Consider the following 71,853-nt stretch of genomic DNA (forward strand, 5'->3'; position numbering starts at 1 on the left):
GAAAGAGGAGATGGGGGAGGAAGAGCCTCCCTCTCATTGATCCTACTTATCTATTTATCCCATTTTTCCTTTGTTTCCAGTGTCCTGCAGGAACCTTTTTTAGGGAGGAAGGGTTGAGGACTGGCTCTACCAGAACACAGAGCCCACCTAAAAATAAACCTGGAGAGGAGAAGCTTCCAGAGAAACCTCAGAGCCCCTTCCAGGGCCTAAAGGGGCTCCAGGAGAGCTGGAGAGGGATTTGGGACCAGGGATGGAGGGACAGGACAAAGGGAATGGCTCCCGCTGACAGAGGGCAGGGATGGATGAGGAATTATGGAGAAATTATTCCCTGTGAAGTTGATGAGCTCCTGTCACAGGTTGCCCAGAGAAACTGGATATGGAAGTTTAAAACTTGTAGCTGAAGAGAAGAAAAGCCCAATGTGCTCTCACAAGGTGTGTGGCAGAGGAATGTTCTTTATTTTGATGTCTTTATTCATAAAAAAAAAAAAAAAAAACAAACAAAAAGGAAGAACTGCATGCATTGCTATTCATCATTATTATACATTGTGTTTGTATTGGGATAAATGAAATTAAAGTAACAAACAGGAAAAAAAAAAAAGCCAGGCTGGTTGGGAGCAGCATGGGCTGGGATCAGAGGCTGGAGATAAAAGTGGAAGAAGATATAAAATGTTTTTTTATGAATTAACATGCCTGGGAGAGAAGTTTCTTCCTGACCCAGGCACACCTTACCAGCCACACTCCCGTGTTTGTATTTATCATTTGCATCTCTCTGTGCCAGAACACACAGGACAAATCCCTAAATCAGGCTCCTGGTGCTTCCACTTCCAGCAAAGCCATTCCAAAGGAAGATTTTTATTTTCCAGAGGACCACAGGGAAGAGAACTTGGGGAGGGAAAGGCAGCTGAGCTCCTGAGCTTCACAGGGGGAGCTGCACCTGGAATTGGCACCTTGGGAAGGAATTGGGGCATTTGGGTCACAATTGGCACCTTGGGAAGGACTTGGGGGCATTTTGGTCACAATTGGCACCTTGGGAAGGAATTGGGGGCACTTTGGTCACAATTGGTACCTTGGGAAGGAATTGGGGGCATTTTGGTCACAGTTGGCACCTTGGGAAGGACTTGGGGGCATTTTGGTCACAGTTGGCACCTTGGGAAGGAATTGGGGCGTTTTGGTCACAGTTGGCACATTGGGAAGGAATTGGGGTGTTTTGGTCACAATTGGCACCTTGGGAAGGAATGGGGGTGTTTTGGTCACAATTGGCACCTTGGGAAGGAATGGGGGCATTTGGGTCACAATTGGCACCTTGGGAAGGAATGGGGGTGTTTTGGTCACAATTGGCACCTTGGGAAGGAATTGGGGCGTTTTGGTCACAATTGGCACCTTGGGAAGGAGCAATTGCTCCCCATCTTTCCCAAAAATGGGAAAGCATTAAATAAAAGCATCCCAGTCAGGATCTGAGGGCAGTGGAAGGGTTAATTCCCATGTCTGGAAGGTGATATTCTATTTTACTCAATCCCAATGGTGTTTTTTTCCAACACCACAGAAAAGTACAGAGACCCTTCCACATTTTCCTACATTTTCCTACATTCCTTTCCATTTTTTCCTAGACTATTTCCCCCATGTCTGCCAGTGTTTAAATCCAGGATACAAGAAGTTGGTTTTTACTGCACTTATAAGTGGTTGCTGCTGATGAATCAGCACATAAAAGAGGCTAATTAATGACTGTTGGAATAACTAACACCCCCCAGGCTTCAGTTTTACCTAAAGGGATCATATTTATCCAGAGACAAGTGCTAGCAAAAGAGAAATACATTAAAATAATCCAGCAATCCTACTACTACACGGAGTAAATTGCAGGGGGAAAAAAAAACCCAACAAAACACTTAGCAAGCTATTTTTTCTTCATTAAACGTGATGAGCTCATAAAAACCCAATTAATTAGTCAGAGTGATGTGAGTGACTCGTCAGAGCTAATTTTAGCAGCCTAAAGTTAGCCAGCATTTCCACAGCGGCCATTTCATCTCCTTCAGCAATAAATGGAGAGGGATGAACACTTCCAGGAAAAACTCATCCTGCTGCCCTCAACTCCCCAAAAACCTGGGGAAGGAGGAGTGAAGTCCCCTGTGTAGACAGAAGAGCTCCAGGAGCCACAGAGAGCAGCCAAACACTGAATTTCTTGGCTGCTAAGAGCAGGTGAGACCAACCCCCCAAGCTCCAATATGATTATTTTACGTTTGCAGGATAATTAAACACAATGCAAATGAACTGCAATCATCAGGGGGCAAAAAGCATGATGAGGCATTGCTCACTGGATAATTACAGAGATGTGCAGAGCAGGAACTTCCACGTCACAGACACCTTCAGAGCGTTTTCCTTTTTTTCCCAGTTTGAGCCCACAGAGGAGTTGCTGGATTTCTCCGTGAAGGATCATTTTCACACAGCCAGCTGAGACAAGCCTTTTTCATTTTGACAAAATTACCCTGTTTGCTCTCCAGATTGATCCTTGTCTTTGCAAGGAAGTGCAATACGCTAAAAAGAAAAGCGAAATGAAATGAAAGAAGATTTGATACAAAATATTGCACAGCTCACTCCAGGCATGATCTTCTCCTCAAGGCTCAACCTGATTTGGCTGATTTAAAACTGGAGGTCTTGTTTTGATTTAATTTTTTTTTTCTGACCTCCTGCATCCCTCCAGCTGCTGAGGGAGCAGCACCTCAGGGAATGGCTCATGATTAGGGAATGAAAGCTCTCCAGGGTTTTATTGTGGATCCCACAGGACTGGGCAGGGTGTGAACACAGGGTGTCCAAAGCCTCCCAGGAGCACTGGGGTCACTTATTCCCTTGTCCTACAAAGAACACCCCCATAGATTCCACAGAGGAGCTCTGGGATTCCTACACCTGAGGAATCATTTGTTGGGATAATGGAGCTTCAGAGCTTCCTGGAGAAACTGGGAATGGGCGTTCCAAACCTGTGAGGCAGCTTTGAAACCCCTACCCAGAGGGCCCAGGGCATGGTTTGTGTGCCCTGCTGAGGTCATTCTGGGCATGGCCAACCCTGGTCCCTGCAGGGGAAGAAAGTTCACAGAGGGTTTGCTCGAGGGGCTCTCTTGGCATCCCAAGTGGCAGCTGCTCCCTTGTGCCCACAGCTGTCCCTGGGGCGTCACTTATTCCCTTGTCTTACAAAAAACAGCCCCATAGATTCCTCAGAGAAGCTCTGGGATGAGGCTCCACCTGAGGAATCGTTTGTTGGGATAATGGAGCTTCAGAACTTCCTGGAGGGACTGGGAATGGACTTTCCAAACCAATGAAGACCCAGGGCATGGTTTGTGTGCCCTGCCAAGGTCATTCTGTGTCCCTGGACGTGGCCAGTCCTGTGAAGAAAGTTCACAGAGGGTTTGCTCGAGGGGCTCTCTGGGCATCCCAAGTGGCAGCTGCTCCCTTGTGCCCACAGCTGTCCCTGGCAGCCCAGCCCATTGTGACAGGGTGTGACAATGTGTGACAGTGTGGGCACGCTGTCAGCAAGGTCTGGGATACAAATACTGCTGCACACGAGTTCATTGTTTGCATCCAAGGAGCTACGAGGGGACAGTTTGTTGGGAGGGGTTCCAAGGGCAGGAAAAGTCAGATTTGGGACTCTATGGAGAGCCTGCTCAAGGTCACAGCTGCTTTCCTGTAGGAAACATCTCCAGGAGGCTCGCTGGGAGCTGTCACCGGCTCTTCAGGCTCCTCACAGCTGGTGACGAGAGCAACAGCGCTGTGGGACTTTTGGCTGTACTTGATCTCCAGGGCTGACTTCTCCGCTTGCTTCTCCTGCGTCTTCTCGGCGCGGTTCCACTCCTGCTCCTTCTGCTCCAGCTGCATGGCGCTGCAGTGAGGGGCGTACACCTCTGTGGTCTCCTCGAACTGCAAGCAGTCCACCTTGTAGTACTTCTTCTTGACGTGCAGCACGTCGTTGAACCTGTGGCCCCACAGGATCTCCCTGGGCACGTAGGAGCTGCGCGACTGGTGGGAGGTGCCCGTGGAGTCGCCCGTGTAGACAAACGTCACCAAGATCTCAAAGTTGTCCTTGGCCAGAGCTTTGCGGTCCAGGCCGTACAAGGGGCTGTCGCTGTCGATCTCGTGGACGACGGTGACGGGCGTGACCAGGATGATCTGGTCGTTGAGCAGCTTCAGGTCGCGGTACTCCATGGTCATCCTGCCCTCCTTGTCCTCCCTGTAGCGCAGCAGCTGCGCGCGCACCGAGCCCTCCACCATGTGGTTGGGCCGGAAGTCCCCGATGCGCCACATCAGGCAGAATTTGTCATCCCTCAGCCCGACCACGGCGTAGTAGCTGAAACGGATGGTCTGGGCCCTCTTGCGGGCCGTGGCCATCTTGGCCAAGGCCGCCCCGATGATGAAGGTGTCGATGATGCAGCTCAGCACCGACTGCAGGATCACCATGAGGATGGCAAGCGAGCACTCCTCGGTCACGCAGCGGTAGCCGTACCTGTGGGGGCACATTCAAGTTAAATGGTGGTCTTTGTAACCTTTGGAAACCAATGGAAACCTTTGTAACCTTTGGAAACCAATGGAAACCTCTGTAAAGGTTTCTTTTTAAGTGAACCGAGGGGGGGAATTGTGGGAATCCATAAAATTAGTGGAGTTTGGGAAAGCTGCAAAAGGCACGCCTCAGAGACAGCAGAACTGTGATTGGAGCTAAGCAGTAGCTATGAGATTGGTCAGCAGAAAAATTATGTAAGAAGTAGAAAAGGACAAATCAAATGGTAGAAAAAATATGTAAGAAGTAGAGAAGTAAGGACAAATATTCTGTATATTAATGCTTGTCTAGAATAACTAGACAAGTGAACCAAGAGGGGGAATTGTGGGAATCCATAAAATCAGAGGGGTTTGTGTCACAGACATGTTTTATGGAAAATCCTTTCCTTAGGTTTTTTTTCTCCTGAGAAGCTGAGAGGCCTCAGGAACAAAATGTAAATAATAATTATCTGCTGCTGTGGAATGCAACAGGTGCATCCTTGATTGGTCCATGTTGGTTGTTTCTAATTAATGGCCAATCAGTTATCTGGCTCGGACTCTCTGAGATGGCATCTTCCCATTGTCATAACCATGTAATGAGACTAATGCTGGACAATAAAACATCTCAAGGTTGTTCCTAGCAGTCCCATCCCATTTGTGATTTGTACAGAGCCCCCAGCCAGCAATGGAAAATGTACAATTTATTCCAAGCCTGCAATCCTCCCCTGAAGTATCATCCATCTGTAATCCCATTGGCCCAAGTCTTATTCCGTGCCCACTTTGAATCTCCCTGTCAAGCTGTGGGAGGCAGACCAGGGTCTCTTGGCCCTTTTCTCCCTCTCTCCCCCTCCCTCCCCTTCCCCTCTCCACCCTCAGAAACCCCAATATTGGGGATGGGACCCCCAATAAACCCCCATTTAATGAGCCCCCTCAGAAGCCGTGTGGAGCCTCCTTGCCAGCCTGCTGCTACCAGAGAACAAACAGCTTATGGGGACTCCTCGGGGACACTCCAACGAACAACAGCTCATACCCAATGGTGGTCTGGGTCTCCAGGGAGAACAGGAAGGCTCCTGTGAAGCTGTGCACATTTGCCACACAGGGGGTGACCTCCTCCTCATCGCTGAACAGGTCCCCGTGCTGGACGGCGATCAGCCAGAACACCAGGCCGAAGAACAGCCACGAGAGCACGTAGGACAGGGAGAAAATCACAAACATGTGGCGCCACTTGATGTCCACCAGCGTGGTGAAAATGTCCACCACGTAGCTCTCCCACTCCCCGAAGATGTGCTTGAAGTAGACGTTGCAGCTGCCATCCTTGTGCAGGAATCTCCTCTGCTGCCTTTTCACCTCCTTTTCCGCGCTGTCCCCGCAGCTGCCGCGGTAACTGACCTTGTTCCCCTGGATATTTACGGGCCTGTAGCAGCCACTTTGGTCATTCATCTTCCTCATCTCTGCCTCAGCTTACAGAAGGTCCCAGGGGTTGTTTGCTTTGTTCATTGGAAATCTGTGAAATAAAGGAGAAAGTCTGTTTTTAGTTGGATTTCCAGATCTGATTCCATTTACGCCTGGAGGTGGATGGAGCAAAAAAGAACCACTGCAGACGCAAGGACTGCTCCCAGGACTTAAGTTAACCTCTCTTAGTTTTGTTAAAACTTGTATTTCTCAGAGCCATTTGGCATTGCTCAGTGGACACTGCCCCAGGTGAGCTTAAAATCACCATCACAGGTAAGTTTTGGAAGGGTACAGGCTGTGACATCCATCACACAATTTTGCTCAAAACCAGGCCTGGAAATGTGGCACAGCTACAAATTCAACCAGTTAGAAATGTCCTTATCAACCCTAAAATTTGGTCTGTAGATGAAAAGAGAAATCCAATCCTTTGTGGTGACCCTGTTGTGAGTAACTCCTTTAATGATCCCATGAAGCAACATTAAAAGCATGACAAGCTCCCCTGAGAAGTCACAAATGGCACAAAACCACTTAAATTTGGCCAAATATTGGAGATAATTAATTGCTTTTTGCAATTTTCCTTGTTTTCCTCCACTGAGAAAAAAAATATAGGGAAATCCTCTTATTTAGAGGTAAAACTTCAATCACATAGGCAGGGAAATTCAGTGCTGGTGTGTTTTAACCAAAAAATGTATCAAACACACGATCATCCATCATTATTTATGTTCCAGAAAAACCTGCTCTTGTGAAGTGAACTTGACTGAGCTGGTGCTACAGAGACATGTTTGTTCAATTTGGAGAAAATTATTTACATTTCAAATGAAAAAAAGAAACCCCTCTGAGGTCCTGGAAAGCCTCTGAAATCCTTCATCAAGGCAAACAAAAAATATCCGGCTGCCAAAAATATTTAAATCTTGATTAATGAGTTTGGAACAAACAGGGAGGGTGTTCATGGAAGTTGTGGGTGACACAAATTTAGGAAGTGATGTGGATTAGGAGATTCCTCTGTCAGAGCAGAGAGGAACTGAGCAATGCCAGTCCTGGGCCATATTCAGTGACCAAGAACAAGAATTATGTTAGAAATTGAGATCTCATCACCTGAAATCCAATAAAAACTATGACATTTAAAAAGGCAAATCCTTTTTCTTCAAGTCTCCAGCTCATTTCATGACATCCCAGCCATTAACACACAAACCAGCCAGAAGTGATGGGGACACAGCAGAAAAATTCCAATTTTTTGCTAGTTTCATGCCTCTAACTCATATTCTTAAAGGAAAACAAAATAAATAAAAAAAAAAAAAAAGAAAAACCAAATCTAATATTTTTGTGGGAAACCTGTCATTATTCTTCCAGAAACTGCAAGGTTTTGATGGAAAAATGACAAGCCCTTTTCCCATCTTTAAGATGGTTTCAGAGTTCGGATGTAGGTTTTCAGTGGAGCCAAGAAACCCATGGAAAATGAATTTAAGAAGAGCAAATTTCAGAAAAACCAACTTTCCTAGGGGAATTCTTTTCCTCAGGTCCTCACTCCCTTCAGCTGAGCAGAAATGACTGCACACACTTTCAGGCAGAGGAGAGTCAGGCCCAGGAGTGTAAAATATATTGGATGGACTGGATTAACAACCCAAAAACTCTCCCCTCTTCCAAGGAACAATGACAAGCATGCAGAGACATTCATCCAAAAACACTTAAAAGCCAAACATAGTTTCCATTTCTTTTTTTTTTTCTCTTTTTTTTTTCCAGTCTAGAAATGAATGTGACATATGGTGTCGTAGCCTCAGAATGTGGCCTTCATTAAAAAACACAACATTAATGTTTCCAAAAATACTTCTTGGAATAGGGTCTTTGGAAACATTCATATGACTTGCTTTGCTCGGAGTTTTAAACAAACACTGCAGCCTGCTCTGTTGAAGACCCAACATTTTCAAACTTGTCTTTAACAACAAACAAAAACTGGAAACTGTTGAGGGTTTGGTTCTTTGGTTGTTTTTTTTTTTTTTTTTAAGGGACCTCATAATGTGAGGTGTGAAAATGAAGGGAACTGCAATCAGGAGCCAATGCGACCTTAAATAAAAATATTTGTGGGGCTTTGTGTTGAGGGGCAGCTCCAACCTCTCTTGTCTGACAGGGGCAGGACCCAGGGAATGCTGGAGTTGGGTCAGGGAAGGTTTTGTTGGATTTTGGGAACAGGTTCTTCTCTCAGAGAGTCCCCAAGGAATGGGCACAACCCCGAGGATGCCAGAGCTCCAGGAGGGTTTGGACACCTCTGCCAATGATGCCCAGGGAATGGGCACATCCACAAGGGTGCCAGAGCTCCAGGAATGTTTGGACACCACTCCTAAGGGTGCCCAGGGTGGGATTTTGGGGTATCAGGGCCCCAAAATCGTCACTAGATGATCTTTCATCCTCCCAACTCAATATCCCATGATTGTTGTGCTTTTCTTATTGATTGCTTCAAACTAGAGTTCATTGAAAATACTCCTAAACGCCCCAGGACTCTAAAAGGGACTCAAATTTAGGAGTCAAATACTCCTAAATGGATCCCACTCTCTGTTGTCACCATCAGAAAATCTTCACATTTGCAAAATTGTGTTTCACTTTGGATTTTGGTGGGGAGAACCTTGGGTGGTGGCACACACAGCAATGGGGTAAAGGCCACTCTGATTTTCTGGTCATCTGCCACAACCAGGAGACAATTTTGATGTGGAGATGACTTTTGGGAATTCTGACTTTACACAGGGTTTGTCCTAAGCACAAGTTGTAGCTATTGAAATACTCCAGTGGATGTCTGAGATGAGTTTTTGGCTGGTACAGGAAGCCAGGGAACAGGTTGGGACTTCCCAAAACAATCCAAAGTAAATCTGCAATAAAAAAGGGAATGTGATGTAGAGCTCCCTAAAGCAAAATCAAAAATCGAGCCCTGGAGATGGATGGAGCAAAAAAGAACCAGTGCAGAGCAGGGCTACCAGACAAGGATTGCTCCCAGGACCTGGGTTAAGCTTTCTTGGTTTTGTTAAAACTTGGATTTCTCAGAGGCATTTGGCATTGCATAGTGGGGACTGCCCCACTAAAACCTTAAATTACACAGTGGGGACTGCTCCAGGTGACCCAAAATCCCAAATTACACAGTGGACACTGCCCCAGGGGATCTAAAACCCCAAATTACACATTGAACACAGCCCCAGGTGACCCAAAATTCTAAATTACACAATGGACACTGCCCCAGGTGGCCTAAAATCTCTGGAAAGAGCCTCCTCAGCCACTCCTGCCCAGTATTTTGGGTGTGTTTAAACATAATCCAAACCTGCACTTTTCCAGGCCACCTCTCCAAGTCCCTCAAGTGGAATAATAATAACAATAATAATTAATAATCATGTATCATAATTAATAACTCTCTGACACTGATGTAGCTCAGAACATTCATGTCCAGGCCCACCTTTGGGTGCTCCTGGATTATGTGAATCAAATTATTTTCCTGGATTATGTAAATCAGTTTTAGGGTCTGTCCCTCGTTCCTGGGGACACCATGGAGCAGAAATGTGATTTCCCTGTCCCAGAGCAGCCCAGGGAGTTTGGGAACCCAGCTGTTTGTCCCTCTGTTGCAGAACATTCACAAAAATCTGATTATCACCAAATTATTACCAAGGGCCACAGAGTCCCAGCCAGACTGATGACCTCCAACCTCAGAGTCGTTTCAAAAGCCTGATTTTCCAAACTGGGAAATATTTGACACATCCCTAAGAAAGCCCCACGATTCCATGAGAGGTCCTGTTACCTGGTAAAGATTAACAACGGGGGTGGGGAAGGGTTTAAAAGCATTCTCTACTCACTAAAGCCCAGGGATCTGCTGTTGCAAATGACTCAGATGTTGCCAGGAAGCGTTTTCACCTTCCTCTAACACTGACACTTAAACCCTCCCCCTTTTCTGCCTTGCTTTTACTTTCTGTGGGTTTTTTCCTGGATTTCTGGGCATGTTTGTGCACATCTTGAGCCTCCCCTTGCACTGCAGCACAGCTGAAATGGTTTTTTTTTTTTTTGCTCTCTGTTCTTATAAATGTATTTCGCCCCTTCAAATGAAAGTTTTTCAGAGATAAAAATAAAGCAGCCAAGCCAGGCAGGGTGGTAGGAAGGCAGAAACAGAGAAAACTCAGAAGATTTATTTAAATGGCAGAAACAGAGAAATCTCAGATTTATTTAAATGGCAGAGAGTTGTTCTAAAGAATAAATGTATCAGAGTTCTGAAACCAGAATAATTGTTAATTATTTAAACCAAGGCCAGGGTTTTACTGTGCTGGATCCTGAAATGCTCAGGGAGATACAGAAGTGCTCCAGAGATCTGTGTTCAGGGGCCTCCACACTGAACGCCCAAACTGATAACACTTTAAAAACTTCACCCCAACCAGACACGGGAGGAAATTCCTGTATTTCAAAGGTCATAAAGGAGTGCAGTGGCACAACCAGGAACAAACCCAGCACCGACTTTTACCCATTGAAGAGCTGCCACAAAGCAAACACCAGCAGGAGCAGATTTTCTTATCACATTTCTATTTTCATGTGGTTCCTCTTGAGCTGTGCCAGAACAACTCCAACTCCTGATTGTCAGAACAGTCAATCCAAAGCCTCGAGCATCAAGCTGAGCCTTTCAAAGACTTCCACTGGATATAATTGTCAATTTAATCCCGATATGTGGAGTTCAGGGCTCAGTGTTTTGTGAGGATAATCCCTCTTGCACCGTAACCTAATACCTAACAAATTGCTGCTACACCCCTTTTATGACTCCCTTTTCCCATTGTGTAAACAATAGGGGTGAATTTTTGTTCGGTGACAACTTCACTCAACAGCCTGTTTGTAAAACATTAAGCAAAACAATGTGAAGATCTGGCTTCCAGGATAATTCTGTTCTGAGATCAAATCAAAAAGAAAACAACCCCAAACCTCCAAATTAAACTGGGTCTCTCTTAAATTGGTAATAATCCCTCTCACCCCACACTCAAAGTAGTGTTCCTCTCTCTCTTTGCAGTGTTGCTTTAGCAATCACCTCAGATTTCTGCTTCATTTTGGAAATGATCTGAAAGGTTTCCAGTTTTAGTCATTGTTGTGTAACCCTGGAAGGGTTTCAGCTCCGAGACCACAAATGTGACAAGTCAGAACCTTCAGGGCTGCTTTGGGATTGGCTCCAAGGCTTGTTCCTTAAAAAAAAATCCACCACCCACAAAACCTAAATAAACCCATTGTAGGACACCTTAAGGCCCTTCCTTTCCTTCCCTTCCTTCCTTCCTTCCTTCCTTCCTTCCTTCCTTCCTTCCTTCCTTCCTTCCTTCCTTCCTTCCTTCCTTCCTTCCTTCCTTCCTTCCTTCCGACACTTCCTTCCGACACTTCCTTCCGACACTTCCTTCCGACACTTCCTTCCGACACTTCCTTCCGACACTTCCTTCCGACACTTCCTTCCGACACTTCCTTCCTTCCGACACTTCCTTCCGACACTTCCTTCCTTCCTTCCGACACTTCCTTCCTTCCGACACTTCCTTCCTTCCGACACTTCCTTCCGACACTTCCTTCCTTCCGACACTTCCTTCCTTCCTTCCGACACTTCCTTCCGACACTTCCTTCCTTCCTTCCTTCCTTCCTTCCTTCCTTCCTTCCTTCCTTCCTTCCTTCCTTCCTTCCTTCCTTCCGACACTTCCTTCCTTCCTTCCGACACTTCCTTCCTTCCTTCCTTCCTTCCTTCCTTCCGACACTTCCTTCCTTCCTTCCTTCCTTCCTTCCTTCCTTCCTTCCTTCCTTCCTTCCTTCCTTCCTTCCTTCCTTCCTTCCTTCCTTCCTTCCTTCCTTCCTTCCTTCCTTCCTTCCGACACTTCCTTCCTTCCTTCCTTCCTTCCTTCCTTCCTTCCGACACTTCCTTCCTTCCTTCCTTCCTTCCTTCCTTCCTTCCTTCCTTCCTTCCTTCCTTCCTTCCTTCCTTCCTTCCTTCCTTCCTTCCTTCCTTCCTTCCTTCCTTCCTTCCTTCCTTCCTTCCTTCCTTCCTTCCTTCCTTCCTTCCTTCCTTCCTTCCGACACTTCCTTCCTTCCGACACTTCCTTCCTTCCGACACTTCCTTCCTTCCTTCCGACACTTCCTTCCTTCCTTCCTTCCGACACTTCCTTCCGACACTTCCTTCCGACACTTCCTTCCGACACTTCCTTCCTCTCTCTCTCTCACTCTTTTTGCTGCAAAGGGACTTTTCCTGCTGCTCACAGCCAATCCTTCTGCTTCCCATCTGCCCTCCCACTGTCTCAGGGTGCTCCAAATCCAGCCTGGCCTTGGACATTCCAGGGATCCAGGGGCGGCCACGGCTGCTCTGGGCACCTGTGTCAGGGCATCCTCATCCCACAGCCAGGAATTCCTTCCCCAAATCCCATCCAACCCTGCTCTTGGTCAGTTTGAGCCAACTGATTATCCCGGAATATTCCAACATTCCTGTGCCCCTTATCCTGGGATATTCCAATATTCCTATGCCACTTATTCAGGGATATTCCAACATTCCCGTGATCTTTATCCATGAATATTGTAATATTCCCATGCACTTTATTCCAGGGATATTCCAATATTCCTGTGCCCAGTTATTCAGGGAAATTCCAGCATTTCTGTGCCCCTTATTCAGGGATCTTCCAATATTCCTGTGGCACTTATCCAGGAATTTATTATCAATTTATTATTATTATTATTATTATTATTATTACTATTATTATTATTATTATTATTATTATTATTATTATTATTATTTTATGGTTTTAAATTTATATTTTTATATGTATTTAATTTATATTTTTAAATGTATGTTTTAATTTATGTTTCAATGGATTTTGAATTATTAGATAGATGTACATAATATATTTTATTTTAAATGTTATATTTATGTTTATGTATCAGTAAAATAAAATTTGTTGTTTTTTTAGAGTTATTGTTTATATGTATTTTTATATATGTTATATTATATTTATATGTGTTATATATTATTTATACATGTTTTATATATGTTGTATTTATATATATTATATATTACTTATATATAATCAGTAACCAACCTGTTCCTTAACTCTGCAGGCCCCTGGGCTTTAATGCAAATGAGCTGTGAGGCAATCAAACCCCAGTGCCAGCCTAATTAGCAATTCCTGCTCCCCTGGCTCAGGGTGTCTGTCCTGATGCCCATGGAAGCTCCATTCCCATCCTTCTGCAGGTTCCACCCCACACTGCACCTCAGGGATTTCTCTCATCCCCAGAAAATCCATCGAGGAACTTTCCCCCCCCTTTGTCCCAGGAGCGGGAGAACAGTTTGTGGCAGCTGTGAATAGCCATGATGTAATTAATGAATTAATGTAATCAGCAGTGGGTGAGTGGCAGGCCAGGAACAATGGCAGGGTGAGATCAGAGAGTGCTGAGCACTCATTTCACAGAGCCCCAGCTCTGGTGCTGCTGCCGTGTCCCTTCCCAGCACACAGCATTATTTATGGTTATTTGTGAATTATCTGGGATTGTGAGGGAGGGCAGGAGCTGATATTCCAGGAGGGATCTTCCAGGGACAGCTTCCCTAACGTCACCGAGCAGCTCTGCTTCCTGAGCTCTCACAGCAGCCCCTCTCCTTCCTGTTTGCTGCTCACTGGGCACACACGGCCTGGGGCCATGGCACTGCCAGCTGGGCCCTGAACAGGGGAATGCCAGCATCCCTGGGCACCATATCCAGCAATGTTCCAATGTTCCTGTGTCCCTGATCCAGCAATATTCCAGCATCCCTGGGACCCTTATCCAGGGGTATTGCAGCATTCCTGGGCCTGTTTTCCAGGAATAATCCAATATTCTTGTGCTCCTTACCCAGGGATATTCCAACATTCCCATGCCTGTTATCCAGGAATATTCAATATTCCTGTGCTCTTTATCCAGAAATACTCCAACATTCCTGCACCCTTTATTCAGGGATATTCCAATATTGCTGTGCCCCATAATCAGGAATATTCTAATATTCTCGTACCCCTTATCCAGGGATATTCCAAAATTTCTGTGCCCCTAATTCATGAATATTTCAATATTCCTGTGACACTTATCCATTAATATTCCAACATTTCCTGTGCCCTTTATCCAGAAATATTCCTGTGCCCTTTATCCAGGGATATGCCAACATTCCTGTGCCCCTTATCCATGAATATTTCAATATTCCCATGCCACTTATTCAGGGATATTCCAATATTCCTGTGTCCCTTATCCATGAATTTTCCAACATTCCTGTGCCCCTTATTGAGGTGTGTAGATGTGACCAATGTATATAGCTAGAAGAATCTAAAATAAATTAAGCATAGGGGTTGTTTTAAAGAGGATTTTCCCTCCCTGTGACTCGCACAGAGGCCGATTTGTGCCCCTCAAGGCCTGGGACAGAGCTCTGAGTGTGAAATTCCTGACTGGAGTTCTTGGTGTGGAATTTTCCCCCAGCCCTGCTTGTGCAGGAGCTCCTGGATGGGAATCCCGAGCTGTTTGCCACCAGGCTGCTCAGCCAGCCGTGTTTTTCCTGTTCTGCCTCTCCAGGCAAACAGGGTGAGAGAGGGAGCAGATCTTATCAGGGCCCATGTTAACAAAAATACATCAAATACAAACCTGCTACACTGCAAGTGTCAACACTCCACACACACACACAAAAATGATATCTAAACTGCACTCGGGTTGATTTTATTGCCAAGGCAATTCCCAAAGATTGTTTTGAGAGACAACTTTTCTGTTTGGCCTCACAGGTGCTGTGGGCCTGTGAAATAAATCTCTTTCTTATTTATTCCACAATATCATTACAGGGGTGCTGTCACCAGAGAGAAGAGCGTGGCTAAAGAGAATTTCACCCTCTGGTTTGAAATTTACTGCCCTGATTCAGGGCAGTTGGATAAATGATCGGCCATCAAAATTAAATTAAATTCAAGAGTGATGTACACAGCCTCAGTGGGAGATTTATCTTATCCTGTTTTGTATCCTGTATTTTTCATGGGTTGTTTTTACTCCTCGCTGAATAAAATGGAATTACAGCATGACTTGCTCAGAGCCAGATTCAAACACAAATCCAGAGGTGATTAACGAAACCCCAAATCACTCCCAAGGCCTGCCCAGCCCCAAATCATGAGCTCAGGCTGGTGGCATTCCTCTTCTGGAACATTCCACGTGGTGCCAAGCTCCATCAGCTCAGGATGAGAGGAACCTTGGGAAGTGAAGTCTTTGAAAAACACAAAGTGGTGTTTCCCACAGGAAAAAAAAAAAAAAAAAAGAAAAAACCCCAAAACATCATTAGGGTGTCTTAATCTTAATTTGGGAGCAACCTCAAGGCTGATCAAGGGAGGGAAAGATTGAATTAAGGAGAATAAAAAGAGACCTCAGAGGTGCTGGAACAATGCCAGGAGTTCTGGAACAAAGGGAAAATGGTCTGAACAAAATAATGGCCCCAAAAAGCCCTGAGGATGGGCTGATGTCTGTTTGGGACTACCTAGAGCAGAGGTCAGACAAAATTAAAATAATAAAAAGTGGTTATAATTATTGAAGAGCCTTCAGGTACATTTAGGGCAGACAAAGCCCATGCGAAATGGACAACAGGTCATGGGTTTTGACACTTTTATAAGTTTGGTCCATTTTGGGGGTTAATCTTCTAATTACAGCTCCAGGTAATGAAGTCATTTTCCCCAAATTTGCTGCCCCCAAATTCACTTTTGTTTCCATCTCAGGGCCTGAGGCAGTGAGGTGTCCTTGATTGCCAGGCCTGGAGAGGAATTGTTGTGTCTGCCCCAAATGGGAAAGCAGCAGCTCCCACTGTACATGGAGTTTAGAGTTACATGCTGAAGAGCTGCAGGGTTACAAATATATAAAATATATTTTATATATAAAATATTTCTATGTATATAAATATATGTAGACATATATAAATATATATAAAATACATAAAATTTTATATATAATATATAAAAGTATAAAATATATAAATAGATGAAATATTTAATATTTATACATAAAATATATGTTTACATATATAAATATTATATATATATTATATTTTATATATAAAATACAAAAATACAAAAATATATAAAATATATGAAATATATACAAATATTTTAAATATATATATATAAAATATATAAAAATATTTTAAAATATATATATAAAATATATAAAATATATAAAATATATAAAATATATAAAATATATAAATATATATAAAATATATAAAATATATAAAATATATAAAATATATAAAATGTATAAAATATATAAAATATATAAAAGCCAAAATCCTGAGGAATCAGGGCCTCCAGCCCATCCCAGAGCCGCAGGGATGCAGGGATGTCCCTGCTGCTCTCTGCACTCACCAGGACTCTGCTCCCGGTGTCTGCAGGAGCTGCCAGGGGCTCCTCCACGCCCTGACGTGTGTTGATCATTCTGATCTTGTGCCCTGGCTTTGCTCTGGGGGTGTTTTTCCAATCAGGCTGGGAGATCTCTTTGTTGTGCCGTGTAAAACGCGGCTCTGAGGTCACTGCTCACCCTCCACACCCTTGGCTGTTTATGGACAGAGCTCCGAGCCCATTTCCCTCTGGGGAGGACGCAGAGCTGGCTGTGTCATTGTCAGCCTCGATTGTTCTCCAGGATAATTCCAAGGAATGGAGCAGCTCACCAGCCTGGGGATTTATTGTGGTAAAAGCATCTTATCAACAATGAAAGGATGTGCAGGGTACTAGAAGTGTGGCTGAGGACAAAAATCTGCTTTTCCTATTAAAGCATGAATGGGAACCAGCTCCATTGATTCAAAAGGAAAAACTGGTTAAATGTTCAGGGCCACCTAATTAAAATGTGTATTCCAACATTCCTGTGCCTCATATCCAGGAATATTCCATAATTCCTGTGCTCCTTATCCAGGAATAATCCAATATTCCTGTGTCCCTTATCCATGAATATTTCAATATTCCTGTGCCCTTTTTTCAGGGATATTCCAAAATTCCTGTGCCCTTTATCCAGGCATATTCCAAAATTCCTGTGTCTCTTATCCATGAATATTCCATAATTCCTGTGCTCCTTATCCAGAAATATTCCAACATTCCTGTGCCACTTATCCAGAAATATTCCAAAATTCCCATACCCCTTTATCCATGGATATTCTAATATTCCTGTGTGCCTTATCCACGAATATTCCAGCATTCCTGTGTCCATTATCCAGGAATATTCCAATATTCCTCTGTCCCATATCCAGGAATATTCTAATCTTCCTGTGCCCCTTAACCATGAACATTACAATATTCCTGTGTCCCTTATTCAGGGATATCCCAACATTCCTGTGCCCCTTACCCATGAATATTTCAATATTCCTGTGTCTCTCATCCAGGAATATTCCAACATTCCTGTGTCCCTTATCCATCAATATTCGAATATTCCTGTGCCCTTTACCCATGGATATTCCAAAATTCCTGTGCCCTTTATCCATGGATATTCCAATATTCCTGTGCCTCTTACCCATGAATATTCCAGCATTCCTGTGCCTCTCATCCATGAATATTCCAATTCTAAAGGCCGTTTCTGATGCCACCAAACCAGGTGGCTCTGGATTTCTGTGTGTGACAGAGGTCAGTAGGGGCATCCCAAGGGATGCCAACCCTTCTGTGTGTTTATATTAGGAGGCTGAATTATTTAAAATTGAAATTTTAAAATAATCGCCATTTAATAATTGAAAATTGAATTATTTAAAACCTGTGCTTTTGGTTCAGGGCAGATTTTGGCACTCTAATCTGCATTTCCTCAAGCTGCAGGCTGCACATTCTTCCTTCCCAGTCCTGGGCATTGTTATCTGTTTAGACAGAGCTCTGGGATCCTCCAGAATAAAAGAATCCTTATTGCAGGAATTGGAAAAAATATCCAGGAGGAGGGATGAAATATTGCCCCTCCACACAGAACAGGGAACCTTTTCTTCCTGTGCTGCTTCAGGACCTGCTCCTGCAAGGTCTCATCTGTCAGCGGCTGCAATCAGCTCTAAGAGCCCGAATTACCATCCTGGAAATCGCTGGGATTGTTTTGGTGACACAAAACCCAGCCAGGGCGGAAGCTCTCGGGTAGGTTTGGGGCAGCACCCTGCAGAAAGGAGGGAGAGGAACGGCAGAGTTGTCTTTAAAACCCGCTGGGAGATAAAACCAGGACTTGGGGGATAAAAGAAACAATGGGAGGGATTCCACTGATTGATGAATGGTAAAAGATATTTGCTTTTACAAATAAATATTAGGTTGGCTGATAAATGAAATTGGATATTGAAAGATGAAAGAAACAATGGGGAAAACTCATAAATTCCATAAGAAAAATTAAAGGGGGAGTTGTGCATTAGAGGGGAGTCTCTGGTAGCAGGTGTTTTGGGAAGTCTGAACCTCTCAAGTACCTCAGGAATGGGGAAAGAGAGAGGAATACTGGGATGAAAAGGAGATCATCACCATCATCATCATCACCACCATCCTCATCATCAGACCCTCTTGCTTTGAGAGGAATGGCAGATTTGTCTTTCCAAACCAGCTCTGGGTCTGCTGGGAGATAAAACCAGCACTGGGAGACAAACAACGGGAAGGATTCCACTGATTGATAAATGGAAAAATATATTTGCTTTTACAAATAAACTTTAGGGTTGCTGATAAATGAAAAAAACATTGAAAGATGAAAGGAAGGGAAACCTGTAAGTTCTGTAAGAATTAAAACAATGAGGAAAGAAAAACCCACAAGTTCCATAAGAATTAAAAAGGAAAAGGGAGGGTTGTGCATTAGAGGGGAATCTCTGCGATCAGGTGTTTTGGGAAGTCTGAACTTCTCAAGTACCTCAGAAATGGGGAAAGAGAGAGGGAAATACAGCCAGGAAATTGGGATAAAAAGGAGGCTGCATCCTCCAAAAATTGGAGACACCCCAGGGATGCCCCATGGCCTCTGCCTTTATTAGAATAAAGTAAAAAAGACTCTTCTGTCTTCTTTTTGGACAGAAACCTTTGCTGTTTGTGGATGAATTTTCCTGACAGGATCCTTTCTCAGACCCATTCCTGGTGCCCAACCTCTCCTTAGGGCTCTGTGCAGGGAGCTTGGATTTCACTCTATTCCCCCCAACCCCTGGGACACACAGCCTCGGCCCGATTTGGAAAACAAAAACATTTAACGGCGTTTTTTTAAGTTTTTCCACTGATTTCAGCGAGGTCTGTCCCAAGCTGAAGAATTTGCAGGAACGGTGTTAATCTGATGTCACAGGGGCAATAAATCCAATTGTGCTGGAGCGCACTTTGCCCATTAAAACGCTGTGACCCATTGTCATCCAAGTGGAACCACATTCCACCGGCTGCTCCAAAGGTTCTGATTTCACTCCCGATTGTTGCCAGGGCAACTGCACCTCCATCCAAAACTGCCTCACCAACCTCTGAGCTCCACTGAACGGGCTGGGGATAAAGCAAAGCACCAATTACTTATTCCCATTGAAAAAAATCCAAATCGAGCCTTTCTGTAATTACTTACTCCCACTGAAAAAGTTCAAATCAAACCTTTTTTTTGAGGCCTGAATACCAGAAACTCAAAGAACTCTTGGAGGGTCACTTGGGGGTTTTTTTGTTGGTTTTTTTTTTTTTTTTTTTTGCCTCATTTCTTTGTGGAATAACTGGTTGTGGTGACAAAATACCATGAGAAGATTAATATTCTAAGGCTATCCAGAGCAAGACTGCACTGGAAATCTCACCACAGGCCGCTCCTGGAAAGAGTCCTCACTCAGTTGTGGAAAACTGAAAGGATTTTCATGAATAGCCAAACAGCTGGTGAAGGCTTGTGAGTGGAAATAGAAATATTTGAATTTCTCCGTTGAGATTTCTGGTGGAAAGTGGCCTCTGCTTTATAGCCTCTGCTTTCATGAAGTGAATATCATCTCTGTGGCTCAGATTTGTCCTAATCTGTATTTGAGAGCGACAAAGCCAGGTAGGAAATTGCTCTTTCTCCCAGGGCTGCCGGGGATCAGCATTTCCTGGAGAGCAAAAGGGGCCATCCAAAATCGGGTCTGGGGGCTCAGGAGTGAGCAGGGCCAGGTGCTGCAGGTTCTGCCACCCCAGAACAGTGCCCTGGTGCACAGAATTTAGTGCCAATTTCAAACCAGTTTGGGAGAGAATATTTTAAATGGAACTGGATGTTTTGTGAAGTTGTCTCAGGAATGGAGATGCCTTCATTAAACATGGAAATCTTCCAGTAAAATTTTACTCTTTTATCCGGGTGAGTCCTTTCACACAGCTCTGTGAGCCAGTCTTGGTTTTCCCCTGAAGAAAACTTGTCTGAAAAAAGGCCAAAATTACCTTTTTTTCCCAGTTTGTTTGCCAGACAAACTGAAATATCTGTGGGAAAAAAAAAATAATTCTGTGGGAAGTGCTGACCCATTCTCCCAGCAAGGAGAACTCCAAAATTCAATGGTTCTACTGCTGAACCTTTCCACAGCTTCCAATTCTCCCAATTCTCCCAGTTCTCCAGCCCACCATGTCACCACAAAGCTGGGAATTTGGAGAGTATCCTCCCCAGGATGCACCCTCAGAACATGAATTTATCTGCTTCAAAAAGAGGAACCAATGATGGAATCCTGACTAGAAAATGCAAGAAATGAACCAGTTCCTTGTGAAATTCATCACAGCCACTTCTTGAGTTCCAGCCTTGCCTCCTGCCAGGCAGGACAGACAAGTTCTCTTTTACAAGAGAAGATGAAAAATGAAGAATCAAATCAAGGCCTTGTCCCTTGGTTTGAAAGCAAACAGAAATGGGAGGTGGTGTTTGCACGCTGGGCTCGTTTGTATTTATCACACAGTGGTTTCATTGCACAATGAATTACTGGGAACGGGAGTTCTCTTACCAAAGTTTCCCACCAGAAGCTCAGGGTGAGAATATTGGGCAAGAAAGGTGACTAAGAGCAGAAAAAGGGGCAGAGAATCTCCAGAATTTCAGTCATGCCAGGGAACACTGGGGCGAGGGAGCAGCAGCCTGGTGAAAGGTTTGTGCTGTCTTAAAAAGCCAAACCACCTCTAAAACATATCCCATAAAGTATTTTCCCTTAGATGGATTTAAGATAAAAAGATGACACTCCATTCAAGCCTCTCATTAGGACATCTTTGTCAAATATGTTAATTTGCAAGGTCTACAAAATCATCTATGCAATCTACCTATGTGTGCATTTCAGTGTATTCCACCATAACAAATTGTTGCACCATAAAAATCCTTATCAAGAACTGAAATAAAAGCCCTTTACCCCTTAACTGTGTCTAGATCTTCATTTTGAAACTGCAACCAATTGTTGCACCATAAAATTCCTTATCAAACACTGAAATAAAACCCCTTTATCCCTTAACTGTGTCTAGATGTTAATTTTCAAACTGAGGTGAGGGAACAGCAGAAACTTCCTCAGTGTGGAGATTTCCCACCTGACTTTTCCAGGAGATGTTCAAAACCTCTGCTGGCAGAGGGGCTGCTCAGATTTCAACCTTTTTGTCTGGGAACCCATCTTTTGCTGAAGTTTTTGTTCTTTAGGAGAATCTCCCCAGGTAATGACCCATTCATCAGTCCCTAAGTGACAGGCACAGAAATCCTGGCGAGGATTTTGCTGGTAATTCCAACAATTCCAGCAGAGTTGTTGCTACACTCTTGGAGCCCATCTAACATATGGATTGCCTGGGTATCACCTGAATTTAGAGAATTTGCAGCTGGTTAACTCTGATTGATCAGCTGGCATTTGCTCAGCGCTGCCAAACCATCCATCAGCAAGAGCTGAAATAATTCTGGTTTTGTCAGAAATGAATCAACTGCCCCAGCTCTGCTGCACCCATCTCCTTATCTCACTGTATTCACACCTTATCAGAGCAGGAATTGGGAGAGAGCAGCAGAATGTGGGTCCAGAAAAACATCCTGGAGTTTGGCGAGAAGAGAAGAGAAGAGAAGAGAAGAGAAGAGAAGAGAAGAGAAGAGAAGAGAAGAGAAGAGAAGAGAAGAGAAGAGAAGAGAAGAGAAGAGAAGAGAAGAGAAGAGAAGAGAAGAGAAGAGAAGAGAAAGAAACAAAAAGATGCAAAACTGCTGTGAGGTTCATTAGTGTTTGCAGATCAGGAAAATTAATCTTCCTCCTTTCCTTCTTTCAGTGACTAATTTCTGTTACTGTAACAAGGAGCAAAAAAGTTGATCTCCACCAAAACTTAAATATTCACTTCCTCTTCTCCACCCACTCTGCTCACTTGATAAAGCACTTCCCTCTCCATTCCAGCTCCGGCAAGCAAGCTCACAACAATATTACAGCAAACACTCTAAAAAAAGGTTTTTCTGTCAATTAGATGTTTATAATCACACTCTGCATCACCATCCCCAGAGAATGAGTCAGGGCTCCCAGGGGAGCACGATCCCAAAAGGAAGGAAAATGATGTAACACCAGGACTTTGCAAAAGTTTTTATCCAGGCAGAGCGGCTCTGACAGTCTGGATCCCCTCTGGATTTCAGGCTCTCACAGCCTGGATCCCCTCTGGATTTCAGCCCTCCCAACCTGGATCCCCTCTTGGTTTCAGGTTCTCCCACTCTTGATCCCCTCTGGGTTCCAGCCCTCCCACCCTGGCTCCTCTCTGGGTTCCAGCCTTGTGGTGGCCACTGCTTTGATCCCAGCACAGGCACAAGGATTTGAGGAAGTTTGGCAGCAAGGAAGGTGCAGGAGCCAGGACTGTGTAAGCAAAGCCCTGGCAGAGGCACCCCAAGCCTTCCAGGGACAGTGAATTGTCTCTGCCACCTCTCAGCTTGCCCAGGTGAGCTGCTCTGGACAGGTACCTGCCCCTTGCTGCAGCAGTGAAACCCCAGAGACAGCAAGGAGAGGAGAGGAAATCCTGCCCCCATTCAGCCTCAGGTGTGACATTCCCAGATCCTCAGCCTGCTCAGAAAGGGATCTCAGAGTTTTCAGGACAGGTTAAAATGTTTGCTCAGGGTTTAGAAATAGAGGAATGGAGGGATTTCTAAGGGGGATGAGCAGGATTCTTGCTCTCTCACATTTTTTTGTGGATTTTCATGGTGTAGGAGAGGGAAAAATCTCTCAGCAGGCTCCTTGCACAGGTATAGATCACACAGGTGCTCAGGCACAGACCCTCAGATCCAACAAATTGTGACTATTCCTGTTTGTTCCTCAGCCCACACTCACGCAATCACCCCCACAAACCCTGAGCAGGGTTTTCAAAACTTTTATTCCGTTTTCAGTCTCATGTGAAGGGTGAGACAACACAGATGTTATAATTCACACTATCACAATCAGAAGCCAATTATTTCTTAATTACAATACACTACAAGTGTTTCTTGGCCTATTAACTTTAGCCACCCCATGCTGCAAATGCTTTAAATCCAATAATCTAAAATGATTGATGCAGATCCTACTACAATGCACCTTTCACAGTTCTATTTCTCTAAACTATTTAATCCTATTTGTAAGACCATCCTCTGAAACTTGTTTCTAGTTTCGCTTCTCTCTCACCAATGTCTGTCCTATCCCATGGCATTTCTAAGTCAGCATTTCTTATCTCAAAGTGTACATACAGATGCACACGATGTCAAGCTTTAAAAATTTCCTACAATTCCATTTCCCACATTCTCTGAGGAGTTCTCACCTTGACCCGCGGTGTTTAGAGCCTGGCTCAGCCCTGCAATTACCCAGCTCAGCACCCTCCCTAAGCATGGGCTCCAACAAGCTCTGCCTCTCTTTAATATTCAAATTAACGCGAATTCCAGCCACTCAAACCGTGTTTCCAAACAACAACCATCGAGCTGCCAGGTTGCACTCAAAACTGAACCGTGAGCAGGTTGTTCCCACCCGGGGTGTTTTGTTAGTTCAGAGCTCTCTAAGGCAACAGAATTTCTGTTTATGTGAACAAACACAGGGAAAAGGGTAATTTAGGAAGTGAGGAATGGGCTTTACCTGGGTGTCCTGCTGAGGTTCCAAAGGATCCCTGCTTCACTCCCTCCTTTCTCTGGCTCTGTCTCTCTCTCCTTGCATGGCTGGACTGACAGGTTGGCAGGGCTGAGAACGACAGGTTGGGTTTGTTTTTTTAGACACAACTCCTCCCCCTCTCAAAGAAAAGGAAAAAAAAAAAAAAAAAAAAAAAAAAAAAGAAGAAAAAAGAAGGCAAGACTGTTTGGGGAAAGTTCACAGAAAATCCTGTCCTTTCAGCACATTGGAGCTGGTGAGAAAAACGCTGCTTTGGGGAGCCCAGCAGTTTTCCAAGGGTTTTTCTCAAAAATGTTCAAGGTTTGCTTTGCAAGAAGTGTGAAGCAGCCAAAGGATAGGTTCAAGGTTTGCTTTGCAAGAAGTGTGAAGCAGCCAAAGGATTTACACCAGGAGCAGACCTGACCCCAAACCTTCCCCATTTCCCTGAGAGCTGATCCAGCGGTGATTGCAGCCCTGACAAGAGGACAGGCTGGAAAGGGGCCTTGGATTTTATCCTTGCATCCCAGCACCATTATTTCTGGGGAATAAATGTCACCCAGAGGTGTCTAAAAACCTGATTTTTTTTTTCCCTCAGAACCCAGTGCTGCTCATCTGCCCTCACTGCGGGTTATTTTAAATTCCTGATTTGCTCTGTTTTGGTTGCACAAAGACCAGTTCAGCTTCTGTCCCTGTCCCCTGGGAGGGTCCCAGAGAGCTGGGGGAGGATTTTACACAGTTTTTACACAGGTTTTTCACAGTGACCACAGAAAGGGGGTCAGTATGAAAAGCTTCCACTTCCAGAGGCTTTTCCAGGTGTTCTGGCTCAGGTGGGCAAAACTCATCCCTGGGAATGCTCTACTACAATTCTTTTAGAACCAAGATGCAGACACTGATTTTTCCCCCCGGTTTATCAATAAATTCTTAATTAGAGATGTGTCAAACTAATTCAGAGCTGCCTGTGCCCTGCTGGCCATGGAGTTTTGCTCCTGGCAACCCATGGCACGATTTTCTGCTAATAAATGCCAGAACAGAGCAGCCAAGGGGTTGGTGAAACAACTTCTACCCTCCCACTCCCCTGCGAACTCCAAAAGAACTGACAGTCAGCCTCCTTGGGTCTCTAAAGCTTTTTTAAGTTGGCACTTTGGGCACAAATCTGCAATTTCCAGGCCTGCTCTCTGTAGAGTTGCTGCCTCTTCTTTACCCAGCAAGCAGGAAAACAAATGGACAGTAGAGTAACGACTGTCATTTGCATAAATTTGCACCACTGACTCCTTGAATAGAAACCCATCTCCTCTGGCTCAGATTTTCACCTGAATTGGAACAATGAGGATTCAGAGGCTTCCATTACCTGCCTCATGGTGCTGGTGTCACAGCTCTGCAAAGCCACAAGGGTTCCAAAACTTCTGGAAAAAATGCCCAGCAAGTTTAATTTAACATTATAACGAGCTAGATTACAGGTGAAACTAGCACATCTCATGATGCTGAGCTGGAGCAGAGGCTGGGCAGAGTTCCAGAATAAAGCAGGGATTTATTCAAAGCATCTCCTCCATGGATCCACCTTGGGCAGCACAAGAGCCCAGCCAGGACTGCATCCAAGGTGAACCAAAATGGTCCCAAAATGAACCAAAATGGCCCCAAAATGCACGGCCGGGCACGGGGTCTCTCCCTGGGATCAGCTCTGCTCCATTTGCACCTTTCAGTTCATTGTCCCATCCCAGCTTTAGCCCATCCAGTCCCACCCTGCTTGTTTTTCTCTCTCCAGCCCACGGGGTTTGTGCTCCTGGGCTGAGATTTGGATCATTTGTCCTTGGTGCCCAGCTGGAGCAGGAATTGTTTTGTCTCCCTGCTCTGTGCACAGAGCTCAGCATGCCCTGATGTGAGCCCAGCCCCACACACTGAAGCAGCACAGGACCTGGAACATAGAAAAGCCAAACCTGAGGCATCACTCACACAGAGTCAGTGTGACATAGGAGCTTTTTGCAAGCTCAGCTCTATCTCCTGCACCAGGGGAGAGCCACATCCATGGACTCCATCAATTCCATCTCTTCCAGGACTCATTTCCATCCCTCCTGCATTCCCACCCTGCCTCTCTCCTCAGGAGCTGCTCTCAGCCGTGCTCAGCTCCCCTCTGAAGATGGACACAGAGACAACACAAACAGCTCAGCAATCCCTGCTGCCAGCGGAACCAGTTCCTCGAATCCAGACAAAACCAAACCGGGCAAAGTTCAGAGCTCAGGGGTGGTGCTGGAGGCACCACTGCCTGTGAGGGAGGTGAGGAGCTGCTCTTCAGGTCTCAGCACGGTCACACACGGCTGCTTTCTGCATTTCCAGCCTGAATTCCCAGTGCAGGAGGATGGGGATAAGAATTTGGTGGCATTCAGCACATGCCAGTGCTGTATCAAGGGGAGATTTCCCGGCAGAGATCCAACTGCAGCTCCCCTGGGCACTGATTTGGGTTTTTCTCAGTCCTCCCTCCTCAGCATTATGATGTTGGAGATCCAGACTCTTCAAAAGATTTGCAGCTTGAAGAATCTTTAAGATCTTTTAGCAAAGGGGTTTGTTCTCTTTATTGATTACCCTGGCACCAAGAAATCACTGAAAACCCGCCCAGCACGATGCTCTTGCTTTGCCTCTGGCATTTCCATCCCTCATGGGACTCCTGGAGGGGGAGAGAAGCTGAACAGCATCACCAGGAGAGGGAAATCTCCAGCTTCCATCCCAGTCCCAGCCCATGCCTGGAGTGTGACAGGTTTCTTTCTGCTAAGGGTGAATTAAAGCCAAGGGCCCTCATTTCTCAGCAAACACAGTTGCTAGAAGAGCTTCAAAGCAGTCAATAAATGCACTTCAATTAAGCACCGCAGTGAGGTCGGATTTCTTGTTTTTCCTGTTTCTCCAGCAAGTTTCAAGACAGCCTCATAATGAACCCCGGGAGCACAGCTTGTTACAGCATCAGAGAAATTGCAAAATTGCAGCAAACTTTGGGTTGTTATGTTCTCTGGTGTTGTTGGGTTCCCAGGATGAGGTCAGAGATGAGAATCTAAGATTTCAGAAGGCTGATTTATTATTATATTATATTATATTATATTATATTATATTATATTATATTATATTATATTATATTATGTTGTATTATATTATATATTATATATTATATATTATATATTATATATTATATATTATATATTATATATTATATATTATATATTATATATTATATATTATATATTATATATTATATATTATATATTATATATTATATATTATATATTATATATTATATATTATATATTATATTATATTACATTATATTGCCTTATATTGTATTATATTGCATTATATTATATTGTGTTATATTATATACTAAAATTATACTAAAACTATACTAAACTATAGAGAAAGGATACAGACAGAAGGCTAAAAAAGAAGAAAATAAAAACCCGTGACAGACTCAGAGAGTCCGGCACAGCTGGGCTGGGATTGGTCATTAATTAAAAACAATTCACATGGAGCCAATCAAAGATGCACCAGTTGGGGAGCAACCTCCAGCCCACATTCCAAGCTATCAGATAATTATTGTTTGCATTTCTTTTCTGAGGCTTCTCAGGAGAAAAATCCCGGCAAAAGTATTTTTCAGAAAATATCATAGTAGCAATGTTCTGGTAGCTGCACTCCCTAAAGGAAAAAAAATCAAAGAGGAAGGAACGTGTCTCAAAATGCAGGAATTTCATCCCAAATGCCTTGGTGCAGTGCCAGGACTCCCATGGTTTCAGAGGGCCGGGGATCAATGCTAATGTGTGGAAAATTAAATGACTCAAACTGCTGTCTGCAAATAGATGACAGAGGAAAAGAGGTGAAACAAATCTTCCCTTGTGAGGAAGGCACCTAGCAGAGTCGAGACCTCCCTGAAGAAACACAGATAAACAAACTATAAAAATCCTCAGAGAGAAAACAAAAACAAAGAAATAAAAGGAAAAAAGCCCTCCAAAATCCCTAGAGACTAGTAAAACTAAAACCAAAACTGATAACTGCAAGTCAGTCACAGAACAGAGGAGCTGAAGAAGAGAAACCAACAACAAAAGTCAAATATACCTCAGAGTTAATCAAATATAGTTATAAGAAAAGTAATATCCAGACCACAAAGAGAAACCTTAGATCTCACTGATCAAGAATATCCCATGACTGCCCCAAAAGACCAACTAAAAAATCTTTTACACTAAGAACACAAACAATTTCCAAATACAGAGCCAAGGACTCTTTTCAATCCCTTTCTCTGAGACTCTGTGAATCGAAGATCATTTTAGATAGATATAGATATAGATATAGATATAGATATAGATATAGATATAGATATAGATATAGATATGTAGTTATCTATACATATATACATATGTATATATATATATATATAGATATATACCTCTCTATATATATGATATATATGTGTGTGTGTATATCTATCTATCTATCTATCTATCTATCTATCTATCTATCTACATTTATATATGTGTGTATATATAAGCAATTTCCAAATACAGAGCCAAGGACTCTTTTCAATCCCTTTCTCTGAGACTCTGTGAATCGAAGATCATTTTAGATAGATATAGATATAGATATAGATATAGATATAGATATAGATATAGATATAGATATGTAGTTATCTATACATACATATATATGTGTGTATATATATATATATAGATATATACCTCTCTATATATATGATATATATATGTCTGTGTGCATATCTATCTATCTATCTATCTATCTATCTATCTATCTATCTATCTATCTACATTTATATATATGTATATATATAAGCAATTTCCAAATACAGAGCCAAGGACTCTTTCCAATCTAAGTTCATTTTATATATAATTTTTTTACATATATATCTGTATCTATGTATGGACTGAACCCTCTGGTGTTTGTGGATTAATTTTCCTGACACTCAGATAAATCCCATGTTCCAAGGGGATCTGTGTTCCCTCATTCCCTCCCTCGGTGCCTGCACACATCCCTTTTCTCCACAGGTTCCTTGGGCTGCTCCAGGCACTGGAGCCATCTGTGTATTGCAAAGGGAGAAAGGGGAAAAACCACAATTAATTCCCCAAATTTTATCCTTTAGATTGTGGATCCCTCAGCCCATCCTGCAGTGGCCACTGATCCCAACCCATCACCTCAAACCCCAGCAAACACCTGCAGAACCCTTTTTGTGACCTGGCTGAGGCTGTTGCTCTGAATTTCCACCCATTCCAATCCCAAACTCTCTTTCAATCCCATAAAATCTGCAGGTGCTGAGTGTTGGAGTGGGCAGGGAGAGCTCCCTGCAGAGAACAGCAGCTCACAGAGTGGTGGTCCCACAAAAATCAGCACAAAATCCCATTGTTGGTGGGCCTGGGGGTGTCACAGAGCCTCTGGCACATCTGAGAGGTTGTTCAGGGTGTTGGGAATGGCAGGAGTGCTCCAGTCCTTTTCCATGTGCACAGGGACTGAATAATTCACCAAGAAATCAGCTGGCCAGCATGGAAATAATGTGAAATTACCTGAGCCCTTAGGTATTACATTAAGTGGATCTCTAGGGGAGGGTGTAGATTACTGCAGCTGAATAGAGCCCTTATTTATCAGCTGGAAAAGCTAAATGTCATTTCCTTTCCTTTCCTCCACGGTTTCCCTCCCCACATCCCCGTTTCTGGCGAGCAGGAGGTGCAGACAGTGTAGGAACATGTGCTTGATTGTTTAAATCACCAGAGCTGTTACTTGGGGCAAGGAGGGGGGAGAAGAAATTAAGATTTCTGCTGGTTTCCTGGGGAAGAATTACAGGGTTAGGAAACATAAAACACCGAGGAAAGGAAATGGGTTGTGGAGCACCTGGGCTCTGATTTGACATGCCAGAGTCCCAGCTCAGGGAGGGAATTTGTGCATTCTCATCTACTGTGGTGCTTAATAGGAACCAGGATCAAACTAATCTAATATTCTTATTCCATACTTTATAAAGCAAGACTGCATTAAGAAGGAGCTTTTTGTTTTTACTCCTTAATGAAGTTTGAATACTGTTAAATTAAGTTCTACTAATAAAGAGCCTTTGCTTTTTTACTAATTTGCCTCTGGAGTCTCAAGGGCTGTTAACCTAAAGATAAATATCAGAGCAGTTCAGCTATCTATTATGAGCTCTGCTAATGATGTCAACAAGTTAATTCTAATATCAACTGAGGAGAAAATTTTCATGCCAGGACTTAGCTTGGGCTAAGAGGGGGGAAAAAAGCTCTTTTTGTGGTAAAAAGCTCAAGACACTCAGGTGGTTTTCCCTGTCTCTGGCACAGGATAATTGTAGGGATATTCCTCCTCTGCAGTAACTGAGATGGATCTAAACCCTACTGAATTCAGACTTGAAGAGAAGGAGAAATGGTTCTGACCATTTGGGAACGTCAGAAAAAATGTTCCTCATCATTTGGGAATGTCAGGACAAATGTTCCTGACTGTTTGGGATGTCAGGATAGATGTTCCTCATCATTTGGGAATGTCAGGACAAATGTTCCTGACCCTTTGGGATGTCAGGATAAATGGTTGTATTTGGGAATATCAGGATTAATGGTTGTATTTGGGAATGTCAGGATTAATGGTTGTATTTGGGAATGTCAGGATTCCCAGTGTCTGTCCGTGAGGAAGGATGAGTGTGGCACTGGGCTTTGCTGCTGACCCCAGCTCTTCTCCCCCAGGTTCTGCAGGTGCTCTCTGGGCCTCTCCTGCACATTTCTGCTCACCTTGCCAGAGGTCAGGGATGCTCTGAGCTCCTCACCACCCTCTTTTTCCCAACCCTTTTAATTCCATTCCCTAATTCCAGCTAGGCCCCATCAAAAGGCACCTGAATGCAGCTGCTGGTCTCTGTGACCACACAAGATGTGAAATTCCCTCCCAGTTTCCAGCTCCAGGCTGGACAAACCCCAGGCAGGCTCCTTCCCCCTCTGCACATCCCACTGCCCATGGGGACAAACCCAGACTGCAGGGACAGCGAGGACCAGGACTTTTGGGTGATTCTGAGGTCACCTCCCCAGCTTTCCATCCCTGACCTGAGTCTGTGCCTTTACCTTACCTTGCAGAGGTGCCTTGAGGACAAAAAATTCCATATCTCAGGGCATGGCAGCGGGGCTGGCTGATTCCAGCTCTGCAGGGAGCGGGGACAGAGCTGCCCATTGACTCATGTGGGATTTACAATGAGCCCTTATCCATTTTAGGGATTTACAATGAGCCCTTATTCATTTTACATTGGCCCTGAGCAGCCATCTGAGGATAGCAGGGCCTGACTATTAATTCCTCAGTGGGTAAACAATCAGCATCCCTGTTAGAGTGGAGTAAATTAATGGAGGTAACCAAGGCAACCCCAGTGTGGCTCCTGGGGTGCCTTCATGGGCTATTTGCAGGCTATGAAAAGAGCTGAGTGCATTTGCTCTCATTTTTCTTTTATTTTTTTTTTTTTTTTTTTTTTTGTGCTCCTCCATAAAGGAAAAGCTTTCCTGGACAACCAGGCAGCGAGGATAAAGTAAATAGCTTTTCCCAGAAAGCCAACCTTGACTTTGTTATAATTGCTGTGTAAATATAATCCCACTCATCAATTAAATGCTGCTCTCCAGGGCTGGAACATTATCCATGTTCATGGGGATGGAATCCCTGTCAACTCTGGCTCCCCATTCATGGGCATTAGCCTTGGCAAGGAGAATGTGATTGCTTGAATAAATTCAGCTGCCACCTCCAGCACCCCTGGATCAGCTGACAAGCCCCAGTCTGGTTGCAAGAGGGGCTCAGAAATATGTTAGCACGGAAATCCTAAATATTCAGCCCTCAGTGGGGAGTTCAGATGGGTTATTGATAAATAGAAATAGCCCAGCCCTTGCTGACCCCTTGGTCCTACAGGTGATACTGAAGAACAGAAAGTTGGGGTTTTTGAAAAGTGTTTGAGCAAGAAAAATTCTGAATTTTTACCAACAAATATTTTGCCATGGAAATCCCAGATATTCAACAGGGGATTGAAATGGGTTATTGATAAATAGAAATAGCTCAGACCTTGCCAGCCTCAGAGCTGACCCCTTGGTCATACAGGTATTAGAATCAGAAAGTTGCGTTTTTTCCAAAAGTGTTTGAGTAAGAAAAATTCTGAAATTTTACCAACAAATATATTGGCTTGGAAATCCTAAATATTCAACAGGGGATTGAAATGGGATATTGATAAATAGAAATAGCCCAGCCCTTGCCAGCCTCAGAGCTGACCCCTGGGTCCTACTGAACCCCTGGTCCCTATTCTCAGGTGTTACTGAGGAACAGAATGTTGGGTTTTTTCCAAAAGCATTTGAGTAAGAAAAATTCTGAATTTTCCCCAACACCCACAATTCCAGGTCCTGCATTCCTTGCAGATCTCTCCCACAACCTCCCACTGCCCGTGCCCAGCCTCTGCAGGTGGGGGTTACACGATTTTTGAGCTGTCTGGATGCAGGCGGTTGTACATGCCAGAGGGCAGTTGCTAATTAATAAAATGCTAATGAAGGTCTCAGCAGCAGCCCATGCCCTGGGGGTGCCCTGTGCCCCTGTCCCTGCCCAGCCAGCGCCTGACCCCTGCCTTTATGTCCTTGTTCTGTGTGACTGAACATGGTGAATAATTCAGAGCAGCTCCGTGGCTCTGCTGTTCCCCCAGCACGGTTGGAAACTTTACAACCCCAAACACAACGTGGGGGTGGATTTCCCTCTGGGGCAGCTGTTCAACAACAGCCAACACCCGCCTGCAGCAGGTCAGCACCAAGGCCAACGTGTGTCCCACCTCATTAGCTGAGGCAGTTCAGGTTGGACATGAATTCTTGGCAAAGGAGCTCAAGAGCGCAATTCTGGGGGCATGAAGAACTCCTGGTGTTTAAAAATGGGTTTAAAATCTCAGTGTTTTTCACAAGGGAGGAGAAACTGAGCTCCATGGAGCATAGTGGACATTGTCTGTGGACATTGTCTGTGCTGGGGGCATGAAGGACTCCTGGTGTTTAAAATCCGTGTTTTTCACAAGGGAGGAGAAGCTGAGCTCCATGGAGCACAGTGGATATTATCCATGGACATTGGGGTGCTGGAGTGACCCCAAAAAAGAACAATTGAGGTGGGGAAGGGTCTGGAGCACCAGGAGAGGCTGAGGGAGATGGCAAAGGAGCTGTTGGGTTAATGGTTGGACTCAGAGGTTTCAGAGGTCTTTTCCAACCTCCACACTCCTGTAAGTCTATCCTAAAAGCAGCTTTGGGGCAGGAATGTTGTTCTGAAGAACTTTTGTTCCAGAAAGCAGCGTTGGAGCACTTGGGCACTGCTTCCCTTGGTGGGAAATGACTGGGAAGTAGGGCAGGAGGTGGGGTCAGGTGTGGGGCAGGTGTGTTGGACACGGGATGGACATGGGATGGACATGGGATGGACATGGGTCAGACACAGGATGGACACAGGATGGACATGGGATGGACATAGATGGACACGGGATTGACATGGACGGACATGGATGGACAGGGATGGACGCGGATGGACACAGGATGGACACGAATGGACATAGATGGACACGGGCTGGAAATGGGATGGACATGGGATGGACACAGGATGGACACGGGTCACATATGGGATGGGACACAGATGGATACGGGATGGGCACAGATGGACCTGGGAAAGGTGTGGGATGGACACGGGATGGAGATGGATGGTCATAGGATGGACACAGGATGGACACGGGTCACATATGGGATGGGACACAGATGGATACAGGATGGGCACAGATGGATACGGGATGGGCACAGATGGACACGGATGGATATGGGATGGACACAGATGGACCCGGGAAAGGTGTGGGATGGACACGGGATGGAGATGGATGGACAGAGATGGACAGAGATGGACAGAGATGGACAGAGATGGACACGGATGGACCCAGGATGGACACGGGTGGACACAGACAGGCACAGAATAGACACGGATGGACATAGATGGACACAGATGGACACAGATGGACAAAGGATGGACACGGGACGGGTGCAGGATTGACACGGATCGACATGGATGGACATGAATGGAAACGGGATGGACATGAATGGAAACGGGATGGACACAGACAGACACAGATGGACACGAACGGACATGAATGGACACGGACAGACGCGGGACGGGCACGGGCGCTCCGGCGCTATCCCTTCAGCACCACGGCGGCTCCGCAGCCCCGAGCGGGAGCGGCTCCGGCAGCGCTGGAGCGAAACTCCGGCACCCCCCGGCACCCCCCGGCATCCCCCGGCATCCCCGGCATCCCCCGGCATCCCCCGGCATCCCCTGCATCCCCTGCATCCCCGGCATCCCCTGCATCCCCCGGCATCCCCTGCATCCCCCGGCACCCCCCGGCATCCCCTGCATCCCCCGGCATCCCCTGCATCCCCTGCATCCCCTGCATCCCCCGGCATCCCCTGCATCCCCGGCATCCCCTGCATCCCCCGGCATCCCCGGCATCCCCTGCATCCCCGGCATCCCCCGGCATCCCCGGCATCCCCTGCATCCCCCGGCATCCCCCGGCACCCCCCGGCATCCCCTGCATCCCCTGCACCCCCTGCATCCCCGGCATCCCCAGCATCCCCGGCATCCCCGGCATCCCCAGCATCCCCGGCATCCCCTGGCATCCCCTGCATCCCCTGCATCCCCTGCATCCCCCGGCATCCCCGGCATCCCCTGCATCCCCTGCATCCCCGGCATCCCCCGGCATCCCCGGCATTCCCCCGGCATCCCCCGGCATCCCCAGCATCCCCTGCATCCCCCGGCATCCCCGGCATCCCCTGCACCCCCTGCATCCCCCGGCATCCCCCGGCATCCCCTGCATCCCCTGCATCCCCTGCATCCCCTGCATCCCCCGGCATCCCCCGACACCCCCCTGCATCCCCCGGCACCCCCGGCACCCCCGGCATCCCCGGCATCCCCGGCATCCCCCGACACCCCCCGGCACCCCCGGCATCCCCGGCATCCCCTGCATCCCCTGCATCCCCTGCATCCCCCGGCATCCCCTGCATCCCCTGCATCCCCTGCATCCCCTGCATCCCCTGCATCCCCCGGCCCCAGGGAGCAGCTCAGCCCCCGCCCCGCAGAGCGACACAAAAAACAAAAAACCCTTCTCGCCGTTCAGGTTTCCTGTGGGCTGGGGCTGGAAAACAAATTAACCTAAGAGGATTTGGGGAATTCGAGCCGGCAATGAAAGACAAGGTGGAAGTGTCTGAGTTCTGAAAATGTGCCCAAGGCCCCGACTGGCAAATCCTCTCTCTGAATGCTCTTGCTAAGCCCTTTCATCAGCACTAAAGGAATACAGAGAAAAGGTAGAAAAGGTGCTCTTTTTTTCTGCAGAAAAGATTACCTGGAAATTATTTCCAGTAAAGTATTGGTTAAAAAATATTTTAAACATATTTCTGTTCATTGAGTTATTTCAGAAGAAAACTTAGAAGACATTTAATCTGTGGATCTAATCTGGTAATTTAATAAAATCATTATTTGGTTTAATGAAGGCTGGAATTAATTTGTCCAAGACATATCTCTTGAACATTAATAATTAATTTTGGGCTGAGACTGTTTCATAAAATCATGGAATGGTTTGGGTTGGAAGGGATCTTAAAGTTCATCCCAGGAGAGAGGGAACTTCTAAACATTGGTGGAAAAGATTGCTTAAAGGCCTGGATTTCTGTTCCTCTGGTAGTTTGTCATTTACTTTTGGCAACTTTCAAATCTTTGTGCCGAACAAAGCAAAGAATTGTGCAGAGTAGATTAAGAATTTAAAAGAAAACTCCAACAAGAAGGGCTGAGAAACAGGAGCAGGGAAATGTTCTTGCCACACAAAGCACCCTCACAGCATGAGCACAAAAACTCAACATTTCATGTGCTCCAATCCCATCTTGGTGCACTTTAAAACCCCTAATTTTTAAGATCTCTAAATGTTGTGTATTCAGTGTTGTGTATTCTGTGCATTGCAGTGGCTTCCAGAAGGGTGTGAGACAATCTTATCTACACCGATATTCTGCATTTTATTTATTCTGTGTTTCAAAACACAAGAATAATTTAATGCTTTGTCGGTTTGGTGATGGGATCTGATTTGGGCTATCAGATAAGGGCTGTAAAAGCCTCAGGTGCCTTCCCTGAGCACTCCAACAATCGCTGCCTGCTCACCCAGGAGTCCTGGGACCAAGGGCAGCCCGTCCTTGGTTGCACAGCCAGAAAACCAAACAGACACAGCTCAGGCTGCTCAATCCCTCACTAAAAGCTTTAATTCTCCTGCTTTCCACCACCCAGAGGTGCCAAGGGTGCTTCACCCTCGGACGGAGCGGGGAGCGCTCCTGGCTCTGAATTCCTGCAGGGATTTTTGGAGCTCCTGTGCACAGGGGAGAGCCAGAGACACAGAGCTGAGATTTCACCCAGCGCCCACCCAACTCAGTGGGAATATCCTCAAAAAAAAAAACAAGGAAAACCTTCCCAGTAGAGTGACATTTTCCAGCTCCACATCCCCACCTCTCCTTGCTCTTTGTTGTAAAGCGTTTATCACTTTTTCTGAACAATTAAAAAAAACCCCAACCCTGCAAAAGGCCACATCTGGCCTGAGGAATCACAATGAAGAGGGGAAAAAAACCCTCCTGGAGCAGAACAGAAAGGCCCTGAGCAGCTCTGAGCAGAGGCTGCCACATGCCAGCCCTCATGCCCATAATAAATCTGCATTTGATCGAGAGTTCTAAGTCCTTAAGCACATTGTAGAAATGGGACAAATCCTCTTTGGGAATTTACTGACTTTAAAAAAAAAAAGGAAAAGCAACGTAATTCCATTTATTTTAACATCATTAGATGCTGGAAAATAAACCCTGATCATATCATGGGATGTGTTTCTGTTATTATCTGTGTGTTTTAAGGCTGATTGCTGGGACACAAAGGAGGCTTGTGCCGTGGAATTATGTGGGAAATCAGCTGGAGTGAGGAATAAAAACCAGTTCCTACTTTGCACTTTTTTCTCTAAGAAAGTTAAAGCTATTTATTGTCAGGATAATGGCACTGAGCTTGGATGGGGCAGTGCTGCTGGAAAATGAGGTTTTTCTGCTCTCTGTTCCTATGTCCAGAAGGAAAATAAAGTAAAATCTGATATATCGTATCATTCAGTATCAGCAGCATGGTTTGGGGACTGGCTTGCCTAAAAAACAACTCAAAAAATCCCAAAAATCCAACCAAACAATGAACCAAAACCCCTCCACATCTCCAGTTCTTACTGGAGTGGGGAATTTTGCTGCTGGCTTTCAGACCCAGCCCAAAAACTCCCAAAAAACCCAACTAAACCCCAACCAACGAATGAACCAAACCCATCCACATCTCTAGGTCCTGCTGAATGGGGAATTTTTCTGCTGGATCTCACACCTGACCCAAAAAATCCCAGAAACCAACTAAACCCCAACCAACCAATAAACTAAACCCCCTCCACATCTACAGCTCCTATTGGACTGGGAATCTTGCTGCTGGCTCTCACACACAACCCAAAAAATCCCAAAAACAGTGGAAAAACCCCAACCAACCGACAAACCAAAACTCCTCCACATCTCCAGATCCCGTTGGACTGGGAATTTTGCTCCCACACCATCCGAGCCAGAAGTTAACTCAGGCACAAGGGGCACGAGGAGTTTGTCTGCTTTTAATATGAGGAAAATAGGAATTAAACCACTTCTCCCTTCCCTCGTTTTTTCTCCAGAAGATCCCTCTGGGAAGCTCCTTTTTTTTCACTTTTTTTTTACTAAACCCCTTCAGCCGTGGAGCTGAGACGAGGCACAGGGCTGGCCTGAGGGATGACCCAGGAGAAAAGGCTTGTCCCTGTCCCTTGCTGGGGCGTGTGTGCTCTGCCCAGCGGGCAGTGTCCTCTCCTGAGGGTGCCAGTTCTCCCTGGCTCCCTGACAAGGTCTGGATCATCAAAGCTCTCCTTGCCCTTTGGACGCCATCATCTGTATTTGCATTTCGTGGCACCCAGAACGAGCAAATTCCTTTAAAGTCCAATTTATGCTTTGTAGAATTGCCAGCTTGGGGAGAAAAAAACTCTCAGGAAATGGAGAAATCTCTGGGCTCTTAACAAACATTAAACTCCTGATAAAAAACCATGACAAATTCATTCTCCGCTGACCCAGGTCACCTTTGAACAGACACAAAGTTCTTTACCACTTTGCCAATTCCCCCATTCTTTCAGAGGCCATGTTTGTGTTTTATTCTGTTTTTTGGTTTTTTTTTTTTTGCTTGTTTATCTCCTAATCTTTGGGTAAATTGCAGCATCTGAATCTGGCCATTGTAGAAAGGGGTTCAAAGCTTCTCGCTTAATTCATAGCCAAGGTTTCCATTTCCTCAAATCAGGCAACTCTTCATTTATCTTTTCGGTGTTATGATTTAGATTTTCAGGGTCACTCGGACCTCTAGTGACAATATTCCAATAAATAATAATTTATACCACCAATGCTCCCATTCATTCCAGGATTTTGCAGTGGGGGACTGAACCTCTCTAGATGTGGTGGAAGGTTTGGAAATATCCATTGGCCACATTATCATCCCTTTGAAAATGGGGCCCTTAAATAAACAGCTGGGGCTGGACTCAAAAAAATCAGAATTTTCCTCACCAGACAGAGGATAGAGAGGAGAATGCACTCAGGACTCCCCAAAGGGTGAATTGGGCTGAGATTTCTCTGCCTTCCTGGGGATCACACACATCCTACAGGATTTACTCACACAGAAAAATGGAATTCAGAGCAGCTGGAGACAGGAAAGATTTGGTCCTTTTACTAATTTTTTAAACCTTGTTTCTGTTAAAATTATGTATATCATATAATATATATAGTATATACTAAAATATTTTTATATAATAATATACAATATATAAAACAATATGTAAAAATATAATATATAAAATATATAAAATATACAATATTTATATTTATAAATCTATATAAAATATTACATTATATAATATAGCATATTCTATATAAATTATATTCTATACAAAATGTTGTAGTTTTAGTTTATATACAATATTATCGTTTTCAAAAATGCATAATATTTGTCTGTTACACAACAAAATGATCACCAACATTCTGAATGAAATTTCTGCAAGTACCTGTTTAAACTTTCAATCATCATTCCAATTTCCTTTCTTGCTCTACTTCAGCTAAAGTTCCATTCTATTATTTTCCATGTCAATTTATGTCACAACAAATAAAAAATATACATTTTAGCATGTGAATCCTTCCCTCTGCAGACCAGTTTTGAGCACCCACATAGCACACACATGAAATATTATTTAAAAATAAATATTGGTGATTTAAAAACAAATACTCATTATTTAAAAACAAGTTTTAAAACAAGTATTCCCCCCACACTGACACAGCAATCAGAGCCAATGTGAAATGAGTGTCCCTGTCCTTTTCTGGGCTGTGCCGAGGGAATTTGCCTCAGCAAGGAGTTTCCTGCTAGAATTCACTTTACCCAAGAGCAGAGAGAAAAAACCAAATGTGCTGGAGGGATGTAAATGGTGCAGCTGGGTGGGTGAGCTCAGTGAAAGGACTGATGGAAATGGAGATTTTCCCTAGTGCAGTCCTGCATCTCCACGGGGAGAAGAAGACAAGAATTTGAGTATAAAACATGAAAAGATAAAAATTCTTAGGAGAGAAAGAACCAGTTACGGAGACAAGGCTGTTGGTGTGGAGAAAAAAGCAATGGATGTTGCAATAGGACATGAAATAAAATGATGTGGGCGCTGGAATTCTAAGGTAAGAAGAAGGGAAGTTTATTTTCTGACTTTAACATTTATAGATTTTCAAAAGTGACAATGGATTGGAGGATGAAAGTGCCACCTCTCCAATGACACTGGACAAACTAAAAGTCTATTAAATTTCTCCTTCTCTAGAGAGGAATGTGAAACCAATATTTTTTTACGTAAAAGAGCGTAAGAAACTTCATTACGAAAATATAAACATCAGAAATCTTAGAAGAAATTAAAACAACACGGCAACAAATGGAAAAGAGTGTAACAAGGAATAAATAAATTCACAGTGCAAACTCTTTAACGATGGATACTGACACTTCAATCTGGGCCAAATTAGGATGGAATCAGCTGGATTTATGCAGGGATTTAATTTAAAAGACCCAACAAAGCCAAGCTGGCTGCTGCCAGGCTGTTCTGCCCCAAGAGAAGAGCAGACCCAGGAATGTGCAGCCGCCTTGCCCCGTGCAGGAATGGAAAGGACACAAAAGGAGCTTTACCTTTGCCACCAGGGAGTTCTCTGGAGCCTCCTCTGTGTCTCCTGCCAGCAGCTGTGCAGGAAAACAGGGCCTGGGTTAATAATAAAGGAAGGCAGGAGCTGTGAGCTCCAGAGACTCGGGTTAAACATTGACTCAGGTCCTTGGGAGCGAGCGCCGAGGGGCATCTTGAGGAGGGAGCGGTGCCTTGGGGAGGCTGAGCTGGAACAGAGGCTGGGCAGGGTTACAGAACAAAGCAGTGCCCTCGAGTGCCACCACAGAATGTACTGACAGCAGCCTGAGAGTGGCTGCACAGCTCTGGACTTCATCTGCAGGCAGTTCTGGGGCCTGGGGTGAACTCGGGATGAAAAATGGATTGATATGGATTTGATATCGGCAGCTGAGGGAAAGTGTCCCTGCCCATGGGAGGGGTTGGAATGAGATGAGTTTTAAGGTCCCTTCCAACCCAGTTCTGTGATTCTGTGAGTGCTGATTTAAGCTTCAGGTTGGGTGTTTTGGCGGAGAATTTTAAAAATCAGCTTTGGAGAGAGTGCAGGGAAGAGTCACTGACTTGATTTGGGGTGTGGAACTCTGCTCCTGTGAGGAAAGGCTGAGAGAATTGGGGTTGTTCTGATGCCTTGAGAAGGCTGAGCTGCAGCAGAGGCTGGGCAGAGTCACAGAATAAAGCAGGGATTTATTCAAAGCATCTCCTCCATGGATCCACCTTGGGCAGCACAAGAGCCCAGCCAGGGCTGCACCCAAGGTGAACCAAAATGGTCACAAACTGAACCTAAAATGAACCCAAAATGTTCCCAAAATGAACCCAAGGTGAACCAAAATGGCCCCAAAATGCACGGCCGGGCACGGGGTCTGTCCCTGGGATCAGCTCTGCTCCATTTGCACCTTGCAGTTCATTGTCCCATCCCAGCTTTAGCCCATCCAGTCCCACCCTGCTTGTTTTTCTCTCTCCAGCCCACGGGGTTTGTGCTCCTGGGCTGAGATTTGGATCATTTGTCCTTGGTGCCCAGCTGGAGCAGGAATTGTTTTGTCTCCCTGCTCTGTGCACAGAGCTCAGCATGCCCTGATGTGAGCCCAGCCCCGCACACTGAAGCAGCACAGAACCTGGAACATAGAAAAGCCAAAACCTGAGGCATCAGGAACACCCAACCTGGTCCTCAGCAGCCCCTTCCCAGCTGGGACACACAGGGCAGGCACCTGGGGCCACCCTGCACATCCAGGTGAGGCTCTCAAAGGCATGAAGCAGGAAATTCTCCTAGGTAATAAAAACCCTTCATCATTCAAATGGTTCTGCAAATATTTACCCATGAGATTGGATTTGGAGTTAGCCACTGATAGACAACTTCTGAATAAACAGGTTCAGATTTGTAGTAGAGTCTATTTTTTTTTTCCTGTAAGTGTTTTGTTTCTAGATTAGCATGAGATTAAGGTAAGGACTTCCAGCCTTCACAAGAACTGCAATCTCATTTTCTGTGGAAGTCACAGACCGTGTCCTTTTCTGTGCTGGTGGAATTTGCCTGAGCAAGAAGTTTTCTTCTAGAATTCACTTTACCCAAGAGCAGAGAGAAAAAATCCAAGGTGCAGGATGAATGTAAATGGCACAGCTGGACTGGGTGATCTCAGTGAAAGGACTGATGGAAATACACAACTTCCCAGGGAGGAAAAGATACCTGGAGGAAGGTGAGGGTGGAGCACAACCTTCATCCCTACCCAGGAGCTCTGCAGCATTGGAGAATGGTCTCTGAACCATTCAGGATGGTCCCACCTCCTGCTTTTCCCTTTTCCCATCATGTTCAGGCTGTTTATCGAGGATTAATTCAGGTACTTGAAGATGAATTTAAACCATTTGGATTTCTGGGTCTGGTTCCTGCAATCCCTGCACAGGGACCATGTCTGAAGTTGGATAAGAAAGTAGAGAACCCAAAATCTAAAGGATTGAACAGGAATGAGTTGGTCTGAGGTGAAATGTGCCTAAATCCAAGGTGGGTTTGTATTTAGCTAAAAAAAGGCAGGTTTGACTCTTTTCATGCCAGCTCTGCCCTGACCCGGGAGAGAGGAGAGGACAAAATTCCCTTTTGTGCCTGCCCTGGTGCCACCCTGGGTCCTGTGAGGTGACACCAGTCCCTGCCTGGGCATTTTACAGCCCCAGGTACCCTGGAAACCCAGCCCCACTCTGGTGGCTCTGCAATACAAATTAATAACAATAACTCCACTTGACCGCTTGACAAAAAGCAAACAGCACGGAAAAAGCTGTCTTAAATCTTTCTATCCCACTTCCCCAGACCAAAAAAAAATCTCCAAATGTTATTTCTTTTGGCAGCTGAAACCTAATCCTACCTTGGTTAACAAAACAGAGAGCACAGGAAGCGCTCTGAAGGAATTTCGCATTCCCTGGGACGTCTTTGATCCCACTCCCCTCCCTTTTCCTATCAGGTAATTTTCAAATCTCGACGTTTCCAGTTAGTCTACGGATCTTCTTGTTTTGTCTGCTCCAGGCAAAGCCTTATTTAACTTCCATTTCGGGCATGAAAACCTGCCCTGCATCGAGGCTTTGCTGTTGTGTAAGCTGGAACCTGAGAACTCCAGAATCCAGCAGGGAACCCGACTAAAATTCACAAATTTTTGGGTGGAAAACCAACAATGGTTTTGCTTTTGCACAGGCAAGGGGCATTCAAGCATTACAGAAACCCCAAATAAACCCTTTAAGCATTTTCTCCTGCAGCCACCACTTTTTGTCACTGTTCAACTTTCCGAAATGCTGAGTGAATTTTTTTTTCACCATTCTCCATCTCGATTTTTGTCCATCTGAAATTTGCACAGCTCCAACCAAATTTATGTCTGATTAATATTTGGGGTTCTGGAGGAATGTGTCAACCCTTATTCCAGTCCTACATGGAATGCAAGGATGCATCTCTGATTTGGGAAAAAACCCCAATTAAACAAAATATAATTGAATAAAATGTGGTTTAAAATTTATTTCAAATAAAATACAATACAAATTAATTTAAATTAAATTAAATTAAATAAGTAAATAAATAAATAAATACAATGCAATAAAATAAAATGCAATAAAATGCAATAAAATGCAATAAAATGCAATAAAATGCAATAAAATAAAATAAAATAAAATAAAATAAAATAAAATAAAATAAAATAAAAAAAAATTGATGATTCTGAAACAGCTTAATTACCACAGAGCAGCCTCCTGTTTGTGGCCAAGACAAATTTGGAGAACTCCAAAGCAGGAGGGGACATAAAAATCATAAAAATGTCACCAAGATCATCTCAGAGCAGATAACACAGCAGCCCCTCTGCCTGAAACTGACACTTATAAAATAATGCAATATTTCTGTGGAAGGGAGAATATTTATATTTTTATTTGTACTTCTTACACTCTTCATCTCCACTTTTGCTGTTGTATTTCCACAGATCTCCATGAAATGATTAATGATTTTTTATTTTCAGTTCAATCTTTGTGCTTTCTTATGGAAACAGTCTATTTTGGGGTGAGAGTTCTTCATTAAATAATAATAAAAAAAGCAAGAACAATTAATGAAGTGAAACTGGAATGCCAAACTGTGCTGCATTGTCAGAGCCTTTTATGCAGCTCTTCCTGTAGCCATAATAATAATAATAGTAATAGTACTAGTACTAGTAATGATAATGATAATGATAATGATAATGATAATGATAATGATAATAATAATAATAATAATAATAATAATAATAATAATAATAATAACCACCACCTAAAATTAAAATTAAAACAAAAAATGAAATTAAATTAAATTAAAAATAAAAATAAAGATAAAAATAAAAATAAAATAAAAATAAAAATAAAAATAAAGATAAAAATAAAAATAAAAATAAAAATAAAAATAAAATAAATAAAATAAAATAAAATAAAATAAAATAAATAAAAATAAAAATAAAAATAAAAATAAAATAAAAATAAGAATAAAAATAAAAATAAAATAAAAATAAAAATAAAAATAAAAATTAAAAGTAAAATAAAAATAAAAATAAAAATAAAAATAAAAATAAAAATAAAAATAAAAATAAAAATAAAAATAAAAATAAAAATAAAATTAAAAATAAAAATAAAAATAAAAATAAAAATAAAATAAAAATAAGAATAAAAATAAAAATAAAATAAAAATAAAAATAAAAATTAAAATTAAAAGTAAAATAAAAATAAAACTAAAACTAAAACTAAAACTAAAACTAAAACTAAAACTAAAAATAAAAATAAAAATAAAAATAAAAATAAAAAATAAAAATAAAAATAAAAATAAAATAAAAATAAAATAAAAATGAAAATAAAAATATAGTTTTAGGCTGTGTTTTCCTGTGTGCCTTCCTGGCTTTCCAAGTGCCAGGGCAGGAGCTGTTATTTTGGAAAGCAGCACAATAAATTGACTTTATTGGGCAGACCAGGCTGGTTCTGTGCTGGCCCCGGGGCAGCTGTGGCTGGAGGAAGCCCCAGGCCAAGCACAACACGAGGGAAGCTCAGGAATGTGACCCTGGACTTGGCTCCAGTGCATTCCTCACCTTGCAAGGGAGATTTCACTCTGCAGGAAACTCTCCCTTCTCCTTCATTGACAGCTGCAAAATAAAATAAAAAATTGTTCATCCATCGCGGGTGGGATTCAAACCCAGCTCTGAACCGCAGCAAGAGCTCCCCTCACTGCTGCCCTGGCTCTGCGCTGCATTTTCTGATGCTTTGGTTAAAATTTCAAATATCCTGACACCTGTCACCCCTCTCATTTCTCTCTGCAGATTCTTGCAGCCCAAAAAATACTTTAAAAAGTTTTCACCCTCTCTTTTCATGCTCTCACCCCTTCACAAATAGTTGCTGAGATGTTTCCTTTCCCTTTCACCTGCCTGTTTTTAATTTTTCTAATTCTTTGGCATATCTGGTGGGTGGAAAATGTTATAAATTAGTAAATTCCTTTTCTGTACAGAGCTGAAAAAGGAGCCTGGGGTCAGCTCCAGGTTTCACACCACTGTGGCCAGCCCTGGTGCTCACCCACATATAAAAATGCAAATTATATTTACCTGCCATGAAGAGGCAACATTGAGTAGCCAAATTCCTTTTTATAAGTATTCATAAATGCTGTTTGCATAACACATCACCATAATCTGATTTTTTTTTAGTTGGGCTGTAATGAGATCTTGTAAATGGGCTGTTATCTAAAGGGTTTGTTTTTATTAAACAAGCAAATAGCACAAAGCAGCAACTTTCCTGTGGCCAGGCTGCCACGTCTTCACAAGCTTTATTTTCTTTTTTTTATTTTCTTTTTTTTTTTTTCCTTTAAACAACCTCATTTTGGTGCCTTTCTCCATAGGGAATTCCTGACTCTGTGCAAGGAGTTCAGACACCTTTCCCAGGAGAAAACACCAGTGGGTGAAACAACATAAATCCACATTTTTCAGGAGTCGATAACACATAAATCCATATTTTTCAGGAGTGGATAACACATAAATCCACATTTTCCAGGGACATCTGACACTGTTATCCCCAGGCTTGGCTTGATACCCACATTGGGATTTTTTCAGACCTTTGAGAGGAGGAGACAAAACCCTCAACTGGTGTCACTGAATGAATGTACCTCCCAGGAAATCACTCAGGGTGTTGATAAACCCACAAATAATTCTTCTAGGTGTCCTATATCCGGGCTGTTTGGTGCCAAAATGTTGCATCCAGCTGCCCCCAGATGATATCTATTCAGTGAGCAGCCATGTGCAGGACCTCGCACACCCCAAGGGATTAACAGCAGTGGAAACTATTTGAGGAATTGCAGGTGAGGCATTTTCACGGTGCCCAGGGGGATTTCTGACCTGCTTTTCATAATGAAGAAGTGTTTTTCACAAGGTCACCAACAGCATTCAAACCTGTCCCAAGAAATGCAGGCAGCAGAGAGCTGGGATCGAGGAAAGAAACAGCAGGAGTAATTTTATTGTGTGGATAAATCAGGCTGGGGCTCCAACTGCAAACATCCAAGGGAGGATTGAGGATCACAGGGATGCTGCAGGCCCAGCAGATCCCAACCCTTTATTTCAGGGTGCTGAGGTGGGAAGATTCTCCAGAAAAATTCATATTTGTCTTGTATGGTGCGTGTGTGTGTGATTTTAGAAATGTTTGGGCTGCTCAGCATCCTTCCTGTGCCTCAGCCCTGCAGGCAGGGAAAAGGTTTAGCAGCCACAGAGAAGTGAATAAATAGAGATTAAACAAGGCAGAGAGTTCCTCTGTTGGCAAATCATTTAATTAATGCCAAGACTTCAATCTCCCACACATCACAGACAGGGCTGAGCAGACAAACCCTGTGCAGGGTGACCTCCCTGAGAGCAAAGAGGAATTCTGTGTGCCACTGATGAGCTCTTTAAATACCCTGGGGTGTTTAAATATCCTGTCACTGCTTGTTCCCTTAGGTGCCAAGCAGTTGCAAAAATCAGCATTTAACAGAGTAATTATTTATTTGTGTCATTAAGCTGCACAGGCAGAGATCAGTTGGTCATTAACATATTCCCCTTCTTGGGTGGTTTGTGCTCTTCTTTTAGGATTTCATTTCTGCTAAACAGCACTGAGACCGGGCAAACCCTTGAGCTGATTCTAATAAAATAAAATTAAAAAAAAAAAAAGAACATGTTTAGAAACAAAACATCAGAAATGAAATCCTAAAAGAATAGCTGTAATTGTTGAATTTAATCTTTATTTTCAGCCATTCCCACTTTACATTATAATAACGAGTGGCTCGTTATCAGGAGTGAGGGAATCACCAAATCCGTGGTGTGGGGAGTGAGGGGCACTGGGGAACAGGGGAGTGCAGGCCATTCCCTGCTGCATTAGGGACTCCCAGCCAATAATCCCCAGCTCGGGCACGAGCTGCCATTTCCATCCCATAACTGCACCAGGAGACACCCCAGGCCTGCTTTTCCAGGGGATTATTGCACTGAGAGCTGCAGCCACTTGGCCTTTGGCCTCCCAGAACCACCCAACGCTCTCAATAATCTCCAGGGCTCTGCTCCCTGTTGTGCCGTTCTCAGACAAATGGAAAACACATTTTTCACTTCAAACTAATCCCCATTAAACAGCACTGAGACCAGGCAAACCCTTGAGCTGATTCTAATAAAATAAAATTAAAAAAAAAAGAAGAACATATTTAGAAACAAATTAGCCTTGTAAGTGAGGCACTGCAGGCTCATTCTGTGAAACCACCACTGGGCAGATTTGGGATTTGCTGCTCTGAGAGGTTTCCTGGGCCTGAGGGACTCCAACCACAGGAAATTCATGCACAGGGGTGGGCTGGGCTCTCACACCCAGCTCAGGTCGTGGTGTCAGGTGGAGTGGGGGGTTCCCAGTGCTGGGGTTTGGTAAAAGAGGAATTCTGGACAGGCTGGTGCAGAGGAGGGAGTTCTGAGTGGCTTCCCTGGGTGTGCCCAGCATGGGAAGGACTTGGAGGTGTTGGAGAAACCCCAGAGGAGGCACCAGGATCATCAGAGGGATGGAGGAAGGCTGAAAGAATTGAGATAGCTCAGCCTGGAGAGGAGAAGCTTTGGGGTGACCTCAGTGTGGCCCTGCAGGGCCTGAAGGAGCCACAGGAAAGGTGGAGAGAGATTTTTACAAGGGATGGAGGGACAGGACACAGTGTCACAATCTCAGTGCCATTTTTCCTGGGCCACCTTCACTGTTGCACCAACACTGCCCTGTCACACTCACATTCTCTGGAAATTCCCTTTGCCCGGGATTTTTCTCCTAGGAAGCTGCGAAGCCTCAGAGAAAAAGGAAAACAATTCTTACCTCATTTGCTTCTCCTGTGTTGTGCTCATATGTGGAGTGTGAAAAGGGAAAACAATTCTTACCTCATTTGCTTCTCCTGTGTTGTGCTCATATGTGGAGTGTGGAAAAGGAAGACAATTCTTACCTCATTTGCTTCTCCTGCGTTTTGCTCCTTTGGAATGTGTTTGGAGATTGTTTACCCACAGGTGATTGTTCCATTGGATTCTGATGTGAGTTGTTTTCACTCTTTGGCCAATCAGGGCCAAGTGGTGTCAGGGCTCTGGAGAGAGTCACGAGTTTTCATTATTATCTTTTTAGCCTTCTGTCTGTATCCTTTCTGTATTCTTTAGTATAGTTTAGTATGGTATTCTTTAATAAAATATAATATAAAATAATAAATTAGCCTTCTGAGAACATGAAGTCATCATTCCTTCCTTCATTGGGGATCCCTGCAAATCCAACCCTGCCCCAATAGAGGTCAGCTCCTGGTGTGGAATCCACCCCCAGCGTCTCCCTGCTCCCCAGAGGTGAACATTCCTGTGCCTCACCTTTGCCAGGGTCCCCCTGTTCCTCAGGGAATTAATTTCCCCCCCGGTTCCCCCACTCAGGGAGCATTTTTGGGTTGGTGTCTGCAGCTGTGGCACTTGGAGCAGGGCTCTCCTTCCTCGCCAAGCATTGTTTTGAAGATCACTGCTGAGGGCTGGGCTGTGTTTGGGGCTGGCCTTTCTTCTGTTGCTGTTTTTGGGAGCTGAGGGCTGTGCATGGAAAATGGCTTGGTGAGCTCTCTGTTCTGCTCCCACTGCAGCTTGTTTTGAATTCTCCCTTCCCCACTCCAGGCACTGGTTACATCCAGAGATCATTTAGGATGTGCAAATGTCTTAGCAGCCCATTCCAAAGCCCACTGAGGCTTTCTCTTTCCTTCAATTGACTTTGATTGGGCCCAAGTAAACAACCAGGAAATCTGAGTTGTTTTAACCTTTGTTCTACCTTTCTCCTTTCCTGCACTGCCTGGTTACTTCATTTGTTACCTCACACCTATTTAAAGATAAAACTGCTTTCAGTTAAGAGCCATGCCTTGGATTTTTCTCCTTTTAACTTTTACCAATTTTGATTTATTACTTCTAACCACCTTCAAAGGCTTAGATTTGTTGAGTAAGTGCAAATGCTGACGGATTTCATTTTTGTCCCCATGCCTTTGCAGGAGACAGGGATGTGGAGGATAAATCTCGCTGGGGTTGGGTTTTATTTCCCCTGGCTCAGGAGATGGACAGCACATTCTCCCTGTTACCCCAGCCTCAGGGAGAGGAGGGTTTGTGCTCTCATTTCTGAGGAGGTGAGGAGCAATATCCACCTTTTCCACCTCCTTTCATCCATGGAAGATGTTTGGGAGGGCTCTTGCAGGTGAATATTCCAGCTGGCCATGGGTGCCCACCTCCATTCCTGAACCTTCCCTGCCCATTCCTGCTGCTCCACTGGGCACCAATTCCCAGGACGATGCCACGAGGTGCTCAGCGAGCAGCAGTTGGAAAAAAAGGATCCAAAAGATGCCAAATTGGACAAAAGGATCCAAATATGCCCTGCCCCACCTGCCCTGCTCACCACGTTCAGCTTTGTGCTCTCTGTCCCTCTGCACAGGGAACTTTTCCACTCATCCAAACACTGGCTTGCATTGTCCCATATATTTTGGGAATTTGGTGCCAGACATTTGACAGTGTCTTCATTCATGCTGCAAATAGGAAAATGGATTACAGTGTGTCATGTTACCTGCAGGCCCTTCCCCGGGGCAAAGAAGAGTACTTTTATTCTTCTAGGCAATCCTTTCTGGAAAACAGAAAAGTTTCCAGCTCCCAAAGCTTGTGAGGGTCACAGGCTTTGCTTTGCAGTGGATAAATTCAGATCAGACTCAGTGTTGTAGCCTGCAGCTACACTGGGGCCACTTTACTTGGGATTTAATGGCTTTTATGATGGTCTTAGTTGGCTTGGACAGAAACAGTTAGCAAATGGTAGTTAAAATTCAAACAGCCATTAAAGTCTGGTCCTGACAAGATGCAACTACTCTGTTACTAATGGACTTTTCCCCACAAGGACACATTTGTTAGAGGAAAAAATGTTTGAAATATTTGGCTGCTTGACAGTGGAAAAAAAAAAGAAAAAAAAAAAAAAAAGGAGAGAGCAAATTCTAAAGTTCTGAGGAAGCTGTGGTGGCAGGATCAGGCTGCACACATCAGCAAGATCCCTGGTCAGGAGGGGCAGCAGTGCCCCAGGAAAATTTTCCATGAGTTGTCTTTATTTAAAGAATCTGCATTCACACATCCCCGTTAGCTGGTGGGGGAAAAGCTGCTGGATGCTCAGAATTTTAAACTTTCTGTGCTGAAAGGCTCAGACCCACAAGAGAATACTTTATTTGACCTGAAGCCATAAAGAAACAGCCTGGAACTCCAGCTGGGAGCTCCAGGAAAAATGTTTGACCACTCATTCAATCAAATAAAGCTTCTCGTTGCTGCTGGAGCCTGCAGCAGCTCAGCCCTGCTCTGGCACACAAAATTATCCATTTTGGGAGGAGAAATTGAGTCAGAAACACTCAGGGACCTAAAATTTGATGTCTAGAGGTGCATATGGTGTGGCTAACACCCTACCCTGAATTTGGGGCAAAATTTGGGAGGGTATAGGTTAGATATTAGGAAAAAGTTTTTCACCAAAAGAATAATAAAGTCCGGGAATGCTCTTCCCAGGGAGGTGGTGGAATCACCATCTCTGGATGTGTTTAAAAAAGACTGGACATGGCACTGGGTGCTACAGTCTGGTTGAGGTGTCAGGGCACAGGTTGGACTCGATGATCTTAGAGATCTTTTCCAACCTCATAATTCTGTGATTCTGTGATTCTGTGTGATTCTGTGTGAATCTGTGAATTCATGGAGGCAGAAACACCCGCACAAACTGCAATCCATAGGTAAAGATAATTTTGGTTTAATTCTTCATTTAGGAACACTGGAGCTGGAAAATTGGGTATTTTTCATCAGAACAGAGCTGATTTCTGGTTTTGCCATGGATTTACTCCCTGTTGTTCCATGCAAAGGTTTGGAACACAAACCTCCTTGAATGGATCAGCACCTGGAGGCCTCCCGTGCATGAGCAAAAGGGTTTAATGAATTTTCATTATTTTCCAGCACAAAGCCCTATCCTAGAGGTAGCAACACTGGGAATTTTCCATCTGACCCACCCAGCCACCCAGAGCTTCCAGCTGTTCCCAGAGCTTCCTTGGGTTGAGTGCACAAAGGGCTGGAGGCAAAGGTGTGGTTTGTACTCCGTGATATCACTTTGTTCGCACCAGTTAAAAGTGTGAATAATAGAAACAGCTTCTTTTAAAACTGCCATTAAAAATGAGGGGAAAAAATCTCCACTTTGGAGTAATTAAACTTAATTTTGTTTCTGATCAGCTGCTGGTTCTAGAAACCGCTGTTTTCATGGTTCTCTTTGCAAGTTCTCTTTAGCAAATGAGCTCTTGGAGTGACAAGTGGAGATCTAATAAACCTCCAGATCCTGCTCTCCTCCTGCAATTAAAGAGCTCCCAATGCCTGTGGTTTATTGATATTTTTAATTAAGTTTTAAAATTCATTCTCCTTGCTCCAGTTCATCTCTCCAGATATCCACATCTGGATGTTTTTCCTGCCATTCAATCTCAGTTTCACCCTCTCAGCAGCTGCCTGTACCTGATCTAAGGGTGTCGTTTACAGCCTCATGCCCAAATTGCTCAGAATTTTAGAATAAAACTCAAAGTTCCTTATCCTTTCTCTCCCATTGCACCCACACTCCAGAAATCTCAAAGGAATCTGATCACCTTCCAAAATGAGAACCTTTGGTACCTGGTTTGTATTTGAAATATTGGTCCCTACATTTTGGCCAGCTTGAATGTGATTTAAAGCTCATTAGGCAAATTAGCATCAATATTAATGACATCAGGTCTGCCTGGACTTCCAACCTCAGCAGCCACTTGTTTATTTCTTAATTTCACTGTATTTCTTCATAGATTTATTTTCACTCAGCAAAGACACAGTGCACATGCAATATTAAAAAGAAATTTTCCCAAAGAAAAACCTGATCCTGTGAGCCAAGGCCACTATTTTTTTCCCGTTTTCTGCCCACCCTGCATCCATGTAAGCCGCGAGTGACAACAAAAAACATCTGGAATGGCTTTTCTGTGTTTCATTTCACGTCAGCTGGAGGCTGACAGATAAAACTCAGCCCTGTCAGACCACACTCAGCCTTTGTGTTTCTCCCCCCAAAACTCGTCCTGAACTTCCCCGTGACAAAGTGGACGTAAAGAAGATGCAGAAACCTTCGTTCTCACCTATAAAAGCTGCAGCTGCTTTCCTGTTTTTATAGAAAGCGGCGGGCAGATTTGCTGTAAAAGAGCCCCAGCCCTGCTCGCAAAGAGCTGTTCACCTTGAGGGGTGATGTCAGAGCCGTAAATAACAGCGCAGGAACACGGAGATGTCCTTAAAGGCCCATTAAGAATGATGTGAAAAGGAAGTGGGGAGCAGAGAAACCAGCAGGCACATGCTAAACATCCCTGGAATAAGGGAGTCAAGAAATAGCAGGGGAAAAGGAAAAAAAAAAAAAAAAAAAAACAAAAAAAGGGAGGGAAGGAAATAAATAACAGAATTTCTTCTTTGGAAGTCTCAGTGAGTTCTGAGACTTGGCAAAGAAGGATTTCAAAGGATCAGTGGTTAAAGAGCTACTGGTGCATCCACCTCTCAGTGCCAATTTCATGTTTGATGCTCCATTCCACTGAGTAAAAGAGTTATGCAGGATATCTTATTAATTATTGTATTTGAAAGGAAAAATTCACCGTCTCAGTTAGAAAGAGTAACTTGTAGCAATACAACAGTAATAATTTCCTGTCTGGGAATATTTCCTCTGATGGAGTCTAGAGCTGGATTAATCATTTTCCTCTCTTCATAGCCACATCTTCCTCTTTTCCTTTTTTTTCTGTCTGTTATATTCTGATCATGTAGCAAAACTTCTTCTATTGCCATTTCTGCTCTGACACTGTGTGTTATTAAATTTCCATCTCACTGCCATTACTCAGTCCCTTGGGACTGCTGGGTTCTTCCCCTTTGGTATTTCCCTCCATCAGCATCTGTGTTTCAACCCTGACTTTTCAAGAAGTTCAGCATCATTGATGAAAATTTAAAAATCAGTTTAATTTGAGGATTGATCCCAAGGAGATTCATAGTTGCATTCTTTCCTCATGTGTTCCCTTTGATTAAAACACCCTTTCCTTCCATGCCATCCACTAGGCTGGATCTTTAGTTTAATGAATATCCTGGAATTTAGTTTAATAAATATCCTGGATCTTTGGTTTATATAAATATCCTAGATTTTTAGTTGAATATCCTGGATTTTTTGTGTAATGAATATCCTAGATCTTTAGTTGAATGATCTTTGGTTTAATGAAGGTACTGGATCTTTAGTTTAATAAATATCTTGGATTTTTGGTTGAATTCATATCCTGGATCTTTGGTTTAATGAATATACTGGATTTTTAGTTTACTGAATATCCTGGGTATTCTGTTTAATGAATATCTCTGCATGTGGTAGTTGAGGTAAATTTGCCTCCCCTATCTGGAGAAGCTCAGTAAACACTTAACAGTAAACAGGTTCACAATTAACCACGAGTGACCTTGGGAAAACCTTCTGTGACTCTGATCCCTTCTCCTGGACAGGTCTGAGTGCCTGGCACTGACCCTCCAAGAAAATATTCTGTGTACTCCACATGCTGCTCTCTGCTGTGGTGCAGATTGTCCAGGACAACAGGATGAGAACTTTGCCTGCCCCTGTCCCACTCCTTCCACTGATGCCTCAGGATATTGGCTTTTATATTTTTCACCTATTTGTAACCCTGCAGTTCTTCAGTGTGTAACTCTAAACTCCATGTGCAGTGGGAGCTGCTGCTTTCCCATTTGGGGCAGACACAACAATTCCTCTCCAGGCCTGGCAATCAAGGACACCTCACTGCCTCAGGGCCTGAGATGGAAACAACAGTGAATTTGGGGGCAGCAAACTTGGGGTGAATGACTTCATTACCTGGAGCTGTAATTGGAAAATTAACCTTCAACATGCAAATGGTCCAAACTTATAAAAGTGTCAAAACCCAGGACCCCTGATCCATTTTGGGTGGGCTCTGTCTGCCCTAAATGTACCTGAAGGCCCTTCAATAAATATAAACACTTTTTATTCCCTTTTATTCTGGCACGCCAAATTATCCATTTTGGAAGGAGAAATCGTGTCAGAAACACTAAAGGGCCTAAAATTTGATGTCTGGAGGTACACATGGTGTGGCTAACACCCTACCCAGAAATTGGGGCAGGATTTGGGAGGTTTGGCATCAATTCATGGAAGCAGAAAGACCTGCACAAATTGCAATCTGTAGGTAAAGATAATTTTGGTTTAGTTCTTCATTTAGAAGCACTGAAGCTGGAAACAAGTGGATAGGCCCTAATTTTTGTTTTTGGGCAGCCCCAAAAGGCAGCAGCACCACCCAGCATGGCTGGAGCTGCTTCCACCTCCCTCCCCAGCCAGCCCGGGATCTGCAGCTCTGGCAGGGTCTGGCTCCTTGGAGAGGCACAAAAGGGAAATCAGCAGGGAAGGGAGAGGGTGAAAAGCTGAGCCTGTTCCTAAAAACCAGCAGCATAGTCAGAGGAGGTGAGCTCTGTGGACATGGCTTCCAAATGGCATCATCAGCTCATTTTTGTGGTTTTGACTTGAGCACTCTCTCCGTGGCTCACTGAGCAGAACAGCTGTCTACCAAATGCTCCAAAGGCCTCCAATGAGCTCCTCAAGAGCACCCATCTGAAGGGAAGGGCTGTGCTGGCACTCAGGAGGCTTTTATGGCATGTCATTCTCTGCTCTGTCCTCGTTCAACCTCGCATTGTTTCCCAGGCAGGGCAGATCTTCTGCATTAGAGCAGGATTCGTTATTGGGAAAATGTTATGGCACTCCAGAACTTGTCCTTGCTTGTGTAACCTCGGCCTCAGCTGCTTCCCACTCCTTTAACAGCAGCAGTGACCCCACTTTCCTGGGGAAATGGGAAAAAATGGGCAAAAAGGAGAGACATCCTCAGTGCTGGGTTGGCATTTTTCCTTACAGAGCTGCCACAAACTTTTTAATGAGGAGAATAAAGGAGAAGCTGCATCCCAAAAGTTTTGCAACCTGAAAATCATCTTCTCTGGTGGTTTCAGAGCAGAAATTTGCTCCAGGTTTCCCATGAGGACCAAGCTGTTAGTTAATCACAGGTGCGTTCAGAATTGAGTCTTTCCTTCCTTATCAGGGTCCCACTGGAGTTTTTGTGAGCCAAAAAGATGCTCAGGTAATGAGGACTCATGGAACAATCTGCTGTCAGCCAAAAGCGCCTCCCTCTGCTGATTTCCACAAGTTGCTACCATGGAAATGGGGTCTTTCCATGCCAGGAGCATCTCAGCAGAGTAAAACAAGGGGGACACTCACCTGTGTTCAGTTTTTGGCATCAGGAGTGCAAAGGCCTTGCAGGAACATGAACCTCAGGATGTTCACTGTGGGTGGAATCAGCTCTTCTGCTTTTGTTTGGTTCAGTGTCTACTGGCCTTTAAGTGTTTGGGGTTTTGTGCCAGGCACAAATGGAAAAAAATGGCCTCTTCCTTTGGGGAGAGGGAGCCAAAATCTCCACTGGTAAAAAATAGAGGTTTGTTTATTTAAATCTCATCTCTGTCAGAACAACAGGGTGATCTTGTACTTGTAACTGACACTTGTTCATGAGAGAAAGGGCTCGCAGAGAAGCTGGAAGCTGCCCCAGTGCTCCTGTCCAGCAGACATCCCACCCCACCAGTGTGGAAAGCTCTGCTCTCCTCTCAGCTCCTGCAGATCCCACTGTGGCACCAGGGAATTCTGCTCCTTCGGAACAATTCCTGTTTCTCCAGGCAAACCCCACCAGATCTTTAAGAAACGGCCATGGAAGGGAGATTTAAGTTACATAAGTGAGATTTTTTTTTTTTTTCCCCAAGTCTAAATCAATCAGTGGTCAGCTCAAGCCATGTGTGACACGAGGAGTTCCAGCAAGCTTAAAAAATAATCATGCCAATATTCTATTTCCAGAGACTCATTATGCACATATCATTTTCTTAATCCACCAAATCTGTGATGACAATGATCTCTTATCCTTTTATTTCTACGAGGCAGAAGAGTCCTTATTCATCCCAGCAGCTTAAAGGCACTGGATGATAATAATAGCAGTAGTAATTTGTGCCTCATAGTAATGAATTTCACGGGTTGCTTTGTTTTCTGAAAAGCTGCCTTTTTTTCTCACTGCATTTTGCTGCCATAAAGTTTGTGGCAGGCTTATTATTTTAATATTATCACTTTGGGTGAGTAGGAGCTAAGTTTGGTGCATTCAACACTTGCAGGCTCTGAGTTCACTGCCAAAAATCCTGCGTGGATTTGAGAGAGACAAAGGCAGTGGAGGAGGAGGATCTGCAATCCCAACTGATTTTTCTCTGTGGGATAGCTGTGAAATGTTTGTTTGCAGATGCAGATGCAGTGCCCAGCTCATTTGTTCACAGCTTTTTCAGAATATAAAGCCATTGTGACCCACGGGTCTGATGAGCTGCAAAACACAGACAAGGGAATTCTGCCCAGCAATTTGGGTATTAATTCAGTAATTTATGTTTTAACTGCACATCAGAAATCCAGGCAAGAGTCATTTTCCTTCAGAAATACAGGAAACACTGGATTTAGAGATACATTTAACACTAATTTATTTCACACTATTCACAGCTATTCATACAGGCTGTGTAAGTGCTAAAAAAAGTATTTCCTGAGATCCTTGGTTGTGACAAATGTTTCCAGCTCTTGTCATTTGATCAGCACTTTAATAACCCCGTAGATAAACTGGTGATGTAATGAATGAGCTCATGCACTTTTAAACTTGAGCTGAACATAAAAAAACTCGCTTAAATCAAATGAAAATGTTGCAGGACGGGGAGGTTCTCGGTGGAGAATGCAGACAGCACTTCAGCCTTTCCTCAGAGAACTGCTCACATAAACCTCTGCTGGAAGGAAAGATTTCAGTGCTGGAAGGCAAACTGGGATTCCTGTAATCCTCTGGTTCGTGTGTTTGCTCACCTCTGCTCTCGCCTCCTTCCCAAGGTGAGGAGGGAGATAAGCACCAGCTCTTTTCCCCTCAGAACTGCTGCCTTGGCTGCCCTTGAGCTCGGCACCCTCATGGACATTCCAGACCCGTGTGGGGTCCCAGGGACACCTGAGGGTCCCTGAGGAGGTCTCTGAGCACCTCCAGCACCTCCTTCCTCCTCATCCTCAGCCTTCCTCCCCATCTCATCCCTCCTTCCCCTCTGCAGGGACTTTATAGGAAGGTGACTCAGGGGAGTGTCATTGGCAAGGGTGACTGGGGATTATGGTGTGTCCCTAACACGATTTGACAGCCTGGGCCACCTTCCTGTCCCTGCAGAAAATACAAGCTCCTGTTTTCCCTCCCCTTGCCTGAATGCTGCTTTTCTGAGCCTCGTTCTCCATGGTGGGGCTCTTTTTATCCAGATCAGTGTAGACTAAGCAGGATTATAAAACCAGATTTATCCAAGGCCATAATGCTGTAGTTGCAAGGAGCACTTTCCAGGGGCTGTGAGGTGCTTAATCTTTTAGATTAACTAGAAATATCTATGGCTTTAAACCCCTGGTTTGCGTCACGTCTCCAAAGCCGCTTTATGTTGGGAAACATTAGAACAGTGATTAAAAAATTGTCTCTGCCCGTGGATTCTGCACGAAAACGGGGAGGGGAAAGCATCAGTTCTTGACAGCTGAGTCTGTCTTTGTCCTCCCAGGTAGCCAGGGCTCCTTGCGGGGTGGAAGCAGCACTTCCAGGAATGGTGGAGCATTTCCTGGAGATGTGGGAGGAGAGGAGGGAAACAGCAGGACATGCGCTGGTGACATGGGACAACGCTTCCCCTAGCACTGCCCAGCTGCCTCCTTGGCCCTTTAGAGCCAAATATTAGCCAGAAAATCAAAAAGCACCTCAATAAAGCAGCTGTGGACCAGCAGTAAGAGCTTCACTGCAGGTCCCTCTTGGCTTCACCTCTCCCTTCCTCCCTCTGCCAAGCTCCATGTCCTCCCACCTTCTCCCATCTTCTTCCATTTGCAGAGATTCCTGACTCCAGCCTGTCCTGAGACACAACAAGAAGCGTGGGTGGGGTTTCAGCTGCAGGAATACCCACACCAGGGAGCCCACCTGGAGCTGGGGAGTCCTGTGGGACATCCTGCTCATGCCCTGCTCTGGAATGGCTTTCCTGTCACAGGCATCTTTTATGGAAAAGCCTTTCCTTAGGATTTTTCCTCCTGAGAAGCTGAAAGGCCTCAGGAACAAAATGTAAACATTGATTATCTGCTGCTGTGGAATGCAACAGGTGCATCTGGGATTGGTCTCATGTGGTTGTTTCTAATTAATGGCCAATCAGAGTCAGCTGGCTCAGACTCTGTCCGAGCCACAAACCTTTGTTATCATTCTTTCTTTTTCTATTCTTAGCCAGCCTTCTGATGAAATCCTTTCTTCTATTCTTTTAGTGTAGTTTTAATGTAATATTTATCATAAAATAATAAATCAGCCTTCTGACACATGGAGTCAGATCCTTCCCTCATCCTCGGACTCCTGTGAACATGGTCACAGCTTTCCCACCTCCAAACCCACTCCCTTCTCCCTCCAGGATGTTGGAAAAGAGGCAGCAGGGCATCTTCTCTGCCTGCCAGATGCCTGCACAGGGCTTGGAATTTTTGTGAATTAATAAAGTCACCCACAAGCTCCTGGGGCTTTTTATTGCCTGTGAGATCATCGGGACAGCAGGGAAAACTCTGTCCAGGTAGGAGAGGCCTGGAGTGCTGCTCCTGGTGATAATATTCTAAAAAAGGAAACGGCCAGGAGAAAAACACTTCTATAAATTTGTTTAGAGAACATCCAGTGACCGTGAATCTTGCTATAAATATCCCAGGCTATAGGTTTCAGGGATTCTTTACAGGATTGGTGCCGTGCCTTGTCGCAGACCTTGGTAACAGGAGCCTCATGATCGTTGTGATAAACTGCTTTTATTCCTTATCTCCCTCTCTTCCCTCCTTCCTTCCAGCTCCACCAGGCCTTTTTACCCGTAATGTTTATTCCTCACCTCATGGAAAATTTTTGACCGAGAAAAAGATCACTTCAGTTGGAAAACCAAAAATGTCCAGCCAAAACCAACGTTTTCATTGTTTGGCTGAAAATGAGAGGTTTGCCATTTTAAGCTTAAAGTTTTTGGTTTGGAGCCAAAATAGTTTTGCTTTTTGCCCAAAGTCTGCAGTAAAAATTCCCAGTTTTTCAGGGAGGCAGACACTTGTTTTTACATCAACAAGGGAAAAGTTAAAAACCTGAGTGCTCACCAGGAGTTGTTTAGACAAAAGCAGCTCTAGACAAAAGTCCTTTTTCCTTTAAATAGTGAATGAAACACGCTCCAGCTCTTCTGCCTCTTACACGGACACGGCAAAGCTGCTGGAGGTCCAGTGCCAAAAGGATTCATGGTTGGAGCAGGGGTGATTTCTCCATGTGATTCCCGTGTTTGGTGACAGCTGGGGCAGTCCCCACACTGTCCTTGTCCCCTGTGGGGCCAATCCCAGCTCTGTGAGGACAGGGAGCCTGGAAATGTGTGCTTCCTGCAGCCCCAGAGCTTTGATCACAACCCACCAACTCTGATTTTTGTGGGGGACACCCCTGCTCACAGCCATGGATTTCCATTCCACTGGGGACTGGGATTTTCCTTGTTCCCATTCCTGGAGTGACCCCTAAGCCAAATAAACAATTAAAACAGTGAAAGCTGTTTTATTTCTGACACCATATCAAAAATTCCTGTAATTCATGTCAATGAAACTGTCCAGGTTGCCTTTCTGCACACATCTGTTTCCAAAGGTTTGCCATTTTCTGGCAGGGCTGGAGCAATATCTAGACCCCCGATTTTAACTGCAGAGGTGAAGGGAGGAGTGTTACTGCTCCAGGTGTCTTGTGGACACCTTGGTGCAGAACTCCAGACTCAACAAATGCCAACAAAATCAGTTTGAAGGAAAGAAGAGGGAGAAGAAGCAGTAACTTTAAATTTAAAGCAATTGGAAGAGTCGGGCAGCCCATAATTGATGATTAATAAATCACTTTTCAATAAACCAGGCTGTTTGATTTCAGGAGGACATAGGACCCACCAGGATGGCAGAGCCATGGCATTCCAAATGAACATTCTAAATGAACACTCCAAATGAACATTCCAAATGAACTCTCCAAATGAACATTCCAGGGCTCTGGAAACTTTGCTGATCCTCTGTGACGGAGAGAATTTAGTGATGCTTTTTACTCCATGAGATCTGTGTGGAAAGGACCAAGCCAAGGAGGAATTATCCACCATGGGTGAGCTCCAAAAGGATCCTGAGCCCAGTGAGTGCCCTGATGGGAATCAGGTAGATCATGGAAAAAAATCTAAATATGCCATTTTTGGCTGCCCTGCATTTGGCTGGTTTTTGAGTGGGTGCCTTTATTTTGCTACTCGTGTTTGTTCTCTTGAACTTCAGACACATTTCAGCCACACTTCTCTCAGGAAATTGCCACATGGAAAGTTGGTATTTTCTAACGATTTCCACGGAACAGTTTCCAACTGGATGCAGATCCTGTGCAACCCTAGACCAAGAAATGACAAAGCCTTCATTTTCTTACCAAGGGGCCTGTATTTGTTACCCTCCGCAGCAGTGCTGGTCTGGGGCTGGGATTTGTGTGTGTTTCCATCAAACCCAACGTTGTTGTGCTTGGCTGGGGCTGGGGGTGAACAGTTCACCAGGGGAGGGACCAGAACACATCCACCAAAAATCTGACTCTGATATGTGAGGGTGGCTGAGTCACCCTCGAGTGCCCCCACAAAATCAACTGGCATGAACCTGAGAGTGACTGCACAGCTCTGAACTTCATCTGCAGGCAGTTCTGGGGCCTGGGGTGAACTCGAGATGAAAAATGGTTTGATATGGATTTGATATCGGCAACTGAGAGAAGGTGTCCCCGCCCATGGCAGGGGTTGGAATAAAATGAGTATTAAGGTCCCTTCCAACCCAGTTCTGTCATTCTGTGATTCTTTGACTGCTGATTAAACTTCAGGTTTGGTGTTTTGGCGGAGAATTTTAAAGATCAGCTTTGATGTGTTGGAGAAAGTCCAGGGAAGGGTCACTGAGTTGATTTGGGGTGTGGAACTCTGCTCCTGTGAGGAAAGGCTGAGAGAATTGGGGTTGTTCTGATGCCTTGAGAAGGTTAACCTACAACAGAGGCTGGGCAGAGTCACAGAATAAAGCAGGGATTTATTCAAAGCATCTCCTCCATGGATCCATCTTGGGCAGCACAAGAGCCCGGCCAGGGCTGCACCCAAGATGAACCAAAATGGTCCCAAATTGAACCCAAAGTGAACCCAAAATGGTCACAAAATGAACCCAAAATGGTCCCAAAATGAACCCAAAATGTTCCCAAAATGAACCCAAGATGAACCAAAATGTTCCCAAAATGCACGGCCGGGCACGGGGTCTCTCCCTGGGATCAGCTCTGCTCCATTTGCACCTTGCAGTTCATTGTCCCATCCCAGCTTTAGCCCATCCAGTCCCACCCTGCTTGTTTTTCTCTCTCCAGCCCACGGGGTTTGTGCTCCTGGGCTGAGATTTGGATCATTTGTCCTTGAGCAGGAATTGTTTTGTCTCCCTGCTCTGTGCACAGAGCTCAGCATGCCCTGATGTGAGCCCAGCCCCACACACTGAAGCAGCACAGGACCTGGAACATAGAAAAGCCAAACCTGAGGCATCAATGAACATACTCATTGACCTCACCTGAAATTATCCTGGAGGCAGGAAGTCCCAGATCCTGGAGAAATCCCAGATTCCTGGGCTGTTCTGCAGAGAGGAACCTTCCCAAGGGATCAGTTGTGTTCCCACTTGTCTTGAGCAGCTCCTCTGCTCCAGGACATTTGCTGACAGCTCGATGCAGTTTGATGACAGGGGGGAAAGGGCTTTGATAAATATCAAACCCTGTCATTACCTCATTTTGGTGCACTCTGCATTTTTCCCAAACAAACTCCACGGAAAAGTCGTGTCGGAAACCAGAACTTTCTACAAAAGAGAAGCCACAGATTGATTTCTTTTTCTCCCTTTTTCTTAATATGGAATGCAGGGATAAAATTTCTTCATCGAGAAATACATGGCAGTGAAAGGAACAGAGGGATAAAAAAAAAAAATTACCTCTGCTCTAGGGCAGCCTACACAAGGCATCAGCCTGAGCACCCAGCAATGAGGGCTCAGTCATGGAGTAAATGTGATAGAAATCCCACAAAAAAATGAAAGATAACTCCATTCTGCCACCTAAATACCCTGTGGGGTGGATACCTGTCAATTAAGTAAATTAATGGCTTATTGTCACTAATGATTGCTCTATTTCTGCCAACCTCTGTACAACAGGATGAGTCTCATTTTCTCCAGGACTTCCCTGTGACTTTTTGAAAAGCTCCCTTTCAATGAGAGTTTTGCCCATCTTAAATGTAATATCTTAATTACTAACACTCTTTTACCATTTTTTTAGTCTTGAAAAACTCCTTGAAAACTCTGTTTGACTCTGCACAGCAAGGCAATGTAATCATGAGGTTAATAATAAAATTTGCTTCCTGGCTCACCTGTGCTGGATTATTTCTCTTCAATTTTTCCTTTCTGTCAACTTTTCCTTCCTTCCTTCCTTCCTTCCTTCCTTCCTTCCTTCCTTCCTTCCTTCCTTCCTTCCTTCCTTCCTTCCTTCCTTCCTTCCTTCCTTCCTTCCTTCCTTCCTTCCTTCCGCCACTTCCTTCCGACACTTCCTTCCGACACTTCCTTCCGACACTTCCTTCCGACACTTCCTTCCGACACTTCCTTCCGACACTTCCTTCCGACACTTCCTTCCTTCCGACACTTCCTTCCTTCCGACACTTCCTTCCTTCCTTCCGACACTTCCTTCCGACACTTCCTTCCTTCCTTCCGACACTTCCTTCCTTCCTTCCTTCCTTCCTTCCTTCCTTCCTTCCTTCCTTCCTTCCTTCCTTCCTTCCTTCCTTCCTTCCTTCCTTCCTTCCTTCCTTCCTTCCGCCACTTCCTTCCGCCACTTCCTTCCGCCACTTCCTTCCGCCACTTCCTTCCTTCCGCCACTTCCTTCCTTCCTTCCTTCCTTCCTTCCTTCCTTCCTTCCTTCCTTCCTTCCTTCCTTCCTTCCTTCCTTCCTTCCTTCCTTCCTTCCTTCCTTCCGCCACTTCCTTCCGCCACTTCCTTCCGCCACTTCCTTCCGCCACTTCCTTCCGCCACTTCCTTCCGCCACTTCCTTCCGCCACTTCCTTCCTTCCTTCCTTCCTTCCTTCCTTCCTTCCTTCCTTCCTTCCTTCCTTCCTTCCTTCCTTCCTTCCTTCCTTCCTTCCTTCCGCCACTTCCTTCCTTCCTTCCTTCCTTCCTTCCTTCCTTCCTTCCTTCCTTCCTTCCTTCCTTCCTTCCTTCCTTCCTTCCTTCCTTCCGCCACTTCCTTCCTTCCTTCCTTCCTTCCGCCACTTCCTTCCTTCCTTCCTTCCTTCCTTCCTTCCTTCCTTCCTTCCTTCCTTCCTTCCTTCCTTCCTTCCTTCCTTCCTTCCTTCCTTCCTTCCTTCCTTCCTTCCTTCCTTCCTTCCTTCCTTCCTTCCTTCCTTCCTTCCTTCCTTCCTTCCTTCCTTCCTTCCTTCCTTCCTTCCTTCCTTCCTTCCTTCCTTCCTTCCTTCCTTCCTTCCTTCCTTCCTTCCTTCCTTCCTTCCTTCCTTCCTTCCTTCCTTCCTTCCTTCCACCACTTCCTTCCTTCCGCCACTTCCTTCCGCCACTTCCTTCCTTCCGCCACTTCCTTCCTTCCGCCACTTCCTTCCTTCCTTCCTTCCTTCCTTCCTTCCTTCCTTCCTTCCTTCCTTCCTTCCTTCCTTCCTTCCTTCCTTCCTTCCTTCCTTCCTTCCTTCCTTCCTTCCTTCCTTCCTTCCTTCCTTCCTTCCTTCCTTCCTTCCTTCCTTCCTTCCTTCCTTCCTTCCTTCCTTCCTTCCTTCCTTCCTTCCTTCCTTCCTTCCTTCCTTCCTTCCTTCCTTCCTTCCTTCCTTCCTTCCTTCCTTCCTTCCTTCCTTCCTTCCTTCCTTCCTTCCTTCCTTCCTTCCTTCCTTCCTTCCTTCCTTCCTTCCTTCCTTCCTTCCTTCCTTCCTTCCTTCCTTCCTTCCTTCCTTCCTTCCTTCCTTCCTTCCTTCCTTCCTTCCTTCCTTCCTTCCTTCCTTCCTTCCTTCCTTCCTTCCTTCCCTCCTTCCCTCCTTCCCTCCTTCCTTCCCTCCTTCCTTCCCTCCTTCCTTCCCTCCTTCCTTCCCTCCTTCCTTCCCTCCTTCCCTCCCTCCCCATGGAAAATATTGAGTATTTCATGTTTTTCCCCTCTTCTTGTGGGTGAAAACCTGCAGGGATATAAATCAGCCCAGGCCCACTCTACTTCCACTCCCACCAGTGAGGATCACCTATTGAATTTAGCATTTTTCACCAATTATCCCAAGTCAGAAGCATTTCCGATTCTCCTTTATCCCATGGATAAAATGGGGTTTTATGTGTCTGACTCCTGGGGTGATAATAGCAGGGAATAGTTTTACTGCACACATAGAACTTTTCCCGAGGCCAAGAAAAGCAGCCACAGCTTTTCATCCACTCCCAGCAAAAATTAAGCAGGATTTAGAAAAAAAATAAATCCAATTGATGGGAACAGAAAGTGGTGGGAGAAGAGAAGCTGAAGTATGAAAATTAACAACATGAAGTACACAAAAATCACCCTGGGTAGTTTGTCCTCTAGTTTAAACATTTTTAAACTCTTTCAAATTACGAATTCAGCTAAATGATCCCGTTTTCAGGCTTCCCCCCCCTCCAGCTACAGGAGATGAAAATCAAAGGAGGAAAAATAGAAACAGGAATGTTTGATCTGCCTGTTGACAGAATGTTTGATCTGCTCTTGCTGACTTTTCCAAGTGCAGTTTCCTGGCTGCAGGGTGGAACAGCAGCAAAGCCATTCCTGAGGGCATCCTTATCCAGGAGAGCTCATCAAAGTGAAATTAATTATGGAACAGGGGAGGCTCCATCTGCACAGGAACTGTCCTGGAAAACAAAACATCCCTGGAAGTGTCCAAGGCCAGGTTGGACAGGGCTTGGAGCACCCTGGGATGGAGAAAGGTGTCCCTGCCATGGCAGGGGTTGGAATCAGGTGATAGTTAAGGTCCCTTCCCACCCAAAGCATTCCAAGGTTTTATGAAAATGAGCCTTCTTCTGGAAAATAGAGAACAAAAAGCAGATTTGGGTGAAGGAAAGGCCAGGAAGATCCCCCTTGGAGCAGCATGCCCGGACATGTGAAGTGTATTGTGGGATTCAAGCTGAAAAAGAAATCTGAATTTATCTATTTCCCTAAGAACTTGGCTCAGCAGGGAAATGGGTTTTCAGCAGCATCCCACGTTTGCACACACAAACAAGGAGGAGGATTCTGTAATTGATCTCTCTGCCCTTTTCTGCAGAGCCATCCCATCACAGAGAGCAGCAGGTTCTTCATCCCACTCTGCACTTGGTAAATCAACGCCGACCTTCACTTCTTGTCTCCTCCCTCATGTGCCTGGGGTGGCCTCCAGGACTCTTTTTTAAGGAACAATCCCTATTTTCCAACTGTGTGGAGAACTGAAAGGAAAAAGGGAAGATCCCACAGTGTTTGGAAACAAAATCTGTGTGGTTTAGAGCCCTGAGAGCCACAGACACCATAGGACAATAATCAAAGACTAAACTTAAACTCTACTCTGAAAGTAGGGTTTATGGACAATATTAAAAAAAAAAATTATTTTAATAATTAGATATGTAATTAATAATTATTTTAATAATTAAAGCCTAAAACCTAAACCCTAACATAAAAGTAGGGTTTATGGACAATATTTAAAGCCCAAGGACACAATCAAACCCTTGCTGATTCCCTTAGCTGTTATTAAAAAGAAGTTATTAAACAGTATTAATTAAATAGAAGTTATTAAACAATATTTATTAAATAGAAGTTATTAAATAGTGTTTATTAAATAGAAGATATTAAATATCTTCTATTGTGATTTTCTATATTAAATATGGGCAAAAAAATCCCAATTGGTTCCAGGTGAAGCAACACCCACCTCAACCTTTTATTGAACAGCTTGGTGGAAAGTTTGGGGCATTAAATTTGGATGATTCTGGGGCTGGGGAGGGAAAATGGGCAGCAGTAGGGAAGGAAAGAGCAGCATCCACCTGAATAAATGTCAGAGGGAATTTTGGGGTTCCATGAAGTAAGAGAAGGTCCCGTCTGTTCAGGGAGCAAAACAAATGGGAGAGAAATTCAAGAGGTGAATCCATGCAAACCTGTCTTTACTCCCATTAAGGACCCCTAAAAAGCTGAAAATCTCAGTACAGAAAGAACTGAACTCCTCAATGCCTGTTGGACTTCCACAGGAAACTTCCAGAGTTTGGTGTTGATTAAAGAAATTCTGTTTAAATTTGAAGACATGGCACCATTTTAATCACCCTCTTGGACAGAGTTTATATTTTTTGATAGAGTGCTCATGGATGGTGTTTTCCAGCTCTGACAGAGGGTTGAGGATGAATTTTCAGCCTGGTTTTGCCCTTCTAAAAGGAAGTCAGTGGTGGACCAGGGAGGTGCATGAGTGAATTATTCACTCCTGGTGAAGCACTGGGATTTGTGGATGCTGCTCAGTGGCCCCAGGAAGGTGTCATGGATCAAAACTTTGCCTTCCTCTGTGCTTATCTCCCCTAAAATGTGCTCTTTAAGTCTCCTGAGGGGCACAGCTGATCAAGTGACATTTATAAGCCCACAGGGAGACAGCCATGCACGCACAGATGGGATTTTTGTAAGGTTCTGTGTTCAAAAGAAAGTAAACTCGCTGATTTACATAAGCCTGCCTCTTCCTTAAAGGCTGAGCTATTTTAACAGTGCATTCCACCAAAATGAATAATATTTGGCTTTTGGAGGCAGATTTTTCTGTGGTTACAACCTCTTTTGCACATCATAAATGTCCAACCCCATCCCCTTGCTTTTCTTTGATTAAAAAGAACAACAACTAACCTTTAAAAATACCAAATTTGTCATGGGCTCGCTTGGGCTTCAGCTGGTGTGATTTATGTCGCTGTCCTCGGAGCAAACACACTCATTGAGGAGAATTAGCAAGGGTTTCACAGTGCAGGAATGAAGATTTTGGGTCATCTCAGGTGCTTCTGCAGAGGATGGGGTCTCATTGGGGCTGAGGTGGAGGTGGATCACGAGTTCAAAGCTGGAACTGGGACAAGCTTCAGCACTTGGAGGTGAGCTGTGGATCCCACAGAGAGCTGAGGCGACAGCAGGGGGTGACCAGGATGGGCAAAAACAGATTCCTAAACCCCAAATCCTCCCAGATTTTACAGATTTGTGGCTCCTCCAGGCTGCCTCCCATTCCAGCCTGGCTGGGCATCAGCACCTTCCCTTCTTCCAGCAGATCCTGCTCCCAGTCCCACCACCCTCAATCACCAGTGGGCAACAATGGAAAATAAACAAATAGCACTGAGAGAAACTAGCTTGGCATAAATCAGTTTTACTTCTCTCCCAATCCCACCACCTTGAATCACCAGTGGGCAACAATGGGAAATAAACAAATAGCACTGAGAGCATCTGGCCTGGCATAAATCAATTTTACTCCTGCTCCCAGTTCCACCATTCTCAATCACCAGTGGGTCCTGAAACACTTTAAAACAGATGAGTAGTACTCAGGGAATCTGGCATAAATAACTCTGTCCCCTGCCCTCACAATGACATCTTTCAGCTGGTGCAGATCTCTCCAGACCTGGAGGTGTCCCCTCCTTACACAAGCAAAAGATCAGATCCAAAAGGAGCAGGATTTCTTGGAAGAAGGGGAAAACTATTTGAGGAGGGAGTAAACGGCTCTGCATCGTTCCAACTGCTCAAAAATTTGTTTTGCCAAGGGAACAGGAGAAAGCTGTTAAAAAAAGATTTTAATTTGAAGTCGCTTTTTGCTTTCCCTGGAAGAAAACAAGGAAGAAGCAAACACAATGGCTAAAGAACATGAAAAGATCCCAAAGGTTAAGAATGCTCCAAGAAAAATACTCTCTCAATCTTGACTGGTAACTTTATTTTCACCACTCCTGAGGCTGGTGCTGCTTGCAAGGGGCAGCAAAGGCTCTGTGATTTCCGAGGGCACCTGGGGAAGGGGCGGCAGCAGAGCAGGAGCACAGCTTTGGGCTCAGAGAACTCCATTCCCCCACCACAAAGCTGTGTTTGCACGGCTCATTTGCAGGGTCAGTGAGAAGGCTCCAAAGTGGATATTAATAACTTCCAGGAGCCCTGATGGGGCTGTGGTGCTTTCTCCCTGAAATGGTGGCAAACGCTCGCTGCACCAAAGTTCCCTTGGCTGGCAGGAGAGTGCGACTCCAAATGAATTCACCTCCAAACCTGATATCTAAGGATGTTTTATTTCTATGTTTTATTGGTCAGATGCCTCTCCAAGTCTTGCCAGATTGATAACTTCCAGGAGCCCTGATGGGGCCGTGGTGCTTGTGGTCTGTAGCGTTGGCAAATGCTCGCGGCACCCAAGTTCCCTTGCTGGCACAAGAGCGTGGCTCCAAGTGAATTCACCTCCAAACCTGATATTTAAGGATGTTTTATTGGTCTCTCCAAGTCTTGCCAGAGCCATCGTGTCAAAGACTCATTGTAGCCTTCAACATCCCCATCAGGTGAAGTGGAAGGGCTGACCTGGATCTCTTCAGTCTCGTCACCAGTGACAAGATTCAAGGAAATGGCATGAGGCTGAGTTGGGGTAGGTATAGGCTGGATGTCACAAAAAGGGGTGTCTGGACACTCTAACAGGCTCCCCAAAGAAATATTCAGAAACTGATATTTAGGGATGTTTTATTTTTATGTTTTATTGGTCTGATGCCTCTCCAAGTCTTGCCAGATTGATAACTTCCAGGAGCCCTGATGGGGCCGCAGTGCTCGCGCTCTGAAACGGCGGCAAACGCTCACAGCACCAAAGTGCCCTTGGCTCAGGAGAAAGTGGCTCCAAATGAATTCACCTCCAAACCTGATATTTAAGGATGTTTTATTGGTCTCTCCAAGTCTTGCCAGAGCCATCGTGTCAAAGACTCATTGTAGCCTTCAACATCCCCATCAGGTGAAGTGGAAGGGCTGACCTGGATCTCTTCAGTCTCGTCACCAGTGACAAGATTCAAGGAAATGGCAAGAAGCTGAGTTGGGGTAGGTATAGGCTGGATGTCACAAAAAGGGGTGTCTGGACACTCTAACAGGCTCCCCAAAGAAATATTCAGAGCACCAGGCCTGTCTGAGTTCAAGAAGCATTTGGGCAATACTCTCAGGCACATGGTGTGGGGTGCCCTGTGCAGGGCCAGGAGTTGGACTCGATGATCCTGATGGATCCCTTCCAGATCAGCAAATTTCATGATTCTATGAAATATTGGTGGAACAAGCTAAGGCAGAAAGGACCTGGGTACAGGAACAGCGCGGCTCTCTGCCCTGAGCTTGTGACACCATGAGAGCTGTGGACTCAGCTGTAATAAAAGGGACATTATTCGTGATTGTTTCTTCTGGGCATTGTCATGAAAAGAACTTCCCAGAGCTCTGATCCATCACCCCCAGGCAGGGCTGAGCAGGGAAACCTCGGGGTGCCATGTGGGAAGGGCTCTTGAGAACACCCTGAACTGGAGCACAGCCAGCACAGGCACATCCAGCTCTCCACACTGGAATTTCATCATTTTTAACAAGGGGGAGAAGCTTTCCCTTGCTTTGCTTCTCTGTGTTTTGCTGTTGGTTTGTGTCATATTTTTATTAAATAAGGATGGGATTTTTTTTTTATTTTAATGATGCAATTTTAGTCTTATTTTGCATAAATATTGGCAGAACAGCTTCTGTGGGAGAAGGAAAACAAAGGTTATCATGATCAGCACATGATTGTGCTTAGGCAGAGTATCAGTTAAATTAATCTTGAAATTATAACATTTCAGCTGATGTTACATATTAAAAATCAAATTTAATTTTCCATTTTTGCAGAAACAAAAATTCCAATCACTTGTTACTTTCCACCACCAGGAGGGAAGGAGAAAAGGGGAAAAAATTAGAATGAATCCAGCCTAATCCTCCAAAATAAAACTTTACTGCAGATTTTTCAGCCACCCTTGGGTGGCACCTCCCAGGTGGAAGTGGGTGCTTCACTCATGGTCTCAGTGGGGACAAACTTGGTCTTAATCTTCCAAATTCTGGGATTTATCCTGAAATTACAGCTGCATAACCCAGGTCAGAATATTCCATTTATCCTGGAATATGTGCAGATGCTCCTCATTCCCTGTGAGTCCCTGGATGTGAGGAGGGATTTTGGGAAGCAGCATCCTCAGCTCAGGAGCTGAGCCATTCCTGACAGTGTGTGGCAACATTCTTCAATGCTTGGTTTACTTCCATCCAGGCTACAAACCAGAGAACCAGACCCAAAACAGAGAAGGGAAAAAAAATTAAAAAAATAAAAAGAAAGGAAAAAAATCCTTTCTGATTTTCAACATAAAGCTAGCATTACCACCAAAGAACAATAAAAATTCTTTTATTACCAACAACAGGAAGAGCAAAGAGAAAAATAAACCACAGAAAATCTTTGTTATAATTTTTCCATAACAAATAAGGTCTTTTCTGGTCATGTTTGGCTTTTTTTTTTTTTTTTTTTTTTTTTTAAATTGTATCTGTTTAGGAAAAAAAATAAGATTCTTGTTTAGAAGATTCTTGTTTAGAATAAAAACAAAACTGCAGAGGAAAAAGCAGAGCTCCTATTAAAGAGTTTGACATCACAACCCATCTATTAAATAGCAGGATTCTTAAAGGAAAGTCCTTTCCAAATAAAAGGGAGGAAATGAAAGGTTCTATGAGTTCCCAAGCCCATTGTTGATGCCGTGGAGCACAGAAAACTTCCACTATCCATGGTCAAGGAAGTCATGTAGGAACAGGAACCAGCTCTGGAGGTTCCCACAGGGAGAAGATCCTTGGAGAAATATGGCTGGGGCTTGTCCTGGTGCTCCTTTATTTTTGTGGTTTAATTTGGGGGGGTTAAGGAAGATAAATTGAGAGAGGGGAGGAAAATGTGCAGCTCCCTTGGCTGGCAGGAGGGATGGATCCGTGTCCCCCTGTCCCTGCTCCACCCCAGGTGACCCCACCAGGAGCATCAGCTGGAGCCCAGCTCATTGTGAGGGGATGTGAGATCAACTCCAGGAGCTTTTCATCTTCCCCTGGCTCTGGGGCTGGTTTTGAGAAAGCTGAGCTGGAACGGAGGCTGGGCAGAGTTCCAGAATAAAGCAGGGATTTATTCAAAGCATCTCCTCCATGGATCCACCTTGGGCAGCACAAGAGCCCAGCCAGGGCTGCACCCAAGATGAACCAAAACGGTCCCAAATTGAACCCAAATTGAACCCAAAATGGTCACAAAATGAACCCAAGATGTTCCCAAAAAGAACCCAAGATGAACCAAAATGGCCCCAAAATGCACGGCCGGGCACGGGGTCTCTCCCTGGGATCAGCTCTGCTCCATTTGCACCTTGCAGTTCATTGTCCCATCCCAGCTTTAGCCCATCCAGTCCCACCCTGCTTGTTTTTCTCTCTCCAGCCCACGGGGTTTGTGCTCCTGGGCTGAGATTTGGATCATTTGTCCTTGGTGCCCAGCTGGAGCAGGAATTGTTTTGT

The 71,853-nt window shown here is 44.5% G+C and overlaps 1 protein-coding gene across 7 annotated transcripts; it reads right to left on the minus strand.

Moving 5' to 3' along the window:
* Positions 1–435: 435 nt before the first annotated feature.
* On the minus strand, positions 436–40,263 carry KCNJ16 (potassium inwardly rectifying channel subfamily J member 16). Of its 7 annotated transcripts, none has more exons than XM_059486005.1 (6): positions 40,220–40,263; positions 23,921–24,022; positions 5,546–6,019; positions 1,381–4,486; positions 1,119–1,302; positions 436–997 (listed from the first exon to the last, which is right to left on the minus strand). In XM_059486005.1, exons 3-4 carry the CDS (start codon positions 5,962–5,964, stop codon positions 3,622–3,624), a joined length of 1,284 nt encoding a protein of 427 aa, XP_059341988.1. In that variant the 5' UTR covers positions 5,965–6,019; positions 23,921–24,022; positions 40,220–40,263; the 3' UTR covers positions 436–997; positions 1,119–1,302; positions 1,381–3,621. The 7 variants fall into 7 exon arrangements, with proteins under 7 accessions (XP_059341988.1, XP_059341989.1, XP_059341990.1 ...); XM_059486006.1 differs by having other exon boundaries at positions 436–986; positions 1,264–1,302; positions 1,342–4,486; XM_059486007.1 differs by having other exon boundaries at positions 436–947; positions 1,264–4,486.
* Between the last annotated feature and the right edge of the window lie 31,590 nt (positions 40,264–71,853).

Source organism: Ammospiza nelsoni, chromosome 19 (assembly GCF_027579445.1).
Source record: "Ammospiza nelsoni isolate bAmmNel1 chromosome 19, bAmmNel1.pri, whole genome shotgun sequence".
In the NCBI taxonomy this organism is placed as follows: Eukaryota; Metazoa; Chordata; class Aves; order Passeriformes; family Passerellidae; genus Ammospiza; species Ammospiza nelsoni.

Excerpts from the sequence above, each read along its gene's own strand:
- KCNJ16 (XM_059486003.1), bottom strand. The coding sequence starts at position 5,964 with ATGAGGAAGATGAATGACCAAAGTGGCTGCTACAGGCCCGTAAATATC. Across the intron at positions 4,487-5,545 it reads GAGACCCAGACCACCATTGG|GTACGGCTACCGCTGCGTGA; the intron begins GTATGAGCTGTT and ends GTGCCCCCACAG.